We start from the raw sequence: 72,089 nt of genomic DNA, 5'->3' as shown, positions 1-72,089 counted from the left end.
GTGCATGTGCCCCTTCTTTTCACTAAATCTGTATTTTTGGGGTAAATACCTAGTAGTGTAACTGCTGGGTCATAGGGTACCTCTGTATTCAACTTTTTGAGGAACCTCCAGACTGTTTTCCAAAGTGGCTGTACCAGCTTGCATTTCCACCAGCAGTGTGAGAGGGTTCCCCTTTATCCACATACTTTTTTTTTCATTATTTAATAAATATTTATTGAGTTAATTATGGGAAAATGAAAAATCACAGTACTGGATGGCACTTTGCTAGGTATGCACTTCTTCATATCAAACAAAGCTTGTATAGAGCCTTCTCTGTGCTGGCTGCTGAGGGTACAAAGATGAAGAGCACAGTGAGATGATGTAACCTGGGACGATATTCTTTTTTCTTTTAATTTTTTATTTTTTAAAAAGATCTTATTTATTTATTTGACAGAGATCACAAGTAGGCAGAGAGGCAGGCAGAGAGAGAAAGGAGGAAGCAGGCTCCCTGCCGAGCAGAGTCCAATGCGGGGCTTGATCCCAGGACCCAGAGAACATGACCTGAGCCAAAGGCAGAGGCCTACCCAGTGAGCCACCCAGGTGCCCCTCTTTTCTCTACTATATATTTTTCAGCTTTTTTTTTTGCATTTTTATCTTTTATTATGTTCAGTTAGCCACTGTATAGTACATCATTAGTTTTTGATGTGGCGTTCAGTGATTCATTAGTTGTGTATAACACCCAGTGCTCATTACAACACATGCCCTCCTTAGTACCCATCAACCTCTTACCTCATCCATCAGCCCCCTTCCCTCTGAAACCCTCAGTTTTTTTCCTGGGGTCCACAGTGTCTCATGGTTCTTCTCCCTCTCTTATTTCTCCCCCTTCAGATTTCCCTCCCTTCCCCTGTGGTCCTCTGTGCTATTGCTTATGTTCCACATATGTTCACATATGAGTGAAACCTTATAATAATTGTCTTTCTCTGCCTGGCTTATTTCAGTTAGCATAATTCCCTCCAGTCCCATCCAAGTTAATGCAAAAGTTGGATATTCATCCTGTCTGATGGCTGAGTAATATTTCATTGTATACATGGACCACATCTTCTTTATCCATTCATCTGTTGAAGGACATCTCAGCTCCTTCCACAGTTTGGCTATTGTGGACATGGCTGCTATAAACATGGGGTGCATGTGCTCCTTTTTTCACTAAATCTGTATCTTTGGGGGTAAATACCCAGTAGTGCAATTCTGGGTCATAGGGTAGCTCTATTTTTAACATCTTGAGGAACCTCCATACTGTTTTCCAAAGTGGCTGTACCAGTGTGGCTTCCCACCAACAATGTAAGAAGATTCCCCTTTCTTCGCATCCTCAGCAATATTTGTTGTTTCCTGTCTTGTTAATTTTGGCCATTCTAACTGGTGTAAGGTGGTATCCCATTGTGGTTTTGATTTGTATTTCCCTGATGGCTAGTGATGTGGAACATTTTTTCATGTGTCAGTTAGCCATTTGAATGTCTTCTTTGGAGAAGTGTCTGTTCATGTCTTTTCCCATTTTTTAACTGGGTTATTTGTTTTTTGGATGTTGAGTTTGAGAAGTAGTGTCATTTGCAAATACCTTCACTCATTCTGTGGGTTGCCGCTTAGTTTTGTTGACTGTTTCCTTTGCTGTGCTGAAGCTTTTTATCTTGATGATGTTGTGAAAGTTCATTTTCGCTTTTGTTTCCCTTCCCTTTGGAGATATGTCATGAAAGAAGTTGCTGTGGCTGATATCGAAGAGGTTACTGCCTATGTTCTCCTTTAGGATTTTGATGGATTCCTTCTCACATTGAGGTCCTTCATCCATTTTGTGTTTATCCTTGTGTACGGTGTAAGAGAATGGTTGAATTTCATTCTTCTGTATATAGCTGTCCAATTTTCCCAGCACCATTTATTGAAGAGGCTGTCCTTTTTCCATTGGATATTTTTTCCTGTTTTGTCAGACCGTAGAGTTGTGGGTCCATATCTGGGCTCTCTGTTCTCTTCCATTGATCTATGTATCTGCTTTTATGCCAGTACCATATTGGCTTGGTGATCACAGCTTTGTAGTAAAGCTTAAAATCAGGCAACCTGATGCCCCCAAGCTTTGTTTTTCTTATTAACGTTTCCTTGGTGATTCAGGGTCTTTTCTGGTTCCATACAAGTTAGGATTGTTCCACCACTTTGAAAAATGCCATTGGTATTTTGATCAGGACGGCATTGAAAGTGTAGATTGCTCTGGGCAGCATGGACATTTTAACAAAGTTTATTCTTCTGATCCATGAGAATGGAATGTTTTCCCAGGTTTTTGTGTCTTCTTCAGTTTCTTTCATAAGTGTTCTGTAGGTTCTAGATCCTTTACCTCTTTGGATAGGTTTATTCTAAGGTATCTTATGGTTTTGGTGCTATCGTAAATGGAATCAATTCCCCAATTTCTCTCTCTCTCTCTCTCCCTCTCTCTCTTAAAGATTTCATTTAATTATCAATGAAAGGCAGAGAGAGAGAGAGAGAGAGAGAGGCAGAGGCAGAGGGGGAAGCAGGCTTTCTGCTGAGAAGGGAGCCCTATGTGGGACTCAATCCCAGGACCCCGGGATCATGACCTGAGCCCAAGGCAGATGTTTAATCATCTGAGCCACCCAGGCACCCCCTAATTTCTCTTTCTACAGTTACATTGTTAATGTATAGAAAAAGCAACTGATTTCTGTGCATTGATTTTGTATCCTGCCACATTACTGAATTTCTGTTATGAGTTCTTTCATGAGTGTTCTGTAGTTCCTTGAGTACAGATACTTTACCTCCTTGGTCAGGTTTATTCCAAGGTATCTTATGGTTCCCGGTGCCACAGTAAATGGAATAGATTCTCTTATTTCCCTTTCTATACTTTCATTGTTAGTGTATAAGAAAGCAACTGATTTCTGTGCATTGATTTTGTATCCTGCCACATTACTGAATTTCTGTATGAGTTCTAGTAATTGGGGTGTGGAGTCTTTTGGGTTTTCCATATAAAGTATCATATCATCTGTGAAGAGAGAGAGTTTGACTTCTTTGCCAATTTGATACCTTTTATTTCTTTTTGTTTTCTGATTCCTGATGATAGGACTTCTAGTACTATGTTGAACAATAGTGACAATAGTGGGCATCCTTGTTGTATTCGTGATCTTTTTTTTTTTTTTTTTTTAAAGATTTTATTTATTTATTTGTCAGAGAGAAATCACAAGTAGGCAGAGAGGCAGGCAGAGAGAGAGGAGGAAGCAGGCTCCCCGCTGAGCAGAAAGCCCGATGCGGGGCTTGAACCCAGGACCTGGGATCATGACCTGAGCCGAAGGCAGCGGCCTAACCCACTGAGCCACCCAGGCGCCCCTGTATTCGTGATCTTAAGGGAAAGACTCTCAGCTTTTCCCCATTGAGAATGATACCCACTGTGGGCTTTTCATAGATGGTCTTTATGAAATTGAGGAATGTTCCCTCTATCCCTACACTCTGGAGAGTTTTAATCAGGAACAGATGCTGTATTTTGTCAAATGCATTTTCTGCATCAATTGAGAGGACCATATGATTCTTCTCCCTCCTCTTATTAATGTGCTCTATCACATTGATTGATTTGCAATTGTTGAATTGCCCTTGCAACCCAGAGATAAATCCTACCTGGCCATGATGGATAATCCTTTTCATGTACTGTTGGATCCTATTAGCTAGGATCTTGTTGAGAATTTTTGGCATCCATATTCATCAGGGATATTGGTCTGAAATTTCTCCTTTTTTGATGGGGTCTTTGCCTGGTTTGTGATCAAGGTAATGCTGGCCTCATAGAATGAGTTTGGAAGTTTTCCTTCTGTTTCTATTTTTTGGAAACATCTTGAGGAGAATAGGTATTATTTCTTCTTTGAATGTTTTGTAGAATTCCTCAGGGAATCCACCAGGTCCTGGACTCTTGTTTTTTGGGAGGTTTTTGATCACTGCTTCAATCTTGTTACCAGTTATTGGTCTATTCAGTTTGTCAGTTTCTTCCTGTTTCAGCAGGAAGACATCTACTTATTCCAGGTTGCTGAATTTATTGCCATACAGTAATTGATAATAACTTCTAATAATCTTTATTTCCTTGGTGTTAATCATCATCTGTACCCTTTCACTCATAATTTTATTAATTTAGGTCCTTTCTCTTTTCTTTTGGAGAAGTCTGGCCAGTGGCTTATTGATCTTATTAATTCTTTTCAAGAACCAGCTTCTAGTTTTGTTAATCTGCTCTACTAATCTATTTCTGGTTTCTAATTCATTGATGTCTGCTCTAATCTTAATTTTTTCTCTTCTAATATGTGGCTTAGGCTTTATATGTTGTTCTTTCTCTAGTTCTTTAAGGTGTAAAAATACTTCATGTATTCAGGATTTTTCTATTTTTTTGAGTGAGGCTTGGATGGCAATGTATTTCCCCCTTTGGACAGCCTTTGCAGTATCGCATAGGTTTCAGACCGATGGGTTTTTGTTCTCATTGGTTTCCATGAATTGTTTAACTACTTCTTTGATTTCCTGGTTGATCCAAACATTCTTGAGCAGGATGGTCTTTAGCTTCCAAGTTGGTTAAGGGGAACATACAGAGTCAAAAATATCAACCACAATCCTTCTAAACTTCTTATTGTGATTGAGTTCCAGTTTCAAAGCACTGTGGTTTGAGAATATGCAGGGAATATTCTTAATCTTTTGGTATTGTTTGAGTTCTGATTTGTGACCCAGTATGTGGTCTATTCTGGAGAAAGTTGCATGTGTGCTTGAGAAGAATAAGTAGTATGTTGTTCAGGGTGTTATTGTATATATCTATGAGATCCATCTGGTCCAGTGTGTCATTCAAAGCTCTTGTTTCTTTGTTGTTTTTCTGCTTAGATGATCTGTCCATTGCTGAGAGTGGAGTGTTTAGGTCTCCTACATTAATGTATTATTACCAATATCAACATCTTTATTTTGGTTAACAGTTGTCTTATGTAGTTGGCTGGTCCCATGTTGCGGGGTATTTACAGATATTTACAATTTTTAGATCCTCTTGTTGGATAGACCCTTTAATAATGATACAGTGTCCTTCTGTATCTTTAGCTTAAAATCTACTTTGTCTGATGAGAATTGCTACCCCAACTTTCTTTTGAGATCTGTTGGCATAAAAGATGGTTCTCCATCCCTTCACTTTCAGTCCAGATGTATCTGTAGGTTCAAAATAAGTCTCTCGTAGACAGCATATGGATGGGTGCTGTCTTTTTATCCAATCTGCAACCCTGTGCTGTTTTACAGGAGCATTTAGCCATTCACATCGAGAGTGATTATTGAAAAATATGATTTTATTGTCATCATGTTGCTTGAGAAGTCTTTTTTTCTATAGATTGTCTCTGTAAATTTCTGTTTCATATCACTCTTGGGGTTTTTCTCCTTTTATAGAAGCCCCCCTCCCCTTAATAGTTCTTAAAGGGCTGGCTTAGTGGTCACATATTCTTTTGGTTTCTGCCGGTCCTGGAAGCTCTTTATCTCTCATCCATTCTGAATGGCAGCCTTGCCAGATAAAGTATTCTTGGCTGCATGTTCTTCTCATTTAGTACCCTGAATATGTCTTGTCTGACCTTTCTGGCTTGCCAGGTCTCTGTGGACAGGTCTGACATTATTCTGATGTTCTTCCCTCTCTACGGAAGAATTCTCTTCCCTCTAACTGCCCTTAAGATGGGCACCTGGGTGGCTCAGTGGTTAAGCTGCTGCCTTCGGCTCAGGTCATCATCTCAGGGTCCTGGGATCAGGTCCTGCATCGGGCTCTCTCTTCAGCAGGGAGCCTGCTTCCCTCTCTCTCTCTGCCTGCCTCTCTGTCTACTTGTGATCTCTGTCTGTCAAATAAATAAATAAAATCTTAAAAAAAGATGGCTTCCTTTTTCTAAGATTTGTGAGTTTAACTGTTACATGCTGGGTCATTGGTATTTCTTTTTGATCTTCTTGTGAGGAGTCCTCTCTGTCTCTAGAACATGAATGCTTGTTTCATTCCCCAGATTGGGGAAGTTTGCAGCTGCAGTTTGCTCAAATATATTTTCTAGACATCTTTCCTCACCCCCTCAGGGATCCCAATAATTCTGACATTGGAACGTTTCATGGTGCCGTTTATTTCTCTAATTCTGTTTTCACGGATTTTAAGCTGTTTTTTCCAGGCCTACTCCTGTTCTTTCCTTTCTGTCAGTTTGTCTTTTAGATCACTAATTTGTTCTTCTACCCTAGCTGTTAGAGTATCTAGTTTAGATTGCATCTCATTCACAGCATTTTTAAGTTCAACCTGATCATCTCTCATTTGTGTCCTTAGAGAATCTATGTTGTTGTTAGTGGTTTTCTCCATCCTAGGTATTGTCTTCATAACTGTTACCCTGAAGTCTGTTTCTGCTGTCTTGCTTATATCCATGTCCATTAAGTCTGTGGGGAGGCCATCGTCTCTGGTTCTTTTCTTTGTTGGGAGTTCCTCCTCCTAGTCATTCTGTTGAGGGGTGGTTAAGGGGAACATACAGAGTCAAAAATATCAACCACAATCCAGACAAAGTGCACCCTGGGAAAATTCAGAGTGATTAGAAGCCACCACCAAGAAAACCCAGCCAAAATGAAACCCAAGAATAATACTTTTTAAAAAATTTTTTTATTTCTTTTCAGCGTAACAGTATTCATTATTTTTGCACCACACCCAGTGCTCCAAGCAATCCGTGCCCTCTCTAATACTCACCACCTGGATCCCCCAACCTCCCACCCCCCGCCCCTTCAAAACCCTCAGATTGTTTTTCAGAGTCCATAGTCTCTCATGGGTCACCTCCCCTTCCAATTTCCCTCAACTACCTTCTCCTCTCCATCTCCCCTTGTCCTCCATGCTATTTGTTATGCTCCACACATAAGTGAAACCATATGATAATTGACTCTCTCTGCTTGACTTATTTCACTCAGCATAATCTCTTCCAGTCCCGTCCATGTTGCTACAAAAGTTGGGTATTCATCCTTTCTGATGGAGGCATCATACTCCGTAGTGTATATGGACCACATCTTCCTTATCCATTCGTCCGTTGAAGGGCATCTTGGTTCTTTCCACAGTTTGGCGACCGTGGCCATTGCTGCTATAAACATTGGGGTACAGATGGCCCTTCTTTTCACTACATCTGTATCTTTGGGGTAAATACCCAGTAGTGCAATGGCAGGGTCATAGGGAAGCTCTATTTTTAATTTCTTGAGGAATCTCCACACTGTTTTCCAAAGTGGCTGCACCAACTTGTGTTCCCACCAAGAGTGTGGGAAAGAGGGTTCCCCTTTCTCCACATCCTCTCCAAGAATAATACTTATCAAGTTAAATTAAAAGAAAAAAGAGGGGTGGGGGGAGGGGAGGCTATAATCTCCTAATGTGGGCGAGATAAGGTGTTTCAGTTCTTCCTGGATGTATTTTGTTCTCTTTGTTAGAGAACACTACTTCCCAGAGTTACAGGGAAATTAAACTGGTATATATATATAGAGAGAGGTAGTATTGAATAGGGAAAAAATGACTACATTGAAGCTTATATCTATACATATAGAAAAAAGAAAAAGAAGAATGATATGTGTGCAACAGTACGAGTTAAAAAGTTACTATGAAAAAGAAAGTTACTATGGAATATGTTATATTAAACATCTAGTTGAAATGGTAAGTAGGTAAAAAGGAGAAAAAACATGAGAAAGAATTGCATGGAGCACTGGGTTTGGTGCATAAACAATGAATCTTGGAACACTGAAAAAAAAAAGTTGTATCTAAGAAATATACAGGCTGTGAGGCAACACTGGGAGCTTAATATACTGTTTTCCTCTGGTGTTGGGGTTTTACAGTTTTATGGGGACCCTGTGGTGGTTGTCTTCTTGTTCTTTCAGCTTGTCTTCTGCAGGGGGGGCCTGCTGCCTTGTTTTTCAGCTGGTCCTGCTTGGGTGGAGTTCCCTGCCCCCTCTCCAGGGGCTGGACTCTGTGCAAACCGGTTTTTTGGGCTTTGGTTCTCTGGCAGTTTTTTTGCATCTTTTCTGAGGGTCAGAACAAAGGAAAATATCTGCACCCAGACCTCTGCCCCAGAGGAGAGGAACCACAGTCTATTCCTCTCTGAACCCTCCAGAATACATAGTCTCCTCCTCTGTAAGTGCCGCTAAAAACTGCAGCCTTCCACAGGTGGTGCCTGCCCCCAGTGATCCTCTCAGTGGTGGACCCAGGCCCCAGCTTGTCTCTGCCCCTGTGCCTCAAAACCACAAGCAATCCTGGTATGAGTGGCTGTGGATGGCGGCTGCAGCAACAGCAGCCCCCCATGTCTGTAGGCACAGGTCCACACGAGCGGCTGCCCAGGTCCCACCGTTTGTCCCCAGGTGCAGGACACTTTTGCACTGGGGATTTATTTTACTTTCCAATGGGTAGCTTCTGATGGCCCCCTCCCCCTTCTGTTTAGCCTCCGGTATCTGTCCACGCAATCACAACTCTGTTCTTTGTACCTCTGCATGGAAGATCCTCTGCCCCTGTAGAGATCCAGGACATATAATCTTACATCTCAGGCTGATTTCATGGGAGTTCAGACTGGCTTGGAAGATACCCAGCTAAATTCAGGAGACAGTCGAAACGGAGCCCCTCACTCCTCTGCCGTCTTGCCTTGGAAAAAAAAAAAATCTGACTTTTTAAAAAACCAGAACTGAAAGAGCAGAAGAAGCCTCATACCTATTTAGGACCCATCTATTACATTTGCTGCCAACAACATTATGAACATTTTCAATTTTCCAAACTGGTTAAATTCAGAATTGTGGGTAAGGGATTTTCAGCCTATGTCTGTCATTTGCAGCAGGACAGTTTATTTCTTTAGAGAGTGTTTAGGTGGCAGCAGATCACTACCACAATCAGGAAAAGCTGAGGTTTCTGTTTCCCCAAATTCTTGATAATACATTATGTTATCAAGCTTTTTATATAGAATACCAAGGAGTCTCTAACATTTGACCTTGATTAGCTGAGGTCATCATTGAATGCAAGGTGTTACTCACTAACCTAGAAGACCATTCATACCTTCCTCAGGTGCTAGAGCCTGGGTATGTTTCCTCATCCATCATTTTGTCCCTGGGGAGAGCTCAGTCCTCTTTGCAGACAGGGACAAGCATGTGCTACAACACAAAGACATTGTTTTTCCAGTCTTGTAATTGTCAGCATCTTTCTCCCAGTGACCTTCTCACATCAGTTACATGGTGTGTCTGTTCATGTACAGTGGCCTTTGGAGGGCCACCCATCAACTGAGAGGTTTTCCCACTCTTCTAGGAGTCAAGTTTTTCTCCCTTGGGTGTGATTTATCTGATGTAAATGTACACATTGGGAGAAATAAATCAGCTACTCAGCGTGACCCAAACTTTAGTATGGAAGGGAATAATTTAAAATGAAATTAACTAAAAAGTTTGCAGTCATGATTTCTACATTATGAGATAATGAGAAACTTTTTCTTTTATTCTTTCTGTTTTTGTCATGCCCAGATAAACACTCATAAGGATTCTATATTATTATGCAGGTGAAAGAAAAAACTATACTCTACTTCCCTTTTCTTAGGTGTCAGGTGTTGCAAATATCCTAAACGTTAAAAGCCTGAAGGTGCATCTCCAGTATTCATTACCCAATGAACATTTGTCATATTCTGTAGAATAAGAATATTTTCATGTATATTTATTAAAAAAACTTCTTCGTTCACTTAATCATTATCCAGACATTTACTGAATATGGAATCATTTCAGAAGCCAAATTAGACACGGTAAAATCACACATGAATAAGAGGTTCTATGTTGTTGAAAAGCTCACCAGTGCCTTTTCCTCAAACATACCTACAACAAACACAGAAAAGGATAATGCCAGTGTAGTGACTGGTTTTGGAGGGAATTCACAGGATAGATTAATGAGATTTTTAAGGATATCTCTCTGAAAGTAAGATAGCAACTGATTTAAGAGTTGAGTGAAAGGTTTGTAAGTGACACATCACTAGTTTACTAAGATTGGGGGTGAGCTTCTTTCACAAAACTTGATACTCATTTCCATTGTCCACAGTGTCACCATTCTAAATGTTCTCCAGACAAAGTCCTTGCAACACCATAAATGTTACAGTGTCTCTAGGGCTTCCTGTCTCTGGATATCATCACCCTCTCTCAGATTCCTTATTATTCTTAAGGCTTACACACCTGGCTATTTTAAAGTTACCTGCAGAAAGGAATTGAATGTTTATTTTTAAAATTTAAAAATTTTTAATTTTTTTGCAGCCTAAAATTTTTATTTTATTTCATTTTTATTATGTTTAGTTAGCCACCATATAGTATATCATTAGTTTTTAATGTAGTGTTCAATGAAGAATCAAATATTTTTAAAAAGATCTTATTTATTTATTTGACAGACAAAGATCACAAGGAGGCAGAGAGGCAGGCAGAGAGAGAGACGGAAGCAGGCTCCCCGCCAAGCAGAGAGCCCGATGCGGGGCTCGACCCCAGGACCCTGGAATCATGACCTGAGCCGAAGGCAGAGGCTTTAACCCACTGAGCCACCCAGGTGCCCCTGAAGAATCAAATGTTTAAAGTAAAGTTTTAATGTGTTTTCCCTGTGGAATGTGGGAACCACAAAGATTGAGGATGGAAGAGAGAAGAACATTAACCCCTATACACCTCAGAACCCCACCCACATACTCCAGGTAGATTGTGGCTTATTTGGCCTTGTAATCACAAAGCAAGGGCACCGACAATGTGAGGACTCTCACATGCAGACAGAATTTCCAATTCTTAAATGGTTGATTTGTAGAGAAGGGGAATAGTTTTCTCTTCGGCATAGAGATTCTCAGAGTTAGAATGTATTTACCACTAAAAAAGAGTAAAAAAAAATGGGGAAAGTAATATGAGATTGCTAAATTTTTATTTTGTTAAATAAGATCAATTCCCTTTCCAGAAAATTACCATTACTGCCACCATAATTCAACAAAACAAAGAATATTATTAAACAAAATAGCAAGAGGATAGTATTAAATAAAGAACACCCTTTTATAGTGATTTCATTTAGAGGAAACGCCTCATTTCCTTTATTTCTCTTATCTAAGAGCCTAGAAAAACCATTACCCACCCCCTTTCACAGGTGTATGGGGAGGAAATCAATTAAAATCCATAAAACTATGTTAATTTTCTGTTTAGAACCCAACATCTCCCTATTCTATATTATAGTAGTTCTCAGACTTTATCCTGATCACCTGTAGTGTTTGTTAAAAATATCAGTTGCTGTTGGGGGTGGGGTAGGTGGGTGGGTGGGGACACACCTGAGTGACTCAGTCATTAAACATCAGGTCATGATCCCAGGGTCCTGGGATCGAGCCCCACATGGGGCTCCCTGCCCAGTGGGAAACCTGCTTCTCCCTCTCCCACTCCCCCTGCTTGTGTTCCCGTTCTCCATGTCTCTCTATGAAGTAAATAAATAGATAAAATCTTCAAAAAAATCAGTTGCTGGATCCATCCTTGGATAGCTGGTCAGTAGGTCTGAGGTGGGCCCAAGAGTATGCATTTTTGATACGGGACCAAGTAATGGTGTTGCTGCTGGCCCAAGGATCATACTACCTTATAGGAAATACCAAACTCCTTATCAGGCCACTGAGGGTTAAAGTTAAGCTACTCTAATAGATCCCAAAGCAGAGTGGCTTAATTAATATTAAACAACATAGAAGCTTCCCCCCCCCTATATTATTCTGGAGGCATTCCTCTATTGGTGGGTGGTTCTCTTTCCATCTTATTTTTTCATTCCCTCTTAGGGTTTGGTAAAGCTAGATACTCTTCACATTCACATTCCAGCCAAGAGGAAGGGGTGGGGGAAGAGTGAGAATAAATGGTTTCGTGTTTGAGAAGATAACTCAGGAGTTATACACATTGAATCTCTGGCATTGTGTTGGGGGAAGCCAGGTTCAGAAATGTGGTAGGCAGAAATGTGATATGGTGGCCTTGTGCCTAGTTAAAACTAGAAGCAGAAGATAGAGTGGGTATCAATGGTTATCTGATCTCCAGAACAAAGGCCCTGCTGGTGTATCAGGTGCCTCAAGGGTGTGTTATTTTCCATAAAAGTGTTAAGTCTTGGAAGAAGTAATCAGTGTCCTGTGAATCTTAAATTAAAATATATTTCCCTGTGCAGTATTTTCTTAATATTTGTTACTGTACTTAATCACATCTCATAGTTATGTTTACTTATCAGTAGCCCTGATCAGTCTTGAAGTCTTTTAAGTGTATGAATTGACTATCTCTCTCCTTATAGTTTCTGTCTGCTTCTACTGATTTACAAAGCCAGTACCTAGTACAATTCTTGGTACCCAGTAAACACCCAATAAATGCTCTTTGCATAAATGAATCAATACATCTATTGGTAAAGGTCAATATTATTTCCTTACCTCTCTTCCAACTAACTCATGACTTGGCTGACCATTTCTCCACAGACAGTATTCGCTTTACTGCGCTCTTTACATCTTTGTTTCTTAAAGTATAGATCAGAGGGTTAAGGGTGGGTGTGATGATTGTGTAAAAGAGAGTAAGGAACTTCCCCTCATCTTGGGATGTGCTATTCTGTGGCTTCATGTACATGTAAATGAGTGTTCCATAAAACAGAGTTACTACTGTGAGGTGGGAACCACATGTATTAAGGACCTTACTCCAACTTGCTGCTGACTTGATCCTCACGACTGTTTGAGTGATTACTGCATATGAGATGAGAATTAGTGATAGAGGTACTAGAAGAAATATCACTCCAAGAGCAAAGACAATGATCTCCATTACTTTTGAGCGTACACAAGCCATCTTGATCAATGCTGGCATCTCACAGAAAAAATTATTGACCTCCCTGTGCCCACATCTTGGTAATTTCAAAGTCAGGGAGCAAAGAATTAACGCACTGCCAAGACCACCTAACCAGGCAGTGAGCACCATCTTCTGGCAAAGCTGAGGGTTCATTATTACCGTGTAGTGAAGAGGTTGACAGACAGCAGCATAGCGGTCATAGGCCATCACAGCCAAGAGAAGACATTCAGTGGCTCCCAGGTCAAGGGCAAAGAAGAACTGGAGCACACACCCTCCATACGTAATAGACTTTGTTGGGCCCCACAGATTTACCAGCATCTGGGGGATAATGCTAGTTGCATAGCAGAGATCCAAAAAAGACAAATTGGATAAGAAGAAATACATGGGCGTATGGAGCTGGGTGTCTAGGTAAGATACAAGAATGATGGTTGTGTTTCCTACCAGAGTCACAATATAGAAGATGAAGACCACCCCAGAGATGATGGGTTCTAATTGGGGTCGATCAGAAAAGCCCAGCAGGATGAAATATGTTGTGGAACTTCCATTGCTTGTGTCCATGGCTCTGTAGGAAAGTCTAGGAGACAAGATCGTGGTAATCAAAATAGCATCAGCCCTAGGCAGAAATAGCCTGCCATGTAGTTTGCCATAAGTATCCCCAATTCAGTTGTTTGTGTGCTCTCTCCCATTTGGACCACCTCTGTTAACACTCTCCTTGTGTTCCTTGCCCAAAGCCTCTCTGTGTTTACTCATAACCAGAGTGGTTTTAAAAATAATATGGTAAACCTAATCACACTGAATTGTAAAGCATTGAGAGGGTTTAAGGATACTATGACACCTATGGTTGTGTTTTGGTTAGGTAACAAATCCCCATGGTTAGGTAACAAATCCGTGTTAGTGATATAATTTAAGAGTGGGGTAGGGGCACCTGGGTGGCTCAGTGGGTTAAGCCGCTGCCTTCGGTTCAGGTCATGATCCCAGGTCCTGGGTTCAAGCCCCACATCGGGCTTTCTGCTCAGCGGGGAGCCTGCTTCCTCCTCTCTCTCTGCCTGCCTCTCTGCCTACTTGTGATTTCTCTCTGTCAAATAAATATATAAAATCTTAAAAAAAAAAGAGTGGGGTATATTTTGAGGAATTTTTCTTTCTTCACCGTGTGACATAAGTATCACTTGATCATGACAAATGTTTCCCTTATCAAAGGAGTGGAGGTAAAAAGTTAAATGACCCATGTACTTGAGATAAGCTGCACTATTTGGTAGCAGCACAACTTTCTGAATTAATTTCCAAATGTGTGCATTCCAGATATTATCATCACATCACCCCCATATTTTCTCTGCTCTTCTCTGCTCTTCGACATTGTAGACACTGATGTTCCTTGTATCAGTTTTGGTGTTCCCCACTATATTGCCCCATTTTGTGCCTGTGTTTTGGTGCCAGGAATACTCATCTTTCTTATTAACTTTCATTGCCATGTACAGAGGCCCTATGTTTCTCAGAATACTATTCATGACTGTGAACACAGCATTTAAATAGCCTTACTGATTTGTTTCAGAATTTAAACTAATTTCAGAAGCCTCTGGTTACCACATACACACAGTAACCTGTGTTAGCTGTTACTCACCTGGCCATTCAGTAAAAGTAGCAATGGAGTTAACTGGAAAAAAAGCAGCTCATTAAAGTCAGTGAGTTGTTTTTCTGCATGGAATTTACCATGTATCTGAGTCAATCCTCTGGTTGTTTCGGAACTCTATAGGTAAAACCCCATTTCAATTCTAAAAGAATACAGAAAGGTGATAAAAATATATATTTCACTATTGTGAATACTTTAGTATATCATTATGTAGGTGGATTGGTTAATGACTGACTTAGTGTGTAAATATCTTTTAGTTTTTTGTTTATAAATTTTTTGTTCATATAATTTCTGACCATGAACTTCAGATCTAAGGTGAGATATCTATATATCTATATATCTATATCTATATCTATATATATCATAGAGTGGGGTCAAGGAATAATAAATTTATTTGCTGCAGTCAAGTAAAATAATTTACCTATGGTATATCATTGTTATAAGCAGTTCCGCTATAACATGGAAATGTTATAATCATGAAGAAGGAACTATTACTACCAAGTAGCATGAGATTAGGATGTAATTTTCCTCAATTCAAAATGGAAATTTAATTTAAGTAATGAGTGTGAAGTATTTATGTGGTAAGAGGTCAGCTAAGTTAAGCATAGTGCTTAATTGCACAGATTCTGGACTCAAATCTTGGTGTCAAATCCCAGCTTCACTACTCAGAGGTAATGTGTCCTTTGGCAGTTTTGTAACCCTCATGTACACCAGGTTCTCTATATGTTCACTGAAGATAATAATATTCATCAAGGGAGTTGGTGAAGTTTAGCATTTGTGAAAACAATAGGAACTAAGTTGGTTCAAATTTAATCCTCAAAAATAAAATTGAAATCACCTACCCACAAATTATTATTCTATTCATTTCTTACTCTATTTTTCACACTGGTGATTTTACCATAATGGTCTAGAACTAAACTTGGAATGGTTAAAATTTTATGTTTGCATAACTTTTAAAAAAAGTTTTTATTTATTTTTAAATTTCTTTTCAGTGTTCCAGATTTCATTGTTATGCACAGACACTCATGTACACAAAAGTGCTCACAAACGTGATGTACGTACTGAACTGATAAACCCAGAGACAGGAAAGTACAGAGGACTTAGCTCCCAAAATGCCCAAATTACAAAATGCACTGGACGGTCTTTAACCATATAAGGTTGGGATAGTGCTGGGAATTAAAAGGTCATAGAACTTTAGGGCTGAAATAGACTCAGAAAGCACGATCCAACCTTCTGTCCTATGAAGGAGGTCTTACACAGAATGTTCACACAACTCCTGTTTTCAGAGCTTTGTAGCTCTGCACCTTTAAGCTGTGCCTCATCCCTACTCCTCTTCTTGAGCTCCTAGATGCCTCCTTAACATGCAGGCTCTTTTCTGTATTCTGGAAATAACATGGAATAAGTCAATTCAACATGGCTACAGAAAAAAGACAGTTTTTCTGCACAGCAAAGGAAACAGTCAACAAAACAAAGAGGCAACCCACGGAATGGGAGAAGATATTTGCAAATGACAGTATAGACAAAAGGCTGATATCCAGGATCTATAAGAACTTCTCAAACTCAACACACACAAAACAGATAATCATGACAAAAAATGGGCAGAAGACATGAACAGACACTTCTCCAATGAAGACATACAAATGACTATCAGACACACGAAAAAGTATTCATCATCACTAGCCATCAGGGAGATTCAAATGAAAACCACATTGAGATCTATAAAGAACTCCTGAAACTCAACACACACAAAACAGACAATCATATCAAAAAATGGGCGAAGATATGAACAGACACTTCTCCAGTGAAGACATACAAATGGCTATCAGACACGTGAAAAAATGTTCATCATCACTAGCCATCAGGGAGATTCAAATTAAAACCACATTGAGATACCACCTTACACCAGTTAGAATGGCCAAAATTAGCAAGACAGGAAACAACATGTGTTGGAGGAGATGTGGAGAAAGGGGAACCCTCTTCCACTGTTGGTGGGAATGCAAGTTGGTGCAGCCACTTTGGAGAACAGTGTGGAGATTCCTCAAGAAATTAAAAATAGAGCTTCCCTATGACCCTGCCATTGCACTACTGGGTATTTACCCCAGAGATACAGATGGAGTGAAAAGAAGGGCCATCTGTACCCCAATGTTTATAGCAGCAATGGCCACGGTCGCCAAACTGTGGAAAGAACCAAGATGCCCTTCAACGGACTAATGGATAAGGAAGATGTGGTCCATATACGCTATGGAGTATGATGCCTCCATCAGAAAGGATGAATACCCAACTTTTGTTGCAACATGGACGGGACTGGAAGAGATTATGCTGAGTGAAATAAGTCAAGCAGAGAGAGTCAATTATCATATGGTTTCACTTATTTGTGGAGCATAAGAAATAGCATGGAGGACAAGGGGAGTTGGAGAGGAGAAGGGATTTGGGGGAAATTGGAAGGGGAGGTGATCCATGAGAGACTATGGACTCTGAAAAACAATCTGAGGGTTTTGAAGGGGCGGGGGTGGGAGGTTGGGGGATCCAGGTGGTGGGTATTGGAGAGGGCACGGATTGCATGGAGCACTGGGTGTGGTGCAAAAATAATGAATACTCTTATGCTGAAAAATAAAAAAATTTAAAAAAAACACATTGAGATACCACCTTACACCAGTTAGAATGGCCAAAATTAGCAACACAGGAAACAACGTGTGTTGGAGAGGATGTGGAGAAAGGGGGACCGTCTTCCACTGTTGGTGGGAATGCAAGTTGGTGCAGCCTCTTTGGAGAACAGTGTGGAGATTCCTTAAGAATTTAAAAATAGAGCTTCCCTATGACCCTGCAATTGCACTACTGGGTATTTACCCCAAAGATACAGATGTAGTGAAAAGAAGGGCCATCTATACCCCAATGTTTATAGCATCAATGGCCGCGGTCGCCAAACTGTGGAAAGAACCAAGATGCCCTTCAACGGACTAATGGATAAGGAAGATGTGGTCTAAATACATTCTGGAGTATTATGCCTCCATCAGAAAGGATAAATACCCAACTTTTGTAGCAACATGGACGGGACTGGAAGAGATTATGCTGAGTGAAATAAGTCAAGCAGAGAGAGTCAGTTATCATATGGTTTCACTTATTTGTGGAGCATAAGAAATAGCATGGAGGACAAGGGGAGATACAGAGGAGAAGGGATTTGGGGGAAATTGGAAGGGGAGGTGAACCTGAGAGACTATGGACTCTGAAAAACAATCTGAGGGTTTTGAAGGAGCGAGGGGTGGGACGTTGGGGGAACCAGGTGGTGGGTATTAGAGAAGGCATGTATTGCATGGAGTACTGGGTGTGGTGCCAAAACAATGAATACTGTTATGCTGGAAAAAAAAAAAAGAAAGGATGAATACCCAACTTTTGTATCAATGTGGACGGGACTGGAAGAGATTATGCTGAGTGAAATAAGTCAAGCAGAGAGAGTCAATTATCATATGGTTTTGCTTATTTGTGGAGCATAACAAATAACATGGAGGACATGGGGAGATGGAGAGGAGAAGGGAGTTGAGGGAAATTGGAAGGGGAGATGAACCATGAGAGACTATGGACTCTGAAAAACAAACGAGGGTTTTGAAGGGGCAGGGGGTGGGAGGTTGGGGGAGCCAGGTGGTAGGTATTATGGAGGCCACGTATGGTGTGGAGCACTGGGTGTGATGCATAAACAATGAATTCTGTTACACTGAAAAGAAATTAATAAAAAAAGAAAAAAAGACAGTTTTATTGTAAAATAAAACATAGATAAAGGGAAAAGCAAAATCTCAATGAATTAAGTTGAATATTCTTGTAACTAACAAGCAAATCCAGAAATAGAACCCTACCAAGCACCACAGGAGCTTCCCTTTGTGTCTCAACCTATCATTACCCTTCTCTGTTCCTCAAAGTATCCACTATCCTCATGTTTATAGTAATCACCTCCTTGTTTTTTATAGCTTGATTACCCAAATGTGCTTCTCTAGACAATATTGTTTAGTTTGGCTCATTAAAATTTTTATATTTGTTTTGAGTTTCCTATAATATTAGAACCTATTATCTAGAACCGAAATATACTCTTAGCTTTATGTTCCCAGACTAAGTGCTTGATGGTTGTCAGCTCTTGCTAAGACTGTGTGATGTTTAACTACCATGCTTTTCTGGTTGCTATCCTTGAACTCACCATGGCTTATCAAATGCGTTGATTATGAGTTGAGAGTGTGCTGTACCACTGAAGAAGGCTGTGAATATCCGTGATGCACATGCAGTTTCTAAAATATATGTTGGATGGGACTGGAGGAGATTATGCTGAGTGAAATAAGTCAAGCAGAGAAAGACAATTATCATATAGTTTCACTTATTTGTGGAATGTAAGGAATTGCATGTAGGACATTAGGAGAAGGAAGGGAAAAATAAAGGGGGAAATTAGAGGGGGAGATGAACCATGAGAGCCTATGGACTTAGGGACACAAACTGAGGGTTTTGGAGGGGATGGGGGTGGAGGGATGGGTGAGTGTGGTGGTGGGTATTAAGGAGGGCATGGATTGCATGGGGCACTGGGTGTTATACACAAACAATGGAGTATGTAACACTACATAAAAAACTGCTGATGTCCTATATGATGACTAACATAACTCAATAAAACATTTAAATAAGATATATGGTAGCTAGGAATACATGTTTCCAGCTGAAATACATCACCAGCTCAGCTGGAGCTTTGGGTCTCATAAGAACCCAGGTATCCTTATTGGAAATGTGAAGCCTGAAATTATACTTTGTGTAATTTTATGTTGTGAATTCAAATATAGGACTTTCTTGGTCTCAAACTTTAGCTGTTATTGTGATTTAAATTTAAGCGTGGACATGATATAAAAACTACAGAGCACAAGCAGAAAGAACAGATGTTAAGAAAGCGGCATCAGTGTTTTCAGTGAAACAGTTTTTCATTTTTCACAATACGGAATCCAGTTACATGTTACTTTGTTCAGTGAAATTTAAGAGAAGTGAAGCAGACATATTTAGACATAACTTCATGTGCAGAATGATGTGGAGAGGAAACGAGAAAAAAAATTAGAACATATTTACGTTTCAAGAGGGAAGAATTCACAGCTGTTGTGTTCCTATGTAGTCCAGAGGTCTCCATGTTCCCATGATGGGGAGCCTTCATTTCGTGGGTAATCAGAGGGATTCTTGTTTGGCCAGTTAGTGAGTCTGGGAAATACCGATTAGCCACTGCTGTCTGTCTTGTACTAACACCACGATGACATTTGCATTGAAATGCAATAGCTGAACTAAGATTCGGGCAAGTCTCTGTTTAACGTGGATGCTGGAGAAAAACTCTCTGTGGGACTGGTGGAAAATTTGATGAATTTGGCTTGTTAAATGTATTTTTGATGGGATATGTGTAGTCTTTTCATGTGCACTCCCGCTAGACACATTTGTGGGTGGGTCTCTCCCCAGTTAAACCAGGAGAGCCCTCCCCTGGTCTGTGTGTGCTCCAAGAAGTGCTTATGTAGGACTGTAAAGGCTAGTGTGTTAACATGGTGCGGACCCTGGGGACTAGTGCCCCACAGAGGTGATTAACAGATCCTACACTGTGGTCAGAGGGTTATCCAAACAACCATTTTAGGAAAGCTTCTCTTAAGATTTGGGTTTCACAATGAATCTTGGAACACTGAAAAAAGAAAATGTAATAAAAAAGATTTGGGTTTTATCATGATTTTTATTCTTTATTTCCCTTAAAGATTTCCTCCATGAAAATCAATTTCAGAGATGACTATTATTATGTATTAAATTTGTTGTTGGAGATAAAAAATATGATTTAAGTCATATCTATAAATTTAACAGATTTAATTGAACTGTTTTTTTTCCCAGTGGGTAAGACATCAGTCAAGTTGTAGAAATATAGGTGATTATGTAGGTGTTATTTTTCAGGAAAGAAAATACTTGCTTTTTATTTATTTATTTATTTTTTAAATTTTTTTTAAAAGATTTTTATTTATTTATTTGACAGATAGAGATCACAAGTAGGCAGAGAAGCAGGCAGAGAGATAGGAGGAAGCAGGCTCCCTGCTGAGCAGAGAGCCCAATGCAGGGCTCGATCCCAGGACTCTGGGATCATGACCTGAGCTGAAGGTAGAGGCTTTAACCCACTGAGCCACCCAGGTGCCCCAATACTTGCTTTTTAAAAGATTATGAAATAATCATAATTTTGTATTTCAAGAGCCATATCATCATTGTTCCATTTTCAGTAAATTAAAAATTGTACCATGAATATATTTTAGCCTACCATTCAACTCAAAAACTGGGAATTTTTTTTTTGAATTTAGGAATTTGTTTTTATTTTTTTAAATTGTAATTTAAATTTTTTTCAGTGTTATAAGATTCATTGTTTATGCACCACACCCAGTGCTTCATGAAATATGTGTCCTCCTTAATACCCACTACCAGGCTCACTCAACTCCCTATACCCCTCCCCTCCAAAACCCTCAGTTTGTTTCTTATAGCCCATAGTCTCTCATGGTTCATCTCACCTCAAATTTCGCCCAACTCACTTCTCCTCTCCTTCTTCCACTGTCTTCCGTGTTATTCCTTATGCTCCACAAGTAGGTGAAACCATATGTTAATGGACTCTTTCTGCTTGACTTATTTAACTCAGCATAATCTCCTCCAGTTCCGTCCATGCTGATACAAAGGTTGGGTATTCATCCTTTCTGATGGAGGCATAATACTCCATTGTATATATGGCCCATATCTTCTTTATCCATTCATCTGTTGAAGGGCATCTTGGCTCTTTCCACAGTTTTGTGACTGTGGCCATTTGCCTGCTATGAACATTGGGGTACAGATGGACCTTGTTGTCACTACATCTCTATCTTTGGGGTAAATATCCAGTAGTCAGTTCCAGGGGTAGCTCTATTTTTAATTTCTTAAGGAATCTCTACACTGTTTTTCGAAGTGGCTGCACCACTTGCATTCCCACCAACTGTATAAGTGGGTTCCCCTTTCCCCACATCCTCTCCAACACTTGTTGTTTCTTGTCTTGTTGATTTTGGCCATCCTAACTGGGGTAACATGGTATCTCAATGTGGTTTTGATTTAAATCTCCCTGATAGCTAATGATGATGAATATTTTTTTGTGTGTCTGTTAGCCATTTGTATGTCTTCTTTGGAGAAGTGTCTGTTCATGTCTTCTGCCCATTTTTTTATGTGATTATCTGCTTTTGAGTGTTGAGTTTGAGGAGTTCTTTATAGATCTTGGATATCAGCGCTTTGTCTGTAGTGTCATTTATGAATATCTTCTCCCATTCCATGGGTTGCCTCTTTGTTTTGTTGACTGTTTCCTTTGCTGTGCAGAAGCTTTTGATCTTGATGAAGTCCAAAAAGTTCATTTTTGCTTTTGTTTCTTTTGCCTTTGGAGACATGTCTTGAAAGAAGTTGCTGTGGCTGATGTCAAAGAAGTTACTGCCTATGTTCTCCTCTGGGCTTTTGATAGGTTCCTGCCTCATGTTGAGGTTCTTTATCCATTTTGAGTTTATCTTTGTGTTTGGTGTAGGAGAATGGCCGAGTTTCATTCTCCTAAACATAACTGTCCAATTTTCCCAGCACCATTTATTGAAGAGACTGTCTTTTTTCTACTGGATATTTTTTCCTGCTTGGCAAAGATTAATTGACCATAGAGTTACGGGTCCATATCTGGGCTCTCTGTTCCACTGGTCTATGTTTTTGTGCCAGTACCATGCTGTCTTGGTGATCACAGCTTTGTAGTAAAGCTTGAAATCAGGCAACATGATGCCCCCAGTTTGGTTTTTTCTTTTTCCACTTTCAACAGTTCCTTAGCAATTCGGTGTCTTTTCTGGTTCCATACAAATTTTAGGATTATTTATTCCAGCACTTTGAAAAAATGCTGGTGGAATTTTGATTGGGATGGCATTGAAAGTATAGATTGTTCTAGGCAGTATAAACATTTTAACAATGTTTATTCTTCTGATCCATGAGCAGGAGATGCTTTTCCATGTTTTTGTGTCTTCTTCAATTTCTTTCATGAGTGTTCTGTATTTCCTCAAGTACAGATCCTTTACCTCTTTGGTTAGGTATATTCCCAGGTATCTTTTGGTTCTTGATGGTTTAGTAAATGGAATCGATTTTCTAATTTCCCTAAATTCCCTTTCTGTATTTTTATTGATAGTGTATAAGAAAGCAACTGATTTCTGTACATTGATTTTGTATCTTGTCACATTACTGAACTGCTGTATGAGTTCTAGTAGTTTGGGGGTGGAGTCTTTTGGGTTTTTCATATAAAGTATCATGTCATCTGCGAAGAGAGAGAGTTTGACTTCTTCTTTGCCAATTTGAATACCTTTTATTTCTTTTTGTTTTCTGATTGCTGTTGCTAGGCCTTCTAGTACTATGTTGAACACCAGTGATGAGAGTGGGCATCCTTGTCATAAGAACTGGGATCTTAACTACCAGCCTATAGCTACCTCTATGCTTTTACACTCTCTTTTGTTCCTACCTGACCCCCAGGGAATTTGTGATCTTGAATTTGGTGTTCATCACACACTTACATTAAAACATAATTTCTGTATCAACATACTCACCTACATATGTCAATGCCTAAATACCATGTATTTTAAAATTTAATTTATTTGAACACCCACAAAAGATATCATATCTTATATGTGCTTTGGGGACTTTTCTTATATGTGCTTTGGGGACTTTCCTTTTTCCTAACATTTTGTCAAGATTATCCAATATTGTTTGCATAGGTGTGTGTGGTTCCTTTATTCCTCCCGCTGTATAATGTTCTTTTGTGTGACTATATTACAATTATTTTACCTCTTCACTTGCAAATAGCCATTTTTTTCTTTTCTTTTTAAATTAACATATAATGTATTATTTGCTTCAGGGGTATAGGTCTGTGAATCATCAATTTTACACAGTTCACAGCACTCACCATAGCACATACCCTTCCCAGTGTCCACAACCCAGCCACCCTAACCCTCCTTTCCCACCCCCCAGCAACTCTCAGTTTGTTTCCTGAGATTAAGAGTCTCTTATGATTTGTCTCCCTCCCAGGTCCCATCTTATTTCATTTTTTCCATCCCTACCCCCTCACCTCTGACCTGCATTTCAAGTTCTTCATATCAGAGAGATCATATGATAATTGTCTTTCTCTGATTGACTTATTTTGCTTAGTATAATACCCTCTAGTTCCATCCACGTTGTTGCAAATGGCAAGATTTCATTTGTTTTGATGGCTGCATAGTATTCCATTGTATATATATTACCACATTTTCCTATCCATTCATCTGTTGATGGGCATCTAGGTTCTTTCCATAGTTTGGCTATTGTGGACATTGCTGCTATAAACATTTGGGGGCATGTGCCCCTTCGGATCACTACGTTTGTATCTTTAGGGTAAATACTGAGTAGTGCCATTGCTGGGTCATAGGGTAGCTCTATTTTCAACTTTTTGAGGAACCTCCGTGTTGTTTTCCAGAGTGGCCACACCAGCTTGCATTCCCACCAACAGTGTAGGGGGGTTCCCTTTTCTCTGCATCCTTGCCAATGTCTCTGATTTCCTGACTTGCTGATTTTAGCCATTCTGACTGGTGTGAGGTGGTATCTCACTGTGGTTTGATTTGTATTTCCCTGATGCTGAGTGATGTGGAGCACTTTTTCATGTGTCTATTGGCCATTTGATTGTCTTCTTTACCAAAGTGTCTGTTCCTGGGCCTTCTGCCCATTTTTTGATTGGATTATTTGTTCTTTGGGTATTAAATTTGGTAAGTTCTTTATAGATTTTGGATACTAGCCTTTTATCTGATATGTTATTTGCAAATATCTTCTCCCATTCTGTTGGTTGTCTTTGGTTTTGTTGACTGTTTCCTTTGCTGTGTAAAAGCTTTTGATCTTGTTGAGGTCCAGTAGTTCATTTTGCCCTTGCTTCCCTTGCCTTTGGCGATGTTCCTAGGAAGAAGTTGCTGCGGCTGAGGTCAAAGAGGTTGCTGCCTGTGTTCTTCTCAAGGATTTTGATGGATTCCTTTCTCACATTGAGGTCTTTCATCCATTTTGAGTCTATTTTTGTGTGTGGTGTAAGGAAATGATCCAGTTTCATTTTTTCTGCATGTGGCTGTCCAATTTTCCCAACACCACTTGTTGAAGAGACTGTCTTTTTTCCATTGGACATTCTTTCCTGCTTTGTCAAAGATTAGTTGACCATAGAGTTGAGGGTCCATTTCTGGGCTCTCTATTCTGTTCCATTGATCTATGTGTCTGTTTTTGTGCCAGTACCATACTGTGTTGATGATGACAGCTTTGTAATAGAGCTTGAAGTCTGGAATTGTGATGCTACCAACTTTGGCTTTCTTTTTCAACATTCCTCTGACTATTCGAGGTCTTTTCTGGTTCCTTATAAGTTTTAGGATTATTTATCTCATTTCTTTGAAAAACATTGATGGCATTTTGATAGGGATTGCATTAAACTTGTAGATTGCTTTAGGTAGCATAGACATTTTCATGATATTTGTTCTTCTAATCCATGAACATGGAACTTTTTTCCATTTCTTTGTGTCTTCCTCAATTTGTTTCATGAGTACTTTGCAGTTTTCTGAGTACAGATTCTTGGCCTCTTTGGTTAGGTTTATTCCTAGGTATCTTATGGTTTTGGGTGCAATTGTAAATGGGATTGACTCCATAATTTCTCTTTCTTCTGTCTTGCTGTTGGTTTATAGAAATGCAACTGATTCCTGTGCATTGATTTTATATCCTGACACTACTGAATTTCTTTATGAGTTCCAGTAGTTTTGGAGTAGAGTCTTTTGGGTTTTCCATGTTAAATATCATATCATCTGCAAAGAGCAGAGTTTGATTTCTTCTCTGCCAATTTGGATGCCTTTTATTTCTTTTTGTTGTCTGATTGTTGAGGCTAGGACTTGTAGTACTATGTTGAATAGCAGTGGTGATAGTGGACAGCCCTGCCATGTTCCTGACCATAGGGAAAAGCTCTCAGTTTTCCCCATTGAAGGTGATATTTACTGTGGGTTTTTCATGGATGGCTTTTATGATATTGAGGTATGTACCCTCTGTCCTACACTGTGAAGAGTTTTAATCAAGAAAGATGCTGTACTTTGTCAAATGACTTTTCAGCATCTATTGAGAGTATCATGTGGTTCTTTTTTTTATTAATGTATTGTATCACATTGATTGATTTGCAGATGTTGAACCAACCTTGCAGCCCAGGAATAAATCCCACTTGGTCGTGGTGAATAATTCTTTTAATGTACTGTTGGATCCTATTGGCTTGTATCTTGGTGAGAATTTTGCATCTGTGTTCATCAAGGATATTGGTCTGTAATTCTCCTTTTTGATGGGGTCTTTGTTTGGTTTTGGGATCAAGGTGATGCTGGCCTTATAAAATGAGTTTGGAAGTTTTACTTCCATTCCTATTTTTTGGGAACAGCTTCAGGAGAATAGGAATTAATTCTTCTTTAAATGCTTGGTAGAATTCCCCTCGGAAGCCATCTCGCTTTGGGCTCTTAGTTGTTGGCAGATTTTTGATGACTGCTTCAGTCTCCTTACTAGTTATGATCTGTTCAGGTTTTCTATTTCTTCCTGGTTCAGTTTTGGTAGCTTATATGTCTCTAGGGATACATCCATCTCTTCAAGATTGTCAAATTTGCTGGCGTATAGTTGCTTGTAATATGTTCTTATAATTGTTTGTATTTCTTTGGTGTTGGTTGTGATCTCTCCTCTTTCATTCATGATTTTATTTATTTGGGTCCTTTCTCTTTTCTTTTTGATAAGCCTGGCCAGGGGTTTATCAATTTTATTAATCCTTCAAAGAACCAGCTCCTAGTTTCATTGATTTGTTCTACTCTTCTTTTGGTTTCTATTTCATTGATTTCTGCTCTGATCTTTATGATTTCTCTTCTTCTGCTGGATTTAGGGTTTCTTTGCTGTTCTTTCTCTAGCTCCTTTAGGTGTAGGGTTAGGTTGTGTTCTTGAGACCTTTCTTGTTTCTTGAGAAGGGTTTGTATTGCTATATACTTTTCTCTCAGGACCGCCTTTGCTGTGTCCCAAAGATTTTGAACAGTTGTGCTTTCATTTTCATTTGTTTCCATGAATTTTTTGCAAGTAACTTCTCCCATTCCATAGGTTGCCTCTTAGTGTTGTTAACTGTTTCCTTTGCTGTGCGAAGCTTTTTATCTTGATGAAGTCTCAATAGTGTTAAGTTAGTCTTAGAAAATATATAATCCCTAGGGACTGTCTGTGGAAGCAGCTGAAATGTCAGCAGTGTTCCTCTTCTCAGGCTGTTGAATGAATGGCCCTGGCAGGAGCAGAATCCCACAATCCCCAGGGGCAGGGCATATGTTAGTATGTATGAAAGAATGTAACCCTCAGTCTTCCCTTTCTTTCTTTTTCTTTTCTTTTCTTTTTTTTTAAAGATTTTATTTATTTATTTGACAGACAAAGATCACAAGTAGGTGGCGGTGGGGGGTGGGGAAGCAGGCTCTCCACTGGGTGGAGAGCCCGATGTGGGGCTCGATCCCAGTACCCTGCGATCATGACCCGAGCCGAAGGCAGAGGCTTTAACCCCTGACCCACCCAGGCGCCCCCAGTCTTCCCTTTCTGAACCTGGTGATTACTAGCCTAAACATCCTGCACCTCCCTTATCCATGATTAACTCCCTGCATGCCTATGTGCAGGGGATAATGCAAGCCTGCTTTAAGCCTGCTTTGTACTCCTTTTCCACACTTGGAAGCATCTGTCCTTGCTTTTCTGATAAAAAAAAAAAAAAATCTATGTGCAGGATTCAGCTGTGGCTACTCTCCCTTTCAGAGGCAGCTCTGCATGGCCACTCAGATTGCTGTCTGAGAACCTTATTTCTGTGTGTGATGACACAGTAGTTCGTTTTTGCTTTCATTTCCTTCACTTCTAGAGAAACATGGCCGATGTTGAAGAAGTTACTGCCTGTGTCCTCCCCTAGGATTTTGATGGATTCTTGTCTCACATTGAGGTCTTCCATCCATTTTGAGTTTATCTTTATGTATGGTGTCAGAGAATGGTCCAGTTTCATTCTTCTGCATGTGGGTTTCCAATTTTCCCCAGCACCGTTTACTGAAGAGACTTTTTTTCCATTGGATATTCTTTCCTGATTTGTCAAAGATTAGTTGACCGTAGAGTTGAGGGTCCCTATCTGGGCTTTCTATTCTGTTACATTGGTCTGTGTGTTTATTTTTGTGTGAATACCATACTGTCTTGATGACCACAGCTTTGTAATAGAACTTGAAGTCAGGCATTATGATGCCTCCAGCTTTGTTTCTCTTTTTTCAACATTCCCCTAGTGATTCAAGTTTTGTTCTGGTTCCATACAAGTTTTAGGATTATTTGTTATAGCTTTGTGAAAAATGCCAATGGTATTTTGATATTGATGGCACTGAAAGTGTAAATAGCTCTGGGTGGCATAGACATTTTCACAATTGTATGAATATACATGAATATAACTTATTCTTCCAGTCCATGAATATGGAATGTTTTACCATCTCTTTGTGTCTTCCTCTATTTCTTTCATAAGTGTTCTGTAGTTTGTAGAGTATAGATCCTTTACCTCTTTGGTTAGGTTTATTCCTAGGTATCTTATGGTTTTTGTGCTATTGTAAATGGAATGGATTCCTTAATTTCTCTTTCTTCAGTCATATTGTTTGTGTATAGAAATGCAACTGATTTCTGTGCATTGATTTTGTATCCTGCCATGTTGCTAAATAGCTGTATGAGTTCTAGTAATTTGGGGGTGGATTCATCTGGGTTTTCCACATAAAGTATCATGTTATCTGTGTAGAGAGATTGTTTGACTTCTTCTTTGCCAATTTGAATACCTTTTATTTCTTTTTGTTGTCTGATTGCTGAGGCTAGTACTTCTAGTACTATGTTCAACAATAGTGGTGAGAGTGGGCATCCTTGTCGTGTTCCTGACCTTAAGGGAAAAGCTCTCAGCTTTTCCCCATTGAGAATGATACTCATGTGAGCTTTTCATGGATGGCTTTTATGATATTGAGGTATGTTACCTCTATCCCTATATTTTGAATAGTTTTAATCAGGAAAGAATGCTGTATTTTGTCAAATGCTTTTTCTGCATCAGTTGAGAGGATCATATGGTTCTTGTCCTTTTCTTTTATTAATGTGCTCTATGACTATAATAAAGCATATATCTAAAAATATAGGTCAAAAGCTTCTGCACAGCAAAGGAAACAGTCAACAAAACAAAGAGGCAATCCATGGAATGGCAGAAGATATTTGCAAATGACAGTACAGACAAAAGGCTGATATCCAGGATCTATAAAGAACTCAAGCTCAACACACACAAAAAAGATAATCTTGTCAAAAAATGGGCAGAAGACATGAACAGACACTTCTCCAATGAAGACATACAAATGACTATCAGACACATGAAAAAATGTTCATCATCGCTAGCCATCAGGGAGATTCAAATTAAAACCACATTGAGATACCACCTTACACCAGTTAGAATGGCCAAAATTAGCAAGACAGGAAACAACGTGTGTAGGAGAGGATGTGGAGAAAGGAGAACCCTCTTCCACTGTTGGTGGGAATGCAAGTTGGTTCTGCCACTTTGGAGAACAGTGTGGAGATTCCTCAAGAAATTAAAAATAGAGCTTCCCTATGACTCTGCAATTGCGCTACTGGGTATTTACCTCAAAGATACAGAAGTAGTGAAAAGAAGGGCCATCTGTATCCCAATGTTTATAGCAGCAATGGCCATGGTCACCAAACTGTGGAAAGAACCAAGATGCCCTTCAACAGACAAATGGATAAGGAAGATGTGGTCCATATACACTATGGAGTATTATGCCTCCATCAGAAAGGGTGAATACCTAACTTTTGTATCAACATGGATGGGACTGGAAGAGATTATGCTGAGTGAAATAAGTCAAGCAGAGAGAGTCAATTATCATATGGTTTCACTTATTTGTGGAGCATAAGAAATAACAAGGAGGACATAGGGAGATGGAGAGGAGAGGGGAGTTGAGGGAAATTGGAAGGGGAGATGAACCATGAGAGACTATGGACTCTGAAAAACAACCTGAGGGTTTTGCATGGGCTGGGGTTTGGGAGGTTGGGGGAGCCAGGTGGTGGGTATTATGGAGGGCATGGAGCACTGGGTGTGGTACGTAAACAATGAATTCTGTTAGGCTGAAAAGAAATTAATAAAAAAAAGAATGAATGAAATGATTTAAAAAAAATAAAAATATAGGTTTGAAAAATACAAGTTAAAAAGCTACTGTGAAATATAAGTTGATATAATAAACCTCTAGTTGGAATGAGAGATTAAGAAAACAGAAAAAAAGCATAAGAAAAAGAAAAAGAAAGAAAAAGAGAGTTATATCTGAAAAATAAACAAGCCTGGAGCTCAATATACAATTTTCCCCTGGTAGTGGGATTTTACAGTCTTTTTTTTTTTAAGATTTTTTAAAATTAATTAATTAATTAATTTGTCAGAGAGAGAGAGAGAATGCACAAGCAGGCAGAGGTGGAGAGAGAAGCAGGCTCCCTGCTGAGCAAAGAGCCTGATGAGGGACTCGATCCCAGGATGCTGGGAGCATGACCTGAGCTGAAGGCAGCTGCTTAACCGACTGAGCCATCCAGGTGTCCCAGGATTTTACGGTCTTATGGGGTCATAGGGTTGTCGTCCACTTGTTCTTCCAGACTATCTTCTGGGGGAGGGGACTGCCTCGCTGTTTGTCAGGTATCCCTGCCTGGGCAGAGTTTTCCCATCCCATTAGGAGGATCAGCTCATTGGAAACCCATCCTCTGTACTTTTTTCCCCTGGTGGCTTTCTTTGCTTCTTCCAAGGGTCAGAGCAGAAATGGCTGCAGCTGAACGTCTGGCCCAGAACAGAGAAATTGCAGTATGCTCTCTTCAGTAAACCCTCCAAGACAAACCACCTCCATATCTGTCTGCACTGCTGAAAAGCACAGCATCCTGTTGTGTGCATCCATAGCAGCTCTCTCAGAGGTGGTCACAGGAGCCCAGGACTGCCTCTGCCCTCTATGCTTCTAAAACCGCAGGTGGCCATGGGCATACACAGGTGCCTGAAGCTCCTGGATCAAGTCCTGGATCATGGCTCACTCCCTCCTGGCTCATTCCATCCTTCCTTCCTTCCTACTTTTCCTACTTTAAAGACCTTTCCTGGCGCTACCACCCTCGGAGTTTTTGCCTATTCACCAGGTGCAGGTTCCTGATTTTTTTCAGGCTACTCAAGAGAAGAGCGATTCTCATCTCACCCGGCTTGTGGTTTATGACAATCTGAGCTGAGAGTCCCTTCCTGGGCTCACTGACCATACCTGCTTTCTGGCTCCACTGCTTGGACAATCTGCTACCAGGAATCTCCTTTGGTTCTAAAGCTTTTTGTATCAGGAGACAGTAATACTCTACATAGAATTCTGCCTTTTCATTTCCAGAGCCCCTTTCAGAGAGAGGGATGTCTCTCTTAGAGCAGATTCCTAAGGGTTCTGATTTTGCGCTCCATTGTTCTATCACTTTCCAGGAGCCAGCTTATGGAGGCTCCCTCCCCCTTCTGTTTATCTTCCGATATGTCCCTGCAGACTCATGACTCTGCACGTCCTACCTTACAAAACACAGCCGCTTTTCTGCTTGTCGAGATCCAGATATGTATTCTTACATCTTAGGCTGATTTTGTTGGTATTCAAAATGGTTTCGTAGATATCCTGCTAAATTCAGGGGGCCGGTGAAATGGGGTCCCGTACTCCTCCAAAATCTTGCTTCTCCCTTTAAGGGTTTTTTAGGTAGAGTTTCAGTCACAATTCAGTCATGGAAGAAATATAAGCTGTTTCAATGAAAGCATGTTTAAGATAAAAATACTTCGAGTAGATGTTGGTAGTCTTGTCAAGTGCAGGAAACACTGAAGTGTCTGCATGTTGAGTGTAGGAACCAGCTTCTAGCCCATGGCTGGGGTATAAGGGCAGAGAGCCCAGGCGCTTTGTGCAGGGCCAGGTAGAGCTGGGACTCAACACTACCCACTAGAAGGTCCCCCTGGCTGCAGCAGTGCCTGCAGAGCACTAGGAGGGGGCACTTTCCTGTGGGCGCTGCTGAATCTGAAGAGCTAACATGTGCTGGTGGTAGGTCAGTGACTACATGGAGACTGGATTATGTGGTGTCACTGGGGATGCTCACAGGAACAGAAACAGAGTAATGAGGAAGTTCTTCCTATTTCATACAGCCTTCGAATACCTATTTCTGGCTGTCTGATAGAATCCAACTAAAAGTGCCTTGGCAAAGAAAAAATGTCATTTTAGATGACCCAATCCAGCACTGCAAAGCCCGGTACAGAAAGTCAGGTTCAGAGTAGAAAGTTTAGTATGTGGCACTGGCTAGCTGTGTGTCCTGTGTAATGCTCAACTCATCTTTAGATTCTCAGCATCTGTACATCTCCTTGCACACATAGATGAACATTTACAAACTAGCATAGCAACTTTCTGCTTCTGCCTAACCTGAGAGAGCGATTGTTCAGACAAATAAAAATGCTCTCATCATCTCCCCAAAAAGAGGAGACAGTCTCCAAAGTCTTTTTATTCATTTATGGGAATTTTAATTACCCTTCTAATTCAGTCAGAGACCATTCGTATATATAGCAAACTAAGAATGGGGTTTGCCTTTTATTTACTTATTTGTTTATTTATTTAACTTAATTTTATTAAGGTGTATATTTTTACCCCAAATTTTAATTTAAAGTGTAGTTAGTGGATGTGGTGCATAAACAATGAATCTTGGGATGCTGAAAAAAATAAAATTAAGATGTTAAAAAAGTAAAAAAATGAAAAGAAAAAAATAAAGTCCAGTTAGTTATCACATAGTGCAATATTAGCTTTGGGTGTAGAATTTAGTGATCCATCACTTACATACAACGACCTGTGCTCGTCATAAGAAGTGTCTTCCTTCATCCCCGCAGGCCATTTAACCTACTTTTCCACCCTCCAGCAACCCTCAGTTTGTTTTCTCTAGTTAAGTTTGTTTTCTGGTTGCCTCTCTGTTCCCTCTCCCACATGTTCACTTGTTTTGTTTCTTAAATTCCATACACGAGTGAAATTGTTATTGTATTTGTCTTTCTCTGACTTGTTTCATTTAGCATAATACTCTCTGGTTCCGTACACATTGTTGCAAATGGCAAGAGTTCATTCTTTCATTGTGCTTCTGGCATTCCTATTGATGCTCAGCTGCTGCTTCTCAGGCAGGTGAAATACTTTCAAAATGGCCCGCCCCTCCCTCCCTCTGTTCCTTCCTTCCTCCATTCCTTTAGGAAAACAGTCCAATGATCTTAATATTTTCCTGAACCCATTGAGAATAATTTGTAGCCATGATGCCCCCTCATCACACCTGAACATATGTCATGTATTTCGTGACATAAGGGCATTCTCTTACATAATCACTGAATCCAAGACCTCACCATGGGCAGAATGCCCTTCAATTTTTGTTTGACGTTTTCTTATTACATTCAGGTTATGCATTTTTGTCAGGGACATCACAGCAGTGATGCTGGGTTCCTTTTCTTGTGGTATATCAGCTTGTACACAATTTTGGTATGTCATATTAATGATGTAACCTGTGATCACTTGGTTAATGTGATATCTGCTGGTTTTCTCCATATAAAGTTGATCAGTTTTAATAATCAGTAATCAAAATTTGGAATAAAGTTCTGTGGGGAAGCAATTTCAGAATGTGTAAATAACCCAGTACCCAACAAACTCACCTGCCAGTTAAACATCGAATTTTATTTCTTGCTTGAATTATTTCTACCGTGATTTTCCTAATCCTATCTTATCATATCCCACCCTTCTGTCTTCCTATATTCATTGGTTGGCATTTACTTCACATCTTATCATATCCCATTTTTTAATTTGTATCACTGTAGACTGATGGATTCCTATTTTGTTCAGTGATCTGTAAGCTGTGATTATTATTTATTTTGATGTGCAAACTGTCTAAAATCATACCACTGGGCACCCCTTCAAGCCAGTTTCTCTGTCTTTTCCACATATCTCCATTATTTGAGTATTACTTTCTGGTATAAAAAAGAACTTCCTGGGGCGCCTGGGTGGCTCAGTGGGTTAAAGCCTCTGCCTTTGGCTCACGTCGTGATCCCAGGATCCTGGGATTGAGCCCCGCATCGGGCTCTCTGCTCAGCAGGGAGCCTGCTTCCTCCTCTCTCTCTCTGCCTGCTTCTCTGCCTACTTGTGATCTCCGTCTGTCAAATAAATAAATAAAATCTTAAAAAAAAAAAAAAAAGAACTTCCTGAGTTATCCACCTTTCCCTGCCCCAGCCCTGGGATAAGGCATTTGTCTAAAATTCCTGGTTTAGCAAGGCTGCCATTCAGAATAGAAGAAGAGATAATCAAATTCCCAGAGGAAAAAACCTAAAGGAGTTTGTGACCACTATACCAGCATTGCAAGAAATATTAAAGGGGACTCTCTGAGTGGGAAACTATATATCATGCCACCCTGATATCTGCTGCTAACCCTATTCGTCTTTCCTTGCACCTTAGGGAGCCTCTTTTTTCTTTCTTTTTTGTTGTTGTTCATCTCCATATTTTGCAAATTTAGCTACAATATGTCTTGGCGTTGGTCTGTTCTTGGGGATTTTGATGGGAATTTTCTGTGCTTCCTGAATTTGGACATATGTTTCCTTCCCTAGATTAGGGAAGTTTTCAGCTGTTATTTTCTCAAATAAACCTTCTGCCCCCATTTCTCTCTTCTTCTTCTGGGACTCCTATGATATGAATGTTATTATGCTTAATGGAGTCACTGAGCTCCCTAAGTGTACTTTCATGATCCAATACCTTTCTTTCCCTCATCTTTTCAGAAGAGGGAAGTTTTAGCTTCCATATCACTTATTCATTCCTCAGCTTCTTCCATCCTTGTGGTCCTTAGATCTAGTCTGTTTTGATCTCCATTATTGTATTTTTCATTTTGGCTGATTAGTTTTTTAAAATTTAATTTCTTTTCAGTGTACCAGTATTCATTGTTTATGCACCACACCCAGTGCTCCATGCAATCCGTGCCCTCCATAATACCCGCCACCAGGCTCCCCCAACCTCCCACTCCCCACCCCTTCAAAACCCTCAGATTGTTTTTCAGAGTCCATAGTCTCTCATGGCTGATTAGTTTTTTTTTTTTAAAGATTTTATTTATTTATTTGTCAGAGAGAGGGAGAGAGCGAGCACAGGCAGACAGAATGGCAGGCAGAGGCAGAGGGAGAAGCAGGTTCCCTGACGAGCAAGGAGCCCGATGTGGGACTCGATCCCAGGACGCTGGGATCATGACCTGAGCCGAAGGCAGCCGCTTAACCAACTGAGCCACCCAGGCGTCCCTGATTAGTTTTTTTTAATTAATTTATTTATTTGACAGACAGAGAGCACCAGTAGGCAGAGAGGCAGGCAGAGAGAGAGAGGGGGAAGCAGGCTCCCCGCCGAAGCAGATAGCCCAATGCGGGACTCGATCCCAGGACCCCAGGATCATGACCTGAGCCCAAGGCAGTGGACCAACCCACTGAGCCACCCAGGCGCCCGACTGATTAGTTTTTAAGTTTTTTATCTCTGCGGTAAGAAGCCCCCTGGTGTGCTCTATGCTTTTCTCAAGACTAGCACATATCCTTATGATCGTTGCTTTAAATTCTGGATCAGGCATATTACTTATATCTGTTTTGATTAGATCCCCTGCTGTCACCTTTTCTTGGTCTTTCTTTTGGGATGAATTTCTCTGTGTTGGCATTTTATCTAGTTCTCTGTCTTCTTCTCTGTGTTAGAAGAGCCTGTTATGTGTTCCTGCTCCTGAGAGTAATGGCTTTGTAAGAAGAGGTCATTTACTGTCCAGGGCCTGGTGCTTCAGGAAGTGTCTATGATGTGTGCTGCTTATACCCTGCTGCTGTGTTATGGCTGCTTTTTCCCTCAGGCCAGTCCTCTACAGAATTTCTTTGTGCCTGCAGCAGGAAGTGTTTGGACCTTGGCCAGAATGTGGATGTGCTCTTGTCTGCTTGTTAAAAGAGACCTGATGCTATTTCCACTAGAGCTGAAGCTTTGCAGAACTCTATGGTCAATAAACATCATGCGTATGGGTGGGTTTTCTTCTGGGAGAGAGTCCCACTGCTCTGGTTCTCAGCACACTTGCCTGAGAAAAGGAGTACCAGCAGATGGTGAAGAGAAGGCAGGACTTGGTGTAACCAGTTTAGGCTGTACTGTTGGTGCTGTGTTTCTTGCTGAAGTTAGTTTATGTTGAGGAATGGGGGGAGGGAATTGACACTAGTTGCCTCACTCATCTTGGAGAAGGGAGCTTCCACATGCTATTCTTGGGGACACACTTCCAGAAAAGTGAACTACCTTCCCTGGTATGTCCCAAGAATCCCTCAGATCCCTGCATTCACCGTATTTGTGTCCAGACTGTCTGACTCCCGGCAGTGTGATGCACCTATGTTCTATCCTAGACAGGCTGGCTGAGTTTTTAAACTCCAGCTTTAGGGACTGGCATGGTCCTCTGTGGGGAGGATCTTACTGTACTGGGACTGATGCAGGTTTGTCCCAGAAAGGCAGTCCCACCAAAGCTTAGGAACATGGAATTTGGAATAAAGTGCAGCAAAGAGCTATCCAGGTTAGCTGCCCTCAGCAGGTGTTTCTGTGCCTATGCTGAGGTAGGTTTGAGGGTAATGACGTCTGCCAGTTCTTTTGTCTCTGCAGAGGCAATATTGCTTCTACCAGGTATGCTTCAAGATGGGGGAGCCTTCTCTCCCTGTGCACACCATCTCCTCAGTTCACACCATCTGCTACTGGGCTATCTGCCCTCCTTCTCCACAGAAGTACTGCAGCTCCCTCAGGGCTCCACACCGCCCACAAGCCAGACATCTAATACTCCAGTTTTTGTATCCATTTTGTAAAGACGCATGAAGTTTAGCTCCTCTCATTTTCCATGTCAGTGGCTTTGAGGGAGTGTTTTCCATGTGTGAGCCCCTGTTTTCCTCTCTTTCTTTCTTGCTTCTATCTGTGACCAGGGCTTCCTCCTCTGTGCAGCACCTTTGATCCATTTGTCAATGAAAACACCACTCTGCACCTCCTACTTTCCACAACGTGACCTCTTACCTTCCTCTAGTTTGAAGTTTGTTCTGCCGGTCCTCAGATTGATTTCTCAGGTGTTCAGAGTGATTTCATATTTATCTAGCTGTGTTCCAGGAATGGGGCAAGGCTAGGGTCCTCCTACTACTCTGCCATCATAGCTTCTCCAGTTTTTCTCAAGTCCTGAATGATCACATTTGGAATAAACATCATATGAAATAGAAGCCCTCTCATGATTAGTTCTTTCCTTGCTGCTGCTGGTGTGTCTTCTATGACTCTGCCACTTTCCCATTTTCTTGCTGTTCAGCAAACACGGTGAAGTATATCCCTTGCAGCTTCCTGGGAATCATCTTCCCATTACTGTCTTGAGACTGACCCCCTTGCTCTACTCAGCTGTCTGGGCAGAGAGCCCTCCCGGACCACCCATTCTAAAATAGCATTTTCTACTACTCTCCCCTAATTCTCCTTTATTTTTAATGTCTTTTTAAAAATTACGGTTTATTGAAATATAGTTGAGATATAAAATTGTAAGATATTTAAAGTAAACATCATCGTGATTTGCTGTCTTATATATATTGTGAAATGATACTCTCTCCCTAAGTAATTAATTAACTTATCCATCACCTCATGTTTTTGTTTTGTTTTGTTTTGGTATTTCAGTTCTATTCTCTTAGCAATTTCAATGATAAATTACAGTATCACCTGTATTTCTACATGAGCTCCTCAGACCTATTTATCTTATAGCTGAAGTTTGTGCCTTTTTATCAACCTCTGTTCCATGTTCTACATGAGCTCCTTAGACCTATTTATCTTATAGCTGAAGTTTGTGCCTTTTTATCAACCTCTGTTCCATTCCCCAGCCCCTGCCAACCTTTTCACTACTCTGTCTCAATGAGCTTGACTCTTTTATAAAGATTCCACATATAAGTAATATCATGCAGTATTTGTCTTTAACTTATCTCACTTGGCATAATGCCCTCAAGGTCCATCTGTGTTGCCACAGTGTCAAGATGTCCATTCTCATGGATAAGTAATAGTCCATTATGTGTATATAATAAAAAATTAAATGCCCATATTATGTATGAATTTCTTTCTGGGATTTCTCTCTTATTCCATTGAGCTATGTGTGTGTTTTTATTTAATACCATACAGCTGTAGTTAGTTTGGCTTTGTAATGTAGTTGACATTAGGAAGTGTGATGCTTTAAACTTTGTGGTTCTTTAATGATTCAGGTTCTTTTGTGGTTCCATACAAATGTTAGGACTGTTAGTTTGTATTTCTGTGAGAAATGGCATTGGAATTGTGGTAGGGATTGCATCAAATCTGTAGCTTGCTTTAGGAAGTATGTTCATTTTAACAATATTTTTCCAAGCCAAGATCATTTATTTGTGTCTTCAATTATTATAATCAATTCTTACAGTGTTCAGTGTATAGGTCTTTCAGGTTCTTGGTGAAATTTATTCCTACCTCTTTTATTCTTCTAGATGCAATGGTAAGTGAGATTAATTTTCTTGATTTCTTTTTCTGGTAGTTTGTTATTAGTCTATACAAATGATGTATATTTGTATATTGATTTTATATCTGCAACTTTACAGAATTTGTTCAGTAGTTCTAACAGTTTTTTGGTGGAGTCTTTAGGATTTTCTATGTAGGATATCATGTCATCTGCATATACAGACAGTTATTTCTTCCTTTCTGATTTTGATGCTTTTATTTCTTTTTCTTGCCTCGTTCTTCTGGCTAGGACTTCTAGTATTGTGTTGAATAGAAGTGGTCAAGGCGGACATCCACCATTGAGTGTGATGTTAGCTGTTGTCTTGTCACAAAGGCCTCTATCATGCTGGTGTATCAGCCACCTCAGAGACTGAACACAGGGCTCACAGGGATGCAACTGTCATGAAAATTTGGAGAGGGGAGTGTGCCTCCAGAGGAGGTCCACTGAAGCTGGTTCAGAGATCTGGAATACTGGTCCTCCTTATGATAGAAATGGTCAGGGCTTATACCTAAAGAACCATCATCCCACACTAGTTCCTGTGCACCTGTGGGATCATCCCCCAATAGGCACCATGGCACATATGGCACTAAGCAGTACTGGAAGTAGTGCACTTAACACAGGGTGTTTTCTGGTTGGCATGCACACCGAGACACTTACTTTTGGAATTTGAAATTTGGTGACCATTCATGGGGAAGGGGAGCCCAAAGTGCAGGCACTAGACATTCTGGTAATACTACAACTGGGGGCTGATGAATATATTGGAAAGTAATGATAATAAAGAAAAGCAATAGGCCATATTTGTGCTCAGAATTCATGGAACGTTTCTTCCCAGAAAGATAACTGATACAAAGGACAGAAACTTTCTCATTGATATTTTTGTTGACTAACATGAACATAAAATGTGACCCATCCTTTTCATATGGCTACTCTAAATGTGCACTTAAAATGATTAACTTTAAGTTATTCTTTCACATATTTCCTTTGATTCCACCAGTGCATCTAAAACAGTCTAATTTCTTTTGAATCCTCCAAAGAAAATGCATAGTTTTATAAAGTGTTAATAATGAGTATTCTCTGAAGAAATGACAAATGACATGTAGCTAATATTATTCTCTATTGCAAAGGAATTGTTTTAACACTGATCTGACTTTGTTTAACAGAACTGAAAGCTGGGAGCAGAAATAGCCTCATATCTATTTAGGACAGGTTTGCTGCCAACAGAGTTAGGAACAGAATTTTAGTTTCAGAATTGTGGGGAAGGGATATTCAACCTATTCTGTCATTTCTTTTTTTCCCTAATTAAAAAAATTATTTTAAATCCAGTATAGTTAATACCCAGTATTATATTAGTTTCAGGTATACAATATTCAACAATTCTATACATTCCATAGATTCAAAAATTCTATACATTACTCAGTGCCCATTAAGATAAGTGTACTCTCCATCTCCTTCACCTATTTCACCCATCCTCCCACTGCCTCTCTAGTACCCATCAGTTTGTTCTCTATAGTTTGGTTCTTAAATTCCACTTCAAGTGAAGTCATAATGGTATTTGTCTCTCTCTGACTCTCATTTTCCTTAACATTATACTCTAGATCTATCCACATCATTGCAAATGTCAAGATTTCATTCTTTTATATGGCTGAGTAATATTCTATTACATATGTTGTATGTTATAACATAATACTAATATATAATAATATATTTCTAGCAGTCCTGCTTTATCTTTAAAAAGTATTTATGTGGCTTATAGAGTAGCTCTATTTTTATCTTCTCGAGGAAGCCCCATGCTGTTTTCCAAATAGAGCTACCCTATAACCCAGTAATTATACTACTAGGCATTTATCCAAAGGATACAAACAGTGAGTTGAAGGGGCACCTGCACTCCACTGTTCATAGCAGTAGTGTCCACTGTAGCTAAGATATGGAAAAAGCCCAAATGTCCATTTAGATGAATGGATAAAGAGGATGTGGTGTCTATAGATAATAGAATATTACTCAGCCATCAAAGAGAGTGAAATCTTGCCATTTGCAATGATGTGGATGGAGCTAGAGAGTATTATGCTAAGTGAAATAAGCCAGTCAGAGAAGGACAAATACCATGTCATTTCATTCATATGTAGAATTTAAGAAACAAAACAGATGAACATAGGAGAAGGGAAGGAAAAATAAAATACAGTAAAAATAGAGAGGGAGGCAAACCGTAAGAAACTCTGAGCTATAGCAAACAAACTGAGGGTTGCTGGAGTGGAGGTTGGTGGGAGGATTGGGTAACTGGGTGATGGGCATTAAGGATGGCACTTGATGTAATGAGCATTGGGTGCTATATGAAACTGATGAATCACTAAATTCTACTCCTGAAACTAATAAAACAGTATATGTTAACTAAATCGCATTTAAATAAAGAATTAAAATAAGTGTTTATGTGGCAGCAGATAACTGATACAACCAGGAAAAATGAGATGTCTGTTTCCTCAAACTCACAATTATTCTTTGTGTTATAAAACTTTTAAATGTTCTTCCAGGGAATCTCCAGCACTTGACCCTGATTAGCTGAAGCCATCCCTGGGTCCAAGATGTCAGTCACTTACCTAGAAGACCATTCATACTTTCCTCAGGTGCTGGAGCCTGGGTATGTTTCCTCATCCATGATGTTGTCTCATAGGAGATCTCTGTCATCTGTGTGGACAGGGACAAGCACGTGCTATAACAGTGTGACATTGTTTTTCCAGTCTTCTCACTGTCAGCATATTCTTCCCTGTGACATTTTCACATCACAGTTATATCATGTGTCTGTTCACATACAGTTGCTCTTTCAAAGGCCACCAATCACTTGCCCTTGGGAGTGATTTATCTGATGTGAATTTGTACCTTGGGGGAAATACAAATTTTAGGATTATTTGTTCCAGCTCTTTGAAAAATGCCAGTGGACTTTTGATTGGGATGGCATTGAAAGTATAGACTGCTCTAAGCAGTATAGATATTTTAACAATGTTTATTCTTCTGATCCATGAGCATGGAGTGTTTTCTCATCTTTTTGTGCCTTCTTCAATTTCTTTCATGAGTGTTCTCTAGTTCCTTGATTACAGATCCTTTATCTCTTTGGTTAGGTTTATTCCCAGGTATCTTACAGTTCTTGGTGCTATAGTAAATGGAATTGATTCTTTAATTTCCCCTTCTGTGTTTTCATTGTTATTGTATAAGAAAGCAACTGATTTCTGTGCATTGATTTTGTATCTTGCCACATTACTGAATTGCTGTATGAGTTCTAGTAATTTGGGGGTGGAGTCTTTTGGGTTTTCTATATAAAGTATCATGAGAGAGTTTGTCTTCTTCATTGCCAATTTGAATACCTTTTATTTCTCTTTGTTGTCTGATTGCTGTTGCTAGGACTTCTAATACTATGAATCAGCTACTCAGTGTGACTAAAACTTTAATATGGAAGGGAATAATTTAAAAGGAAATCAACTAAAGAGTTAGCAGTCATTATTTCTAGGTTATGAGATAATTGAGAAACGTTTTCTTTTATTCTTCCTGTTTTTCTCATGTCCAAATACATATTTAAAAGGATTCCATAATATTATGAGGGTGAAAGAAAACCTAGAGTATCTTTCCCTTCTTTTAGTTGTCAGGTGTTGCAAATGTTCTAAATGTTAAAAGCCTAAAGATGTTGCTCCTGTATTCATTGCCCAATGAATATTTGTTATACTCTGTAGAATAAGAACATTTAATGTATATTTATTAAGAAAATATCCATTCATTTATTCATTCCCTGTATTTATTAAACATGTAATTCATGTCAGAAGCCAATTTAGACACATGAAAATCACACATGAGTAAGAGGTTCTATGTTGTTGAAAAGCTCACCAATGCCTTTCCTCCAACATACATACAGACAAATATATAAAATGAGATAATGCCATAATAGTGGCAGGGACTGGTTTTGGAGGGAATGCAAAGGGCAGAATGATGAGATTTGTAAGAATATCTATCCAGAGGTAAGATTATAACTGGGTTTAGGAGTCTAGTGAGAGGTTTGTAAGTGATAAATCAGTAGGTTATCAAGATTGGGGACAAGCATTTTTCACAAAGAAGAGGTGATATTCGTTTCCAAGGGCCACACTGCCACCATTCCGTACATTCTCCTCCCAAGTCCTTAGAACACCATAAAGTTTCTATTGTCTCTAGGGCTTCCTGTCTTTGGGTATCATCACCCTCTCTCAGATTCCTTATTATTGCCAAGGCTTACACATCTGATGATTTTAAAGTTACCTGCAAAAAGGCATTAAAACTATAAATAAAGGTATAGTGTTTTCCCTGTGGAATCCTGGGAACCACAAGGTTTGAAGACAGGAGAGAAAAGACCATTAAGTCTTACAAATCCTGTACTCCCACCCAGTACTGCAGGTGGATGGCAGTTTACTTGACCTTGAAATCACAGAGCAAGGACCCCATAAATGTGAGGACTGTCTTGTGCAGAGAGGATTTCCAGTCTCTTGAAATGGTCATCTTGTATAGAAGGGAGTATTTCTCTCTCCAGCATCCAGATTATCAGAGTTTGAATGTATTTACCAGTAAAGCAAAGTAAAAACATATGGGGAACAAACATGAGATTGCTACGTTTTCTTTTGCCAAATAAGAACATCAAGCCCCTTTCCAAAAAATGGCCATCTATTACCACCTTAACTTAATAAAAGAAAAAAATATAAAACCAGAGTAAGAAGATACTATTAAATAATGAATACCCTTTTATATGGATTTCTTTTATGTGATACTCCTCATTTCCTTCATTTCTCTTATCTAAGAGCCTAGAGAAACCATTACTCACTTACTTTCACAGGTGTATGGGAAGGAAATTAATTAAATTCTGTAAAGCCCTGTTAATTTTCTGTTTAGAGACTTAACATCTCCCTATTCTCTATAATAGTGGTTCTGAAAGTTTAGCCTAATACCTGTAGTGTTTGTTAAAAATATCTGTTGCTGGGTCCATCATAGATGGTTGGTTCAGTAGGTCTGAGGAGGGCCCAAGAGTGTGTGTTACTGATAAGGGGCCAAGTGATGCTATTGCCGGTGGTCCAAGGGCACACTACCTTACAGGAAACACTCAAACTCCTTATCAGGCCACAGAGGGTAAAAGTTAAGCTACTCTAACAGAGGGAGCCTAAAGTAAAGGGCTTAATTCATATTAAATAATATAGAAGATTTTCCTCCTGTAATAGTCTGGAGACATTCTCTGCTGCAGGGGTGGACGTTTCCATGTTATTTTTCCATTCCTTATTAGGGCTTTTGGTAAAGCTAGGTACTCTCCACATTGACATTCCAGCCAAGATGAAGGGGAGTGAGAAGGGTGAGAGCAAATGGCTTCATATTTGAGAAGATAACCCAGGAGTTACACACATTGCTTCCCTGGCATTGTGTTGGTGAAGGCCAGGCTCAGAAATGCGATACACACTTTGTGGCCCTGTGTCCAGTTAAAACTAGGAGAAGTTGGAATGGGTATTAGTGGGCAGATGGTCTCCAGTACAGATGCCCCAATATCAATATCAGATGAAGAGAGGGTATTCCTATACAATTGGTCAGTGAGGAAAGGAAAAAATTAGTGTACGGTGTAATCCTATATTAAAATAATTTCTATGTGAAATGTTAATACTTTGTACATATCTCTATTACTCTATTTAACCGCATTTCGTAATTATATGTTTAGTTATCTACAGTTCTTGATTAGTCTTGAAGGATTCTAAGTGTATGAATTGAAGTTTCTTTATGTGTCTGTATCTCTATCTCCTTAAAATTTTTCTCTCTTTACACTTATTTACAGTGCCATTAATTAGTACAATTCTTGGTACAATGGTAACACCCAATAAATGCTCTTTGTAGAAAAGAATCAATTCATCTTTTATTGGTAAAAGTCAGTATTATTTACTAGCTTTCTTCCATGTAACTCATGACTTGGCTGGCCATTTTTCAACACACAGTATTCTCTTTACTGCCCTCTTCACATCTTTGTTTCTTAAAGTGTAGATCACAGGGTTAAGGGTAGGTGTGATGATTGTGTAAAAGAGAGTAAAGAACTTTCCTTCATCTTGGGATGTGCTATTCTGTGGCTTCATGTACATGTAAATGGTCCCCAGCCCCTGCCAACCTTTTCACTACTCTGTCTCAATGAGCTTGACTCTTTTATAAAGATTCCACATATAAGTAATATCATGCAGTATTTGTCTTTAACTTATCTCACTTGGCATAATGCCCTCAAGGTCCATCTGTGTTGCCACAGTGTCAAGATGTCCATTCTCATGGATAAGTAATAGTCCATTATGTGTATATAATAAAAAATTAAATGCCCATATTATGTATGAATTTCTTTCTGGGATTTCTCTCTTATTCCATTGAGCTATGTGTGTGTTTTTATTTAATACCATACAGCTGTAGTTAGTTTGGCTTTGTAATGTAGTTGACATTAGGAAGTGTGATGCTTTAAACTTTGTGGTTCTTTAATGATTCAGGTTCTTTTGTGGTTCCATACAAATGTTAGGACTGTTAGTTTGTATTTCTGTGAGAAATGGCATTGGAATTGTGGTAGGGATTGCATCAAATCTGTAGCTTGCTTTAGGAAGTATGTTCATTTTAACAATATTTTTCCAAGCCAAGATCATTTATTTGTGTCTTCAATTATTATAATCAATTCTTACAGTGTTCAGTGTATAGGTCTTTCAGGTTCTTGGTGAAATTTATTCCTACCTCTTTTATTCTTCTAGATGCAATGGTAAGTGAGATTAATTTTCTTGATTTCTTTTTCTGGTAGTTTGTTATTAGTCTATACAAATGATGTATATTTGTATATTGATTTTATATCTGCAACTTTACAGAATTTGTTCAGTAGTTCTAACAGTTTTTTGGTGGAGTCTTTAGGATTTTCTATGTAGGATATCATGTCATCTGCATATACAGACAGTTATTTCTTCCTTTCTGATTTTGATGCTTTTATTTCTTTTTCTTGCCTCGTTCTTCTGGCTAGGACTTCTAGTATTGTGTTGAATAGAAGTGGTCAAGGCGGACATCCACCATTGAGTGTGATGTTAGCTGTTGTCTTGTCACAAAGGCCTCTATCATGCTGGTGTATCAGCCACCTCAGAGACTGAACACAGGGCTCACAGGGATGCAACTGTCATGAAAATTTGGAGAGGGGAGTGTGCCTCCAGAGGAGGTCCACTGAAGCTGGTTCAGAGATCTGGAATACTGGTCCTCCTTATGATAGAAATGGTCAGGGCTTATACCTAAAGAACCATCATCCCACACTAGTTCCTGTGCACCTGTGGGATCATCCCCCAATAGGCACCATGGCACATATGGCACTAAGCAGTACTGGAAGTAGTGCACTTAACACAGGGTGTTTTCTGGTTGGCATGCACACCGAGACACTTACTTTTGGAATTTGAAATTTGGTGACCATTCATGGGGAAGGGGAGCCCAAAGTGCAGGCACTAGACATTCTGGTAATACTACAACTGGGGGCTGATGAATATATTGGAAAGTAATGATAATAAAGAAAAGCAATAGGCCATATTTGTGCTCAGAATTCATGGAACGTTTCTTCCCAGAAAGATAACTGATACAAAGGACAGAAACTTTCTCATTGATATTTTTGTTGACTAACATGAACATAAAATGTGACCCATCCTTTTCATATGGCTACTCTAAATGTGCACTTAAAATGATTAACTTTAAGTTATTCTTTCACATATTTCCTTTGATTCCACCAGTGCATCTAAAACAGTCTAATTTCTTTTGAATCCTCCAAAGAAAATGCATAGTTTTATAAAGTGTTAATAATGAGTATTCTCTGAAGAAATGACAAATGACATGTAGCTAATATTATTCTCTATTGCAAAGGAATTGTTTTAACACTGATCTGACTTTGTTTAACAGAACTGAAAGCTGGGAGCAGAAATAGCCTCATATCTATTTAGGACAGGTTTGCTGCCAACAGAGTTAGGAACAGAATTTTAGTTTCAGAATTGTGGGGAAGGGATATTCAACCTATTCTGTCATTTCTTTTTTTCCCTAATTAAAAAAATTATTTTAAATCCAGTATAGTTAATACCCAGTATTATATTAGTTTCAGGTATACAATATTCAACAATTCTATACATTCCATAGATTCAAAAATTCTATACATTACTCAGTGCCCATTAAGATAAGTGTACTCTCCATCTCCTTCACCTATTTCACCCATCCTCCCACTGCCTCTCTAGTACCCATCAGTTTGTTCTCTATAGTTTGGTTCTTAAATTCCACTTCAAGTGAAGTCATAATGGTATTTGTCTCTCTCTGACTCTCATTTTCCTTAACATTATACTCTAGATCTATCCACATCATTGCAAATGTCAAGATTTCATTCTTTTATATGGCTGAGTAATATTCTATTACATATGTTGTATGTTATAACATAATACTAATATATAATAATATATTTCTAGCAGTCCTGCTTTATCTTTAAAAAGTATTTATGTGGCTTATAGAGTAGCTCTATTTTTATCTTCTCGAGGAAGCCCCATGCTGTTTTCCAAATAGAGCTACCCTATAACCCAGTAATTATACTACTAGGCATTTATCCAAAGGATACAAACAGTGAGTTGAAGGGGCACCTGCACTCCACTGTTCATAGCAGTAGTGTCCACTGTAGCTAAGATATGGAAAAAGCCCAAATGTCCATTTAGATGAATGGATAAAGAGGATGTGGTGTCTATAGATAATAGAATATTACTCAGCCATCAAAGAGAGTGAAATCTTGCCATTTGCAATGATGTGGATGGAGCTAGAGAGTATTATGCTAAGTGAAATAAGCCAGTCAGAGAAGGACAAATACCATGTCATTTCATTCATATGTAGAATTTAAGAAACAAAACAGATGAACATAGGAGAAGGGAAGGAAAAATAAAATACAGTAAAAATAGAGAGGGAGGCAAACCGTAAGAAACTCTGAGCTATAGCAAACAAACTGAGGGTTGCTGGAGTGGAGGTTGGTGGGAGGATTGGGTAACTGGGTGATGGGCATTAAGGATGGCACTTGATGTAATGAGCATTGGGTGCTATATGAAACTGATGAATCACTAAATTCTACTCCTGAAACTAATAAAACAGTATATGTTAACTAAATCGCATTTAAATAAAGAATTAAAATAAGTGTTTATGTGGCAGCAGATAACTGATACAACCAGGAAAAATGAGATGTCTGTTTCCTCAAACTCACAATTATTCTTTGTGTTATAAAACTTTTAAATGTTCTTCCAGGGAATCTCCAGCACTTGACCCTGATTAGCTGAAGCCATCCCTGGGTCCAAGATGTCAGTCACTTACCTAGAAGACCATTCATACTTTCCTCAGGTGCTGGAGCCTGGGTATGTTTCCTCATCCATGATGTTGTCTCATAGGAGATCTCTGTCATCTGTGTGGACAGGGACAAGCACGTGCTATAACAGTGTGACATTGTTTTTCCAGTCTTCTCACTGTCAGCATATTCTTCCCTGTGACATTTTCACATCACAGTTATATCATGTGTCTGTTCACATACAGTTGCTCTTTCAAAGGCCACCAATCACTTGCCCTTGGGAGTGATTTATCTGATGTGAATTTGTACCTTGGGGGAAATACAAATTTTAGGATTATTTGTTCCAGCTCTTTGAAAAATGCCAGTGGACTTTTGATTGGGATGGCATTGAAAGTATAGACTGCTCTAAGCAGTATAGATATTTTAACAATGTTTATTCTTCTGATCCATGAGCATGGAGTGTTTTCTCATCTTTTTGTGCCTTCTTCAATTTCTTTCATGAGTGTTCTCTAGTTCCTTGATTACAGATCCTTTATCTCTTTGGTTAGGTTTATTCCCAGGTATCTTACAGTTCTTGGTGCTATAGTAAATGGAATTGATTCTTTAATTTCCCCTTCTGTGTTTTCATTGTTATTGTATAAGAAAGCAACTGATTTCTGTGCATTGATTTTGTATCTTGCCACATTACTGAATTGCTGTATGAGTTCTAGTAATTTGGGGGTGGAGTCTTTTGGGTTTTCTATATAAAGTATCATGAGAGAGTTTGTCTTCTTCATTGCCAATTTGAATACCTTTTATTTCTCTTTGTTGTCTGATTGCTGTTGCTAGGACTTCTAATACTATGAATCAGCTACTCAGTGTGACTAAAACTTTAATATGGAAGGGAATAATTTAAAAGGAAATCAACTAAAGAGTTAGCAGTCATTATTTCTAGGTTATGAGATAATTGAGAAACGTTTTCTTTTATTCTTCCTGTTTTTCTCATGTCCAAATACATATTTAAAAGGATTCCATAATATTATGAGGGTGAAAGAAAACCTAGAGTATCTTTCCCTTCTTTTAGTTGTCAGGTGTTGCAAATGTTCTAAATGTTAAAAGCCTAAAGATGTTGCTCCTGTATTCATTGCCCAATGAATATTTGTTATACTCTGTAGAATAAGAACATTTAATGTATATTTATTAAGAAAATATCCATTCATTTATTCATTCCCTGTATTTATTAAACATGTAATTCATGTCAGAAGCCAATTTAGACACATGAAAATCACACATGAGTAAGAGGTTCTATGTTGTTGAAAAGCTCACCAATGCCTTTCCTCCAACATACATACAGACAAATATATAAAATGAGATAATGCCATAATAGTGGCAGGGACTGGTTTTGGAGGGAATGCAAAGGGCAGAATGATGAGATTTGTAAGAATATCTATCCAGAGGTAAGATTATAACTGGGTTTAGGAGTCTAGTGAGAGGTTTGTAAGTGATAAATCAGTAGGTTATCAAGATTGGGGACAAGCATTTTTCACAAAGAAGAGGTGATATTCGTTTCCAAGGGCCACACTGCCACCATTCCGTACATTCTCCTCCCAAGTCCTTAGAACACCATAAAGTTTCTATTGTCTCTAGGGCTTCCTGTCTTTGGGTATCATCACCCTCTCTCAGATTCCTTATTATTGCCAAGGCTTACACATCTGATGATTTTAAAGTTACCTGCAAAAAGGCATTAAAACTATAAATAAAGGTATAGTGTTTTCCCTGTGGAATCCTGGGAACCACAAGGTTTGAAGACAGGAGAGAAAAGACCATTAAGTCTTACAAATCCTGTACTCCCACCCAGTACTGCAGGTGGATGGCAGTTTACTTGACCTTGAAATCACAGAGCAAGGACCCCATAAATGTGAGGACTGTCTTGTGCAGAGAGGATTTCCAGTCTCTTGAAATGGTCATCTTGTATAGAAGGGAGTATTTCTCTCTCCAGCATCCAGATTATCAGAGTTTGAATGTATTTACCAGTAAAGCAAAGTAAAAACATATGGGGAACAAACATGAGATTGCTACGTTTTCTTTTGCCAAATAAGAACATCAAGCCCCTTTCCAAAAAATGGCCATCTATTACCACCTTAACTTAATAAAAGAAAAAAATATAAAACCAGAGTAAGAAGATACTATTAAATAATGAATACCCTTTTATATGGATTTCTTTTATGTGATACTCCTCATTTCCTTCATTTCTCTTATCTAAGAGCCTAGAGAAACCATTACTCACTTACTTTCACAGGTGTATGGGAAGGAAATTAATTAAATTCTGTAAAGCCCTGTTAATTTTCTGTTTAGAGACTTAACATCTCCCTATTCTCTATAATAGTGGTTCTGAAAGTTTAGCCTAATACCTGTAGTGTTTGTTAAAAATATCTGTTGCTGGGTCCATCATAGATGGTTGGTTCAGTAGGTCTGAGGAGGGCCCAAGAGTGTGTGTTACTGATAAGGGGCCAAGTGATGCTATTGCCGGTGGTCCAAGGGCACACTACCTTACAGGAAACACTCAAACTCCTTATCAGGCCACAGAGGGTAAAAGTTAAGCTACTCTAACAGAGGGAGCCTAAAGTAAAGGGCTTAATTCATATTAAATAATATAGAAGATTTTCCTCCTGTAATAGTCTGGAGACATTCTCTGCTGCAGGGGTGGACGTTTCCATGTTATTTTTCCATTCCTTATTAGGGCTTTTGGTAAAGCTAGGTACTCTCCACATTGACATTCCAGCCAAGATGAAGGGGAGTGAGAAGGGTGAGAGCAAATGGCTTCATATTTGAGAAGATAACCCAGGAGTTACACACATTGCTTCCCTGGCATTGTGTTGGTGAAGGCCAGGCTCAGAAATGCGATACACACTTTGTGGCCCTGTGTCCAGTTAAAACTAGGAGAAGTTGGAATGGGTATTAGTGGGCAGATGGTCTCCAGTACAGATGCCCCAATATCAATATCAGATGAAGAGAGGGTATTCCTATACAATTGGTCAGTGAGGAAAGGAAAAAATTAGTGTACGGTGTAATCCTATATTAAAATAATTTCTATGTGAAATGTTAATACTTTGTACATATCTCTATTACTCTATTTAACCGCATTTCGTAATTATATGTTTAGTTATCTACAGTTCTTGATTAGTCTTGAAGGATTCTAAGTGTATGAATTGAAGTTTCTTTATGTGTCTGTATCTCTATCTCCTTAAAATTTTTCTCTCTTTACACTTATTTACAGTGCCATTAATTAGTACAATTCTTGGTACAATGGTAACACCCAATAAATGCTCTTTGTAGAAAAGAATCAATTCATCTTTTATTGGTAAAAGTCAGTATTATTTACTAGCTTTCTTCCATGTAACTCATGACTTGGCTGGCCATTTTTCAACACACAGTATTCTCTTTACTGCCCTCTTCACATCTTTGTTTCTTAAAGTGTAGATCACAGGGTTAAGGGTAGGTGTGATGATTGTGTAAAAGAGAGTAAAGAACTTTCCTTCATCTTGGGATGTGCTATTCTGTGGCTTCATGTACATGTAAATGGCTGTTCCATAAAACAGAGTTACTACTGTGAGGTGGGAACCACATGTATTAAGGACCTTACTCCACCTTGCTGCTGACTTGATCCTCACGATTGCTTGAGTGATTACTGCATATGAGATGAGAATTAGTGATAGAGGTACTAGAAGAAATATCACCCCGAGAGCAAAGAGAATGACCTCAATTACTTTTGAGTAGAAACAAGACATCTTGATCAATGCTGGCATCTCACAGAAAAAATTATCCACTTCCCGGTGCCCACATCTTGGTAATTTCAAAGTCAGGGAGCAAAGAATTAACGCACTGCCAAGGCCACCTAACCATGTGGTGAGCACCATCTTCTGGCAAAGCTGAGGGTGCATTATGACAGTGTAGTGAAGAGGTTGACAGACAGCAGCATAGCGGTCATAGGCCATCACAGCCAAGAGAAGACATTCAGTGGCTCCCAGGTCAAGGGCAAAGAAGAATTGGAGCACACACCCTCCATATGTAATAGACCTTGTCGGACCCCATAGATTTACCAGCATCTGGGGGATAATGCTAGTTGTATAGCAGAGATCCAAAAAAGACAAATTGGATAAGAAGAAATACATGGGCGTATGGAGTTGGGTGTCTAGGTAAGATACAAGAATGATGGTTGTGTTTCCTACCAGAGTCACAATATAGAAGATGAAGACCACCCCAGAGATGATGGGTTCTAATTGGGGTCGATCAGAAAAGCCCAGCAGGATGAAATCTGTTGTGGAACTTCCATTGTTTGTGTCCATGGCTCCTTAGGAAAGTCTAGGAGACAAGATCGTGGTAATCAAAATAGCATCAGCCCTAGGCAGAAAAAGCTTGCCATGTAGTTTGCCATGAGTATCCCCAATTCAGTTGTTTGTGTGCTCTCTCCCATTTGGACCACCTCTGTTAACACTCTCCTTGTATTCCTTGCCCAAAGCTTCTCTGTGTTTACTCATAACCAGAGTGGTTCTAAAAATAATATGGCAAACCCAGTCACACTGAGTTATAAGTCATTGAAATGGTTTAATGATGCCATGTCACTTATGTTTCTGTGTGTTTTGATTAAGTGATAAATCCATAAATTTAATATTACTTAAGATTGGAAGAGTTGTTTCTTGTTGAAATTATGACATAAGCATACCTGGTCATGACAAATTTTTGCCTTATCCAAGAAGTGGAATTTCAGGTAAAAAGTTAAGGGACCCACTTCCTAGGGACAATCTCCACTGTTTGGCAGCAGGATCAATTTCCATATTCATTTTCAAATGTATTCATTCCAGCCATTATCATCACTGTCCCTTCCTTGATTTCCCTCCTCTTCAACATGGCAGACACTGCTGTTCCTTTATCAGTTTTGCTGTTCCCCACTCTACTGACCTTTTCTGATGCCAGGAAAAATCATCTTTCCTATTAACCTTCTTTTCCGTGTAGAGAGGACCCATATTTCTTAGAATGCCATTCATGACTACTGTATAGCATTTAAATAGCCTTCCTGATCTGTTACAGAGTTAAAGATTGAACTAATTCCAGAAACATTGGGTTGCCACCCACACACAGCAACCACCTGTGTTAGCTCCAACTCACCTGGCCATTCTGCAAAATTATGATGGCAAGTAACTGGAACAAGAAGCAGTTCAGTAAACGTCAGTGAGTTGTTTTTCTTTGTGGAATTTCCCAGTTCCACAAATGAGTCAATCCTCTGCTTGCTTCAGACCTCTATAGGTAAAACCTTATTTTAGTTCTCTAAGAATTCAGAAAAGAGATAAGGAACACATAAATTTCACTATTTCTGAATAGTTTATGATATCACTTTATAGACAGAATTTTATTGATTGAATTAGTTTATAAATATTTTTTAGTTTTTATTTATTTTTTTGGTTTGTAAATTTATGTTTTTTTTGCATAGAATTTCTGGCCGTAAACATCAGACATAGGGTAGTTTATATTTGTTGTGTGTTTGTGACCAGGAATAATAACTTTACTTGCTGTCATTACAGTAAAATAAGGTGAATTAAATTACCTACCATATATGGTTGTTACAAGCAGTTTAGTCAGAACATGAAAATATTATTATCATGAAAAAGAACTGTTACTACCAAGTAGCATGAGATAGGGATATAGCTTTTCTCAATACAAAATGGAATTTAATTTAATTAATGAATGTGATGTTTTTATGTGATGGATGACCGCTAAGTTGGGCATAGTGGTTAAGTGCACAGATTCTGGACTCAGAGCTTGGTGTCAAATCCCAGGTTCACTCCTTGGAGGTGATGTGTCCTTGGGCAGTTATGTAATTTTTTCACACCAGCTTCCTTATATGTTCAGTGAAGATAAGAATGTTCCTCAAAAGGAGGTGGTAAGGTTTAGTAATGTGAAAACACTAGGAACTGTGTTTGGTTCATATTAACTATCAAAATTAAAAATTGTATTAACCTACCCACAAATTATTATTGTTACTGTATTTACTCCTTCCTGTCATCATTTTTCACACTGGTGATTTTACCATGATGGTCTAGAACTGAACCTGAATGCCTAAAACTTCATGTTTGCATAACTTTTCAAATGCACACACACTCATGTACACAAAAGTGACCACAAGCATGGTGTACATATTGAACTGATAAACCCAGAGGCAGGAGAGGACAGAGGACTTAGCTCCCAACATGTGTAGGTTACAAAATGCACTGGGCATCCTTTGACCACATAAGGCTGGGATAGTGCTGGGAATTAAAAGGCCACAGAACTTTAGAGCTGAAATAGACTCAGAAAGTGTGATCCAGCCTTCTGCCTTAGGATGGAGGTCTTCCATGGAATACCCACAGACGCCAGTTTTCAGAGCTTCATAGCTCTGCGTCTTTAATCTGTGCCCCATCCATACTCCTTGTGTTGAGCTCAGAGATGCCTCCTTAACATCCAAGACTGATGCTTTTTCTTTATTCTGGAAATAACAGAGAATATGTCGATTCAACATGGCTTCATTATGAAGAACAGTTTTATTATACAACAAAACATAGATGCAGAGGAAAACAAAGGCTTGATGAGTGAAGGTAAATATTCTTGTAACGAACAGGCACATCAAGAAATAGAATCTTGCCAAGCACCCCAGGAACTTCTTCTTTTTTATTTTTTTATTTTTTTTATTTTCAAGTTTTTCTTTATTTTTTCTTTCTTTCTTTCTTTTTTTTTTATTTTCAGCATAACAGTATTCATTGTTTTTGTACCACACCCAGTGCTCCATGCTTCATGACTGGTCCTGATCATTACACTTCCCTGTTTCTCAAACTATCCACTATTCTGATGTTTATAATACTCACCTAGTTTAAAAAATTTTTTAAAAATATATTTTAGAGAGTGAGAGAGAGAGAGCATGGGTGGAAGGGCAGATGGAGAGGGAGAGAGAAACTCAAGCAGGTTATGCTGAGCACAGAGGCGGAGGCATGGCTCAATCTCATGACACTGAGCTCTTACCCTGACCCAAAACCAAAAGTTGAACCCTTAAACAACCACGCCACTAAGGTGCCATTAGTAATCATCTTGTATTTAGTAGCTTGATTATGCAAATGTGCACCTGTACACAATATTGTTTAGTTGGGCTCATTAAAAGTTTTTTATATGTCTTTTGAGTTTCTTTTAATATTGGAATCTCTTATCAAATATACTCTTAGGTCTATATTCCTAGACTAAGTGTTTGATGGCTGTCGGCTGCTTCTAACACTGTATGATGTTTAATTAGTGCACTTTCCTGGTTGCCATGCATTGGACTCACTATGGTTTATCAAATACCTTTGATTATGAGCTGAGACGTGAACACAATACCATAGGTGTGTGAAGAAGACAGTGAGCACCCATGAGGTGTGTATAGTTCCTAAAATATATGTTTGCTTGGTTTAACAGGGGAAAAACATTAACAGTTAAGTTGACACTTTGGGTCCCATAGGAGCTCAGGTACTTACTGGAAGTGTTAAGCTGGAATTATCCTTCATGCAATTGTATGTTGTGAATCCAGGTTATTGGACTTTTCCTTTATGCTGTAAACTATTTCATTTTTTTTGGAAGGAACAAAATTGAGTATTTATTTAAGTGGGGCCTATCCAAACAAGGCATTCTAAAGCTTAAATTTCATTAGCTTTGTTTTTTTAAATTCAATTTTATTTTTTCAGGGTTCCAAGATTCATTGTGTATGCACCACACCCAGTGCTCCATGCAATACATACCTTCCTTAGTACCCACCACCAGCCTCTATTTCATATTGATTTAAGTCCTGGCACAAATTTAGCTATGATTGTCATTTTAACTTAAAAGTGAATGTGATAAAAAAAAAAAGGAGAGGGGCGCCTGGGTGGCTCAGTGGGTTAAAGCCTCTTCCTTCAGCTCAGGTCATGGTCTTGGGGTCCTGGGATCGAGCCCCGCATCGGGCTCTCTGCTTGGCGGGGAGCCTGCTTCCTCCTCTCTCTGCCTGCCTCTCTGCCTACTTGTGATCTCTGTCAAATAAATAAATAAATAAATAAATAAATAAATAAATAAATAAAAAAGGAGAAACCACAAGCAGAAGAAACAGATGTTAAGAAAAGAGGCATGTGATGTTTTCACTGAAACAGATTTTCATTTTTCATGGTATGGACTTCAGGTTCTAATAGCATGAATTTACAAATTACCTTGTTCTATGAAACATAACACAAATGAAGCAAACATATTTAAACATAATTTGAATGTACAGAATGATGTGGAGAGTAAACTAGAAGGAAAATTAGAACATATTTACATTTCAGGAGGGAAGAGTTCACAGTTGTCATATTCTTACATAGTCCAAAGGTACCCATCTTCCCATGATGACGAGCCTTCATTTCAGCGGTAATCAGAAGGATTCTTCTTTGACAAGTTACTGAGTTCATGAAATACTGATTAGTCCCGACTACTTGTGCTAACAATTCGATCACTTTTGTGTTTAAATGCAACAGCTGCACTAATATTCAGTGAGGTCTCTAATGTGAATGTTGAAGAAAAACTAAATGTGGGACTGGTGTAAAAGCTGATGAATTTCGTTCGTTGAATGTATTTTTGATGGGATATTTGCAATCTTTTTGTATACACTCCTGTTAGAGACACATTTGTGGATGGATCTCTGCCTAATTAAACCAGGAGAGCCCTACACTTGTGTACTCCAAGAAGTGTTTATGTAGGACTTAAAGGCTAGTAAGTTAAGGTGGTGTAGACACTAGGGACTAGTGCATCACAGAGGGATTAACAGGACTTAGACCATGGTCAGAGGCCTATCCAAATGACTATTTTAGGAGCGATTCCCTTAAGACATTGGGTTTCACCTGTTCTTTTTGTCTTTATTTTTCCTTTTAGATTCCGCCATGGAAATTAAATTCAGAAATGGATTTGTTTATGTATGTAATTTACTACTGAAGATTGAAAATATAATGTTAATCATTTATATAAAAATTAACACATTTAACTGGACTTTTTGTTTTGTTTTAATTTTGTAAGGAATTTTTAATTTTTTTCCATTTTAAAAAATTTAAAATCAAGTAATTAACATATGATGTGTTATTGGTTTCAGAGGTAGAGGTCAGTGATTCAGCAGTCTTAAATATACTCATTACATCATGTATATAACACTCATTACATCATGTGCCCTCCTTAATGTCCATCACCCAGTTACCCCATCCCCTCATCTCCCTCCCTTCAGCAGCCCTCAGTTGTTTCCTATGATTAAGAGTTTCTTATGGTTTGTCTCCCTCTCTGATTTCATCTTTTTTTTTCATTTTTAAAAAATTAATTTCAGGCAACAGAATTCATTGTTTATGCACCACACCCAGTGCTCCACGCCATATGTGCCCTCCATAATACCCACCACCTGGCTCCCCCAACCTCCTACCCCCTGCCCCTTCAGAACCCTCAGATTGTTTTTCAGAGTCCATAGTCTCTCATGGTTCACCTCCCCTTCCAATTTCCCTCAACTCCCTTCTCCTCTCCATCTCCCCTTGTCCTCCTTGTTATTTGTTATGCTCCACAAATAAGCGAAGCCATATGATAATTGACTCTCTCTGCTTGACTTATTTCACTCAGCATAATCTCTTCCATTCCCATCCATGTTGCTACAAAAGTTGGGTATTCATCCTTTCTGATGGAGGCATAATACTCAATAGTATATATGGACAACATCTTTATCCTGAATATTCTTTTCTTATAATTTAATTTTATTTTTTCAGTGTTCCAGGATTTATTGTTTATATCCCTCCATATTCTCAAACCATAGTGTTTAAAACTTGAATTTAATTGCAGGAGAAAATTTGGAAGGAACACAGGTTACAGAACATCCCAGTAAAGAATGAATGTGTCAACCCGGAAATTAAAGAAGAATTAAAAATATTCATGGAAGCAAATGAGAATGAAAAGACAACAGTTTAGAACCTTTGGGATGCAGCAAGTCCTGCCCTAAGAGAGAAGTATAAAGTAATACAAGCCTTTCTCAAGAAACAAGAAAAATTTCAAATACAGAACCTAATCTTACATCTAAAGGAGCTGGAGAAAGAACAGCCAATAAAGCCTACATCCAGAAGGAGAAGAGAAATAATAAAGATTAGAGGGAGTTGAGGGAAATTGGAAGGGGAGGTGAACCATGAGAGACTATGGACTCTGAAAAACAACCTAAGGGTTTTGAAGGGGTGGGGAGGTGGGAGGTTGGGGGAACCAGGTGGTGGGTACTAGAGAGGGCATGGATTGCATGGAGCACTGGGTGTGGTGCAAAAACAATGAATACTGTTACGTTGAAAAGAAATAAAAAATAAAAAAAAAGAGAAATCAAAAGAACAGTAGAAAAAATCCCACAAACTGGGAGCTGATTATTTGAAAGAATTAATAAGATTGATATACCCCTGGCCAGACTTATGAAAAAGAAAAGAGAAATGACCCAAATAAGTAAAATCACATGAATGAGGGAGAGATCACAACCAACACCAGAGAATTACAAGCAATTATAACAGAATATTATATGTTATGACCAATTAATTCTATGCCAAGAAATTGGGCAGTCTGAAAGAAGTGGATGCATTTTTAGAAACATATAAACCACCAAAACTGAAACAGGAAGAAATAGAAAACCTGAACAGACCCCTAACCAGCAAAAAATTGAAACAATAATAAAAAAATCTCCCAATAAACAAGAGTCCAGGGTCAATGCTATCCCATTGGAATACTCCCAAATATTTAAGGAAGAAATAATACTTATTCTTATGAAGATGTTCCAGAAAAAGGAGTGGGAGGAAAACTTCCAAACTCATTTTATGAGGCCAGCATTACCTTGATCCTGAAATCACACAAAGACCCCATCAAAAAAGAGAATTATAGTCCAATATCCCTGATGAACAAGGATGCAAAAATTCTTACTAAAATAGTAGCTAGTAGGATCCAACGCTACCTTAAAAGAATTAGTCACCTGACCAGGTGGGATTTATTCCTGGGAGGCAAGTTTGGTTCAACATTTGCAAATCAGTCAAAGTTATACACAATATTAGTAAAAGAAAGGACAAGAACCATATGATCCTCCCCATAGATGTAGAAAAAGCATTTGACAGAATACAGGATCCTTTCTTTCTTTTTTTTTTTTTTAAATTTTTTATTTCTTTTCAGCGTAACAGTATTCATTGTTTTTTCACCACACCCAGTGCTCCATGCAATCCATGCCCTCTCTAATACCCACCACCTGGTCCTTTCTTGATAAAAAGTCTCCACAGTGTAGGGATAGAAGGAACCTTAATTTCATGAAAGCCATATGTTAAAAACCCACAACAAATATCATCCTCAGTGGGGAAAATCTGAGCATTTTCCCTAAAGTTAAGAATGTGACAGGGATGTCTGCTTTCACCAATATTGTTCAACATAGAACTGGAAGTCCTAGCTTCAGCAATCAAAAAACAAAAAGAAATAAAAAGGCATCCAAGTAGGCAAAGAAGAAATTAAACTTTTACTCTTCACAGATGAAGTGATACTCTGTAGAAAACTCAAAAGACTCCACCCCAAAATTGCTAGAACACATATAGAAATTCAACAATGTGTCAGGATATAAAATGAATGTACAAAAGCAGCTTGCATTTCTATACTCTAACAATGAGAACAAAGAAAGAGAAATGAAGGAATCAATTCCATTTACAATTGCACCAAATCCATAAGATACATAAGATACCTAGGAATAAATCTATCCAAAGAGATAAATGATCTGTACTCTGGAAACTGTAGATCTCTTATGAGAGAAATCAAAGAAGACACAAAAATATGGGAAAACATTCCATGCTCATGAATTGAAAGAATGAATATTGTTAAAATGTTTATGCTACCCAGAGAAATCTACACATTCAATGAAATCCCTATCAAAAAACCACCAACTTTTTTCACAGAACTGGAAAAAAAATCCTAAAATTTATATGGAACCAGAGAAGACCTGAATAGCCAAAGAATGTTGAAAAAGAAAAGCAGGGGTGCCTGGGTGGCTCAGCTGGGCATCTGCCTTTGGCTTAGGTCATGATCCCGGAGCCCTGACATCGAGCCCCACATTGGGCTCCCTGCTTGGTAGGGAGTCTGCTTCTCTCTCTCCCTCCACTGATCCCCAGGCTCATACTCTCTTGTGCTTTGTTGTCTCTCTCTTTTTTTCTCTCTCTCAAATAAGTAAATAACATAAAGTCTTTAAAAAAAGAAAGAAAGAAAACCAAAGCTGGTGGCGTCAGAATACCCGACACCAGGCTATATTGCAAAGCTGTATTCATCAAGACAGCATGGTACTGACACCAAAACAGACACATAGATCAATGGACAGAATAGAGAACCCAGAAATGAACCCTCAGTGCTATGGTCAACTAAATTTAGCAAGGCAGCAAAGACTATCCAATGGCAAAAAGAGAGTCTCATCAATAAATGGTGCTGGGAACATTGGACAGCCACACGCAGAAGAATGAAACTGGACCACTTTCTTACAACATACATAAAAATAAATTCATAATGGATGAAAGACCACAATGTGAGACAAGAATCTATCAAAATCTTAGAGGAGAACACAGGCAGAAACCTTTGACCTCAGCCACTGCAACTTCTTGCTAGACATGTCTCCAAAGGCAAGGAAAACAAAAGCAAAAAATGAATTATTTGGCTTCATCAGAATAAAAAGCTTTTGCACAGCAAAGAAAACAGCCATAAAACCAAAAGACAACCTATAGTTGGGTGAGCCTGGTGGTGGGAATTGTGGAGGGCACGTATTGCATAGAGCACTGGGTGTGGTGCATAAACAATGAATTCTGGTACACTGAAAAGAAATTTAAAAAATAAAAAAAAAATAAAAAAAGAAAAACTAATAATGTATTTTATGGTGACTAATATAACACAATAAAAAAAGACAACCTATAGAATGGGAGAAGATATTTGCAAATGTCTTATCAGATAAAGGGCTAGTATCCAAAATGTATAAAATTATCAAAATCAGTACTGAAAAAACATATAATCCAGTCAAGAAAGGGGTAGAAGACATGAACAGGTATTTCTCCAAGATGAATACAAATGGCCAACAGACACATGAAAAACTGCTCCATATCACTCGGCATCAGGGACATACAAATAAAAATCATAATGAGATGACACCTCACACCAGTTAGAATGGCTAAAATTAACAACTCATGAAACAGCATATGTTGGCAAGGATGTGGAGAAAGGGGAACCCTTTTACACTGTTGGTGGGAATGCAAGCTGGTGCAGCCACTCTGGAAAACAGTATGGAGATCGTCAAAAAGTTAAAAATAGAGCTAACTTAAAACCCAGCAATTGCACTACTGTGTATTTATCCAAAGGATACAGACACATTGATGTGAAGGGACACCTGCACCCCAATGTTTATATCAGCAATTTCCACAGTAGCCAAACTATGGAATGAGCCCAGATATCCATCAAGAGATAAATGGATAAGGAATGGATGGTGTATATATACAATGTAATATTAATTAACCATCAAAAGTAATGAAATATTGTCGTGTTCGATGATGTGTATGGTCCTAGTGGGTGTTACGCTAAATGAAACAAGATAGTAAGGACAATTATCATACGATTTCATTCATATGTGGAATTAAGGAACAAGACAGATGAACATAGGGTAAGGAATGGACAAATAGTATAATAATGATAATATGAAAAGTGAGAAGGAGGCAAACCATTAGGGACTCTTACTCTAGGAAACAAACTGAGGGTTGCTGGAGGGGAGGTGGGTGGGAGGAGTGGGTAATTGATTAATGGGCAGTAGGAGGGCACTTAATATAATGAACAGTAGGTATTATATTTGACTGATGAATCCCTAAATTCTACCCCTGAAATTGATGATACAGTATATTTTAACTAAATTAGATTTAAATAAAGATTTTAAAAAGACTGCTTTCTAAAAAAAAGGAAGAATATTATGAAATTAAAGGGCTAGAAGATAGTATTAAATAAAGAATACCCGTTTATATTGAATTCATTTAGAGAAAACTCCTCATTTCCTTCATTTCTTCTAAGAGCCTTGAGAAACCATTACCCACCTTCTTTCACAAATCTATAGGAAAGAAATTAATTAAAGTCCACAAGACCATTTAAATTTTCTGTTTAGAAACTCAACATCTCCCTATTTTCTGTAACAGTTGTTCTAAACTTTTGTCTGATCACCTGAACTGTTAGTTAAAACAAATCAGTTTCTGGGTCCTTTCTCAGATGGTTGGTTCAGTAGGTCTGAGGTAAGCCCAAGAGTGTCCATTCTGATAAAGAGCCAAGTGATGTGGTTGCTGCTGATTGAAGGACCACGCTACCTTACAGCAAAAAGCCCAACATCTTCATCAAGCCATGGAGGGTAAAGTTAGGCTACTCTAACTGAAAGACCACCAAAATAGAGTGGCTTTATTTAATATTCAATAATGTAGAAGGATTTCTTCTGTAATCATCTGGTGGCATTGAGAGGTGATGGGTGGTTCTGATTCCATTTTATTGTTCTATTCCATGTTGTTTTTTCCACCAAAGCTAGTTACCTCCACACTCTCATTGCAGCCAAGAGGAATAGGGTGGGGGGGGGGAGGGGGAGGGCAAATGGCTTCATATTTGAGAAGATAACTCAGGAGTTGCACACTTTGCTTCCCTGGATTTTTGTTGGTGGAGGCCAGGCTCAGTAATGTGATATGCAGTATGTTGACCAGGTGCCCAATTAAAACTATAAGGAGAAGGTGGAATGGGTTAAGCTTATTTGTGGAGCATAACAAATAGCATGGAGGACAAGGGGAGTTAGAGAGGAGAAGGGAGTTGAGGGAAATTGGAAGGGGAGGTGAACCATGAGAGACTATGGACTCTGAAAAACAATCTGAGGGTTTTGAAGGGGCAGGGGGTGGGAGGTTGGGGGAACCAGGTGGTGGGTATTGGAGAGGGCACGGATTGCATGGAGCACTGGGTGTGGTGCAAAAACAATGAATACTGTAACGCTGAAAATAAATTAAAAAAAAAAGGTGGAATGGGTATCAGTGGGTAGTTGGTCTCCACCACAAAGGCAATGTTGGGAGTATCAGGTTGATGAAAGAAAGTGTTATTTTTAATAAAAATGATAATTCTACAAAGAAAGTAATAAGTATCCTGTTAATCTATATTAAAATAATGTGAAATATCTTCTTAATACTTTCTACATTTTTCTATTACTATACTTAATCACATCTCATAACTATATGTTTTTATTTATTTATTTAACTCATTTTTAAAAAATTTATTTTCAGCATAACAGTATTCATTGTTTTTGTACCACACCCAGGGCTCCATGCAGTCCGTGCCCTCTCTAATACCCACCACCTGGTTCCCCCAACCTCCCACCCCCCCGCTGCTTCAAACCCCTCAGATTGTTTTTCAGAGTCCATAGTCTCTCATGGTTCACCTCCCCTTCCAATTTCCCTCAACTCCCTTCTCCTCTCTAACTCCCCTTGTCCTCCATGCTATTTGTTATGCTCCACAAATAAGTGAAACCATATGATAATTGACTCTCTCTGCTAGAATTATTTCACTCAGTATAATCTCTTCCAGTCCCGTCCATGTTGACACAAAAGTTAGGTATTCATCCTTTCTGACGGAGGCATAATACTCCACAGTGTATATGGACCACATCTTCCTTATCCATTTGTCCGTTGAAGGGCATCTTAGTTCTTTCCACAGTTTGGCGACCGTGGCCATTGCTGCTATAAACATTGGGGTACAGATGGCCCTTCTTTTCACTACATCTGTATCTTTGGGGTAAATACCCAGTAGTGCAATTGCAGGGTCATAGGGAAGCTCTATTTTTAATTTCTTGAGGAATCTCCACACTGTTCTCCAAAGAGGCTATAGCACCAAGAACCATTAGATACCTGGGAATAAACCTAACCAAAGAAGTAAAGGATCTGTACTCGAGGAACTACAGAACACTCATGAAAGAAATTGAAGAAGACACAAAAAGATGGAAGACCATTCCATGCTCTTGGATCGGAAGAATAAACATTGTTAAAATGTCTATACTGCCTAGAGCAATTTATACTTTTAATGCCATTCCAATCAAAATTCCACCAGTATTCTTCAAAGAGCTGGAGCAAATAATCCAAAAATTTGTATGGAACCAGAAGAGACCCCGAATCGTTAAGGAAATGTTGAAAAACAAAAATAAAACTGGGGGCATCACGTTACCTGATTTCAAGCTTTACTACAAAGCTGTGATTACCAAGACAGCATGGTACTGGCATAAAAACAGACTCATAGACCAGTGGAACAGAGTAGAGAGTCCAGATGTGGACCCTCAACTCTATGGTCAGCTAATCATAACTATATGTTTACTATTCTGTGGCCTGTGATTAGTCCTGAAGCGTTTTAAATGTATGAATTGAAATTTCTTTATGCGTCTGTATCTCTCTCATAATTTCTTCCCCCCCCATTTTTAACAGAATTCACTGTTTATGCACCACACTCAGTGCTCCATGCTATACGTGCCCTCCATAATACCCACCACCAGGCTCTCCCAACCTCCCACCCCCTGCTCCTTCATAACCCTCAGACTGTTTTTCAGAGTCCATAGTCTCTCATGGTTCATCTCCCCCTCCAATTTCCCTCAACTCCCTTCTCTCATAATTTCTGTCTAGTTCCTACTTATTTAGAAAGTCAGTACCTAATATTCAATAATGATTTTTTTAAAACTTTAAAAATATTTTAAAAAGTCAGTACTTATTATTATTCTTAGTACATGGTAAACATCCAATAAATACTCTTTGCATAAATGAGTTGATTAATATTCTGTTGGTAAAGGTCAATATATATATATATATATATTTTTTTTTTTTTTTATTTTCAGCGTAACAGTATTCATTGTTTTTGCACCACACCCAGTGCTCCATGCAATCCATGCCCTCTCCAATACCCACCACCTGGTTCCCCCATCCTCCGACCACCCCCCGGCCCTTCAAAACCCTCAGATTGTTTTTCAGAGTCCATAGTCTCTAATGGTTCACCTCCCCTTCCAATTTCCCTCAACTTTGTTAGTTCTCTTCCACCTAATTCATGATTTGGCCGACCGTTTTTTGACACACAGTATTCTCTTTACTGCACTCTTTACATCTTTGTTTCTTAAAGTGTAGATCACAGGGTTAAGGGTGGGTGTGATGATTGTGTAAAAGAGAGAAAGGAACTTCCCCTCATCTTGGGAGCTGCTATTCTGTGGCCTCATGTACATGTAAATGATTGTTCCGTAAAACAGAGTTACTACTGTGAGGTGGGAACCACATGTGTTAAGGACCTTACTCCACCTTGCTGCTGACTTGATCCTCACGACTGCTTGAGTGATTACTGCATATGAGATGAGAATTAGTGATAGCGGTACTAGAAGAAATACCACCCCGAGAGCAAAGACAATGACCTCCATTACTTTGGAGTAGACGCAGGCCATCTTGAGCAGGGCCGGCATCTCACAATAGAAGGTATCCACTTCCCGGTGCCCACATCTTGGTAATTTCAAAGTCAGGGAGCAAAGAATTAACGCACTGCCAAGGCCACCTAACCACGCGGTGAACACCATACTCTGGCAAAGCTGAGGGTGCATTATGACAGTGTAGTGAAGAGGTTGACAGACAGCAGCATAGCGGTCATAGGCCATCACAGCCAAGAGAAGACATTCAGTGGCTCCCAGGTCAAGGGCAAAGAAGAATTGGAGCACACACCCTCCATATGTAATAGACCTTGTCGGACCCCATAGATTTACCAGCATCTGGGGGATAATGCTAGTTGTATAGCAGAGATCCAAAAAAGACAAATTGGATAAGAAGAAATACATGGGCGTATGGAGTTGGGTGTCTAGATAAGATACAAGAATGATGGTTGTGTTTCCTACCAGAGTCACAATATAGAAGATGAAGACCACCCCAGAGATGATGGGTTCTAATTGGGGTCGATCAGAAAAGCCCAGCAGGATGAAATCTGTTGTGGAACTTCCATTGTTTGTGTCCATGGCTCCTTAGGAAAGTCTAGGAGACAAGATCGTGGTAATCAAAATAGCATCAGCCCTAGGCAGAAATAGCCTGCCATATAGCTTACCATAAGTATCCCCAATTCAGTTGTTTGTGTGCTCTCTCCCATTTGGACCACCTCTGTTAACACTCCCTGTGCTCATTGCCCAAAGCCTCTCTGTGTTTACTCATAACCAGAGTGGTTTTAAAAACAATATGGTAAACCTGGTCACACTGAATTGTAAATCATTGAAAGGGTGTAATTATGCCATGAAACTTATAGTTCTGTGTGTTTTGGTTAAGTAATGAATCCATGAAATTAATAATATGATTTAAGATTCAGATATATTTTGAGAAAAATTAGAAATGTGTTCAATATGTTTTTCCTTCTTGAATGTGTGACATAAGCATCACTTGATCATGACAAAAATTTCCCTTTTCAAAGGAGTGGCATTTGGGATAAAAAGTTAAATGATCCATTTTCTTGGAGTAAGATCCACCATTTGGTAGCAGGATCAGTTTCTATATTCATTTCCAAATGCATTAATTCCATCCATTATCACCACCACCACCAACCCCCTCCTCTTGTTGTCCTTCCTATTGAACATTTTAGACACTGCTGTTCCTATATCAATTTTGGTGTTCCCTACTATTGCCCCATTTTGTGCATGCATTTTGGTGCTAGGAAAACGCATCTTTCTTATTAACTTCCATTGCCATATACAGAGGCCCTGTGTTTTTTTGAATATTATTCACAACTGCCAATAAAGTATTTAAATAGCCTTACTGATTTGTTTCAGAGTTAAAATCTGAAGTAATTCCAGAATCCTCCGGTTACCACATACATGCAGCAATCACCTGTGTCAGCTCCTGCTCACCTGGCCATTCAGCAAAAGTAGCAAGGTAGGTAACTCGATAAAAAACAGCTCGTATAACGGTCAGTGAGTTGTTTTTCCACATATAATATACCAACTATCTGAGTCAATCCTCTGGTTGCTTTGGAACTCTATAGGTAAAACTCCATTTCAATTCTAAATGAATACAGAAAGGTGACAGATATATATGTATTTCTCTATTTTTGAATTATCATATCATTAAATATATGGAAGTTTTAATGACTGAATTAGTTTATAAATATTTTCTATTATTTTGGTTTATAATTCTTTATGCCTATAATTTCTGACCATCAACTACAGATTTAGGGTGTTTTATATTCATGTGTGTTTGTGGCCAAGGAAAAATAAATTTATTTGTTGCAGTTTCAGTGAAATAAGGTAAATTACTTACTGTATATCATTGTTACAAACAGTTGAATTAAAACATGAAAATGTTACAATCACGAAGAAGGAGCTGTTATTACCAAGTAGTATGTTATCACCGTACTACCCAAGTAGTATGGGTTAGGGATATATTTTTTCTCAAAATGGGAATTTTATTTAATAAATGACTGTGAAGTTTTTATGTGGTGGATGCCAGCTATGTTGAGCATAGTGGTTAAGTGCACAGCTTCTGGACTCAGAGCTTCACTACTTGGCGGTAATGTGTCCTTGGGCAGTTATGTAATTTTTCACACCAGCTTCTTTATATGTTCAGTGAAGATAATAATGTTCCTCAAAAGGTGGTGGTGAGGTTTAGTATTTGTAAAAACACTAGAAACTCTGTTTTGTTTATATTTAATTCTCAAAAGTAAAAATTGTATTCACCTTCATATGTGGAACATAAGGATTAGTGCAGAGGACAATAGGGGAAGGGATGGAACACCTAGGGGGAAGAAATCAGAGAGGGAAACAAGGCATATGAAACTCTTGACTCAGGGAAACAAACTGAGGGTTGAGGAAAGAGAGGAGGGTGTGGGGGCATGGTGTAACTGGGAGATGGCCCTTAAGAGGGGTTGTGATGTGATGAGCACTGGGTATTATGTGCAAGTAATGGATCATTGAAGATTGTATAAAAAAACTAATGATGTACTATACCTTGGCTAATTGAATATAAATAAAAAATAAAAAATTGGGGCTCCTGGGTGGCTCAGTGGATTAAAGCCTCTGCCTTCGGCTCAGGTCATGATCCTGGGTTCCTGGGATCGAGTCCCAAGTCCCTGTGATTGAGCTCTCTGCTGAGTGGGGAACCTGCTTCCCTTCCTCTGTCTCTGCCTGCCTCTCTGCCTACTTGTGATCTCTGTCAAATAAATAAATAAAATCTTAAAAAAATTGTATTCAACTACCCACAAATTATTATTCTATTCACTCCTTATTCTCTTCATTTTTCACGCTGGTGATTTCACTATGATGGTCTAGAACTGAACTTGGAATGGTTAAAATTTTACACTTACATAACTTTTCGAATGTATGGCCACTCATGTACACAAAAGCACCCACAAGCTCGATGTATTACTGAACTGATAAACCAGAGGCAAGAAATGACAGAGGACTTAGCTCTTAACATGCCCTGATTACAAAATGCACTGGGCATTCTTTGACCAAGTAAGATTGAGATAGTTTTGGGAATTAAAAGGCATTAGAATTTTGGAGTTGAAATAGACTCAGAAAACATGATCCAGCCCTCTGTCCGACAAAGGAGGTCTTCCACAGAATGTTCACCTGTCTTCTATTTTCAGAACTTCATAGCTGTCCTTTAATCTTTGCTTTTTACTTACTCTTTATGTTAAGTCAGAGATTCCTCTTTAAGAGAGCACTGGATCTTTTTCTTTATTCTGGACATAACACGGAATAAGTCAATTCATCATTATTTCTTTATAAAAAAGTTTTGTTGCACAATGAAAGATAGATACAGAAAAATACAAAAGCCTCAAGGAGTTAAGGTGAATATTATTGTAACTAACATGCAGCTCAAGAAATAGAACCTTGGTAAGTACCCAAGAGCTTCTCTTTGTGCCTCAACCAATCATTACCCATCCCTGTCCCTAAAGTATCCACTATCCTGGTGTTTATGATAATCCCCTCCGAGTATTTAATAGCTTGATTACCCATATGTGCTTCTCTAGGCAATATTGTTTGGTTCAGCTCATTAAAAATTGTTTATATGTCTTTTGCTTATATGCCTTTTAAAAAATTTTTATTTTTTCAGTGTTCCAAGACTCGTTGTTTATGCACCCCCCACCCAGTGCTCCATGCAATATGTGCTATCCTTAATACCCACCACCAGGCTCATCTAACCCCACCATCCCCCTCCCCTCCAAAACCCTCAGTTTGTTTCTCAGAGTCCACAGCCTCTCATGGTTCATCTCCCCCTCCAATTTCCCCCAATTCACTTTTTTATGTCCTTTGATATTAGAGCCTATTATCAAATATGTGCTTTGATTTATGTTTCTAGACTAAGTGTTTGATGGTTGTCAGCTCTTCCTAACACTGTGTGATGTTTAATTACCATGTTTTTCTGTTTGCTATCCCTTTGACTCACCATGGTTTATTAAATGCCTTTGGCTCTTGGTCCCATATTGAACTCGAGTTGGAAGAGGTGAGTCCGGTTCCAAAACGGAGGGCCTTGATCCAAAGGAATCAGAGCAGTTGAGAAAACTGTTTATTGGTGGTTTGAGCTTTGAAACTACAGATGATAGTTTAAGAGAACATTTTGAAAAATGGGGTACACTTACAGATTGTGTGGTGATGAGAGACCCCCAAACAAAACGGTTCAGGGGGTTTGGTTTTGTCACTTATTCTTGTGTTGAAGAGGTGGATGCAGCAATGTGTGCCTGACCACACAAGGCGTGTAGTAGAACCAAGGAGAGCTGTTTCTAGAGAGGATTCTGTAAAGCCTAGTGCCCATCTAACTGAAGAAAATTTTTGTTGGTGGTATTAGAGAAGATACAGAAGGATGCAGTTTGAGAAACTACTTTGAAAAATATGGCAAGATTGAAACCATAATAGTTAATGGAAGACAGGCAGAGTGGAAAAAAGAGGATTTGCTTTTGTAAGTTTTGATGATCATGATACAGTTGATAAAATTGTTGTTCAGAAATACCACACTATTAATGGGCATAATTGTGAAGTGAAAAAGACCCTTTCTAAACAAGAAATTCAGGGACGCTTGGGTGGCTCAGTGGGTTAAGCCTCTGCCTTCAGCTCAGGTCATGATCTCAGGGTCCTGGGATTGAGCCCCACATTGGACTTTCTGCTCAGCAGGGAGCCTGCTTCCCTCTCTCTCCCTGCCTACCTCTGTCAACTTGTGATCTCTCTCTCTCTCTCTCTCTCTCTCTCTCTGTTAAATAAATAAATAAATAATCCTAAAAAAATAAACAAGAAATGCAGTCTGCTGGATCACAAAGAGGTCTTGGAGGTGGATCTGGCAACTTCATGGGTCATGGAGGAAATTTCAGAGGTGGTGGTAACTTTGGCTGTGGTGGAAACTTTGGTGAAAGAGGAGGCTATGGTGGTGGTGGTGGCAGTAGACGTAGTTATGGAGGAGGTGATGGTGGCAATTATGGTGATGGTCCTGTTGATAGTAGTAGAGGAGGCTATGGTGGTGGTGGACCAGGATATGGAAACCAAGGTGGTGGATACGGAGGTGGTGGTGGAGGATATGATGGTTACAATGAAGGAGGAAATTTTGGAGGTGGTAACTCTGGTGGTGGTGGGAACTATAATGATTTTGGAAACTATAGTGGGCAACAACAATCAAATTATGGACCCATGAAGGGGGGCAGTTTTAGTAGAAGAAGCTCGGGCAGTCCCTATGGTGGTGGTTGGATCTGGTGGTGGAAGTGAGGGATATGGAAGCAGAAGGTTCTAAAAAAATTTTCAGAAGAAAAGGGCTACAGTTCTTAGTAGAAGAGAGAGCAAGGAGTTGTCAGGAAATCTGCAGGTTACTTTGAGACAGTTGTCCCAAATACATTAGAGGAAATGTAAATTTTGCCACAGAAGGAACAATGATCCGTAGTCAGAAAAGTTACTGCAGCTTAAACAGGAAACCCTTCTTGTTCAGGACTGTCACAGCCACAGTTTGCAAAAAGTGCAGCTATTGATTAATGCAATGTACTGTCTAGATGTACATTCCTGAGGTCTTTTATCTATTGTAGCTTTGTCTTTTTTCCTTTTCATTGCACCAGGTAAATTGCCATGTAAATTGTGGTAGTGGTAACCAGGAATAAAAGTTAAGGAATTTTTAACTTAAAAAAAAAAGCCTTTTGTTATGAGTTGAGAAGTACTTTAGGTGTGCTATCCCACTAAAGAAGGCAGCAAACATCCATGATACATGTAGTTTCTAAAATTTATGTTAGTTTACCAGGTGGAAAACATTACCAGGTCAGTTTATGCCTTGGGTCCTATAAGAACCCAGGTATCCTTTTCAGAAGTGTCAAGCCTGGAGTTATACTTCATGTAATTTAATGTTATGAAACCAAATATAGGAATTTTCATTCTGTGCTTGTGAACATTTTCCATATTGGTTTTAGCCTTGGGCCAACTTTTCACTATTATTATAATTTTAATCTGAAGGTGAATGTGACAAAAAATGAGAGAGCACAAGCTGAAGAAACATGTTAAAAAAGAGGTGTGCAGTATTTTCACTGAAACAGGTTTTTCATTTTTCAGAGTATGGACTCCATTTTCTAATAGTGTAGCATGAATTTACAAATTAATTTTTCCTTGAAATGTAAGATGAAAGAAGCAAACATATTTAAATATAATTTGAATGTGCAGAATGACGTGGAGAGAAAATGATAAAGAAAATTAGAACATATTTACGTTTCAGGAGGGAAGAATTCACAGCTGTTGTGTTCTTATGTAGTCCAAAGATACCCATGTTCCCATGATGACGAGCCTTCATTTCACCCATAGTCAGGATTCTTGTTCGGCAAGTTACTGAGTCCATGAAATACTGATTAGCCCCCACTTTCTTGTACTAACACCATGATCACATTTGCATTGAAATGCAACAACTGAACCAAGATTCCGTGAAGTTTCTATTTAAATTGGATGTTGAAGGAAAATTAGACGTGAGACTGGTAGAAATGTTGGTGAATTTGGTTAAATGTATTTTTGTTGTGATATTTGTAGTCTTTTCATATGCACTCCTGTTGGGCACATTTGTAGGTGGATCTCTGCCCAATTAAACCAGGAGAGCCCTCTGCTGGTCTATGCACGCTCCAAGTAATGTTTATGTAGGACTCTAAAGGCTAGAAGGTTAACGTGGTGTAGCCCATGGGGACTGATGCACACAGAGGTGATTAACAATTCTTAGACTATTGTCAGAGGGTTATACAAACAACTATTTTAGGAAAGCTTCTCTCTCTCTCTTTTTTAAAATTATTATTTATTTCTTTTCAGTGTAACAGAATTCATTGTTTATGCACCACATACAGTGCTCCATGCAATCCGTGCCCTCCCTAATACCTTCCACCTGGCTCCCCAACCTCCCACCCCCTGCCCATTCAAATCCCTCAGATTGGTTTTCAGAGTCCAGACTCTTTCATGGTTCATCTCCCCTTCCAATTTCCCTCAACGCCCATCACCTCTCCATCTCCCCTTGTCCTCCATGTTATTTGTTATGCTCCACAAGTGAAACCATATGATAGTTGACTCTCTCTGCTTGACTTGTTTCACTCAGCATAATCTCTTCCAGTCCCGTCCATGTTGCTACAAAAGTTGGGTATTCATCCTTTCTGATG

General features: G+C 39.0%; 3 protein-coding genes and 1 pseudogene across 3 annotated transcripts; 1 reads left to right on the top strand and 3 right to left on the bottom strand.

The window, feature by feature from the left end:
* Positions 1-7,797: 7,797 nt before the first annotated feature.
* Positions 7,798-13,368, bottom strand: LOC111138637 (olfactory receptor 2W1-like; the record flags this gene model as incomplete). Its single annotated transcript, XM_022490667.1, has 2 exons — positions 12,455-13,368; positions 7,798-7,813 (listed from the first exon to the last, which is right to left on the bottom strand). Coding segments are annotated over exons 1-2 (930 nt in total), but the record flags the coding sequence as incomplete, so codon positions are not given.
* Positions 13,369-50,779: 37,411 nt separating this feature from the next.
* On the bottom strand, positions 50,780-51,724 carry LOC111138593 (olfactory receptor 2W1-like). Its single transcript, XM_022490609.1, has one exon. The coding sequence runs from the start codon at positions 51,722-51,724 to the stop codon at positions 50,780-50,782; it is 945 nt and encodes a 314-aa protein (XP_022346317.1).
* A 12,800-nt stretch (positions 51,725-64,524) lies between these two features.
* LOC111138592 (olfactory receptor 2W1-like) lies at positions 64,525-65,469 on the bottom strand. Its single transcript, XM_022490608.1, has one exon. The coding sequence runs from the start codon at positions 65,467-65,469 to the stop codon at positions 64,525-64,527; it is 945 nt and encodes a 314-aa protein (XP_022346316.1).
* A 1,476-nt stretch (positions 65,470-66,945) lies between these two features.
* Positions 66,946-70,213, top strand: LOC111138591 (annotated as a pseudogene).
* Positions 70,214-72,089: the final 1,876 nt, after the last annotated feature.

Source organism: Enhydra lutris, unplaced genomic scaffold (assembly GCF_002288905.1).
Source record: "Enhydra lutris kenyoni isolate GAN:26980312 unplaced genomic scaffold, ASM228890v2 scaffoldscaffold93, whole genome shotgun sequence".
Classification (NCBI taxonomy): domain Eukaryota; kingdom Metazoa; phylum Chordata; class Mammalia; order Carnivora; family Mustelidae; genus Enhydra; species Enhydra lutris.
Note: the sequence above shows the minus strand (reverse complement) of the source record. Positions and strands in the feature narration are given on the sequence as shown.

What these genes read in the sequence shown, in the direction of transcription:
- LOC111138593 (XM_022490609.1), bottom strand. Translation starts at nt 51,724, where the DNA reads ATGGACACAAACAATGGAAGTTCCACAACAGATTTCATCCTGCTGGGC.
- LOC111138592 (XM_022490608.1), bottom strand. Translation starts at nt 65,469, where the DNA reads ATGGACACAAACAATGGAAGTTCCACAACAGATTTCATCCTGCTGGGC.